This window comes from Hakea prostrata, chromosome 2, assembly GCF_041222555.1.
Source record: "Hakea prostrata isolate BN-2017 chromosome 2, UWA_Hpros_2, whole genome shotgun sequence".
Taxonomy (NCBI): Eukaryota; Viridiplantae; Streptophyta; class Magnoliopsida; order Proteales; family Proteaceae; genus Hakea; species Hakea prostrata.
The window spans coordinates 51069173-51140763 of NC_142601.1; the positions used below are offsets into that span (position 1 = coordinate 51069173).

A 71591-nucleotide genomic window follows, 5' to 3' on the forward strand; every position below is an offset into this window, starting at 1 on the left:
TGACAGCTCAGACGCCCGGTGTCTGGCCTCGATGTATCATACATGTCTTCGGAGGCATTATATTCTACTATATCATGATTGGGGCCCATAGGTCTAGAGAATAGGAAGAGATGGGGGATAGGAAGAGAAAGGAAGGTGCGAAGAGATAGACGTTTTAATGTAAAATTTCCTGAATTGAATCTTATTGTCACTATATAGGAAGTTGCTACATTGTGCAAGAAGTACACGTCCACATTTAAGAGCACATTTCATTCCCTCGGGTCATTAGCTTTGCCATCCAAACTTTATTGTCCACATGATTCACAGTGGTTGGTAAATTACCTTTCTACCCATAAACTAAGGAGTAAAAATAAAACCTTTAAAGAGAAATGAATTAGCTGCGAAAGCATAGGTTATTAGGTTATTGCTTGCTTCCCAACAAGGAAAAAGAAGTGGGGTTTGTTAGATATAATTTAGAAACGCATTACATGATCATCCATCAATCCCTGATTTTACATCCCATTTTTCAAAGCGATTTTAAAATCAAGAGAAAAAAGCTAAGGTAGTTTTGGCCTTTGGTGGTGGGCATTACGGTCAACACACCATCATGACAAGAAAAGATGGATGGCAACCATAAAAATAAAGAAAAGGGTTCATGTCGGTTTCCACATCTCCTCTCTCTCTCTCTCTGTCTCTCCGTCTCTCTCTTCCGCTCACTTTTTCTTTTGTTTTTTTGCTTGTTTTTTTCCCCTACCTTCCTTTTCTTCCTTCTTGCAATTTTCAATCCTCGTAAGCTGTTGCTAATCACTCATATAGCTTTTATTGCTTACGCGGAGGAGAAGCGTTTCGGTAATTTCCTGACAGATTAGAAAATGGGCTTAGGGTTTGATTAAAAATTAAATACAAAAAAATGTATTTTTCTCAGAAAAGAAGGAGAAATTTAAAAGTTTGATTAGGTATAGGAAAGGACAGCTCGTGGGAGTAAACAGGAAAACCCCTATTTCGCTGATCTACCTTTCATCCTTATATGAATTATCCTAATTAATATAGATTAAGGAGAATTATTTTTACATTAAATTTTCATAAGCAAGGAGGGTGAGGTGGGGGGCCATGAGGCGCTGAAGGTGAGAGAAAGAGAGAGAAGAGAGATTTTGGGAGAGTGAGAGGGTGAGGCTGCTGCTGTAAAATTATTGTTAAATGGGTACTCTCTCTCTCTCTCTCTCTTTCTCTTTCTCTCTCCAAGACTCCAACACGCTCTACAAAAATTAGATAGAAGAAGAACTGCGCTGCTGCTTTTGGTGGAGAACCTGATGCCCTCTTTGATGTGTTAGTGGGTGGTGCTGTTTTCATAACTGTTGATGTTTGAACTTTGGAGCTGAACCCATATCTTCATCTTTTTTCTTGAGTTCTAGTCTCGAACGACTCCTACTCTCTCTTCTCGTCTTACTTTCTCAGATTTTCATGTAGAACCCATCAAGATTTCAGGAGCAGCTTCAGGTTTGTATGATTCTTTGGTTGGCTCTTGCCGATCGATCTTCACTCGAGTTTCTTTTTTTTTCCCCTTTTTTTTTTTGATATCTTCCGGTTGAATAGAAGCCTAGAACTCCTTTTCCACTTCTTTTTCTTGGGTTCAATTTGTTAACCCCTCTGTAATCGGTCCGGAGTTCCAACTTGCGTTTATCTATCATCTTTCCTCCCCCCATCACCCCTTCCAGAATCCCATATTTTCTCTTGTTTTGCTGCATCTGGGTGAGCTTCCAAGTAAAAAGATTTACATCTGTGTGATTTCATGCTCTTTTCTCTCATACGGGGCTGTCTATCATAATATAGAATCTTTGCATATGGGTTTAGCTCGATTAACAGTTTTCTTGTCGCATCGTTTGCTTCAACTGAAATCTGGGTCTGCTTGACTCTTGCTTGCTCGCAGGTCACAGCTTTTCTTCCTTTTCTTCCGTTTACTCTCGTTTGGTACTTCTTCTCTCCCTTGTGATTCGAGATTTGGGTTTCCTTCCGCTTTCCGTGGTAGAGATTTCATGTCTCGCCGGAATACTTCTGTTACTGTTCATTCCCCCCCCCCCAATCCTTTTGATATTTGCGGGTCGGTTGGGGGTTGGGTTTGAATAGTTTTATCGTTTCGTTTGGATCTGATTGTTCAATCTTGTTACTCTTGCTGGTTTTCGCTTGCCTTTCTCTCCTAGTTCCGATCTCTTTGAGTTTGAGATTGTTTATCCGGCCTTGGCTACATAAAATAACGTTCCTACGGCCGTTAATCTAAAGTCTCATAACTTGTGTTTGCCTTGTCTTGGTGGGCTTCTTTTCTTTCCTCTTAAGGTGTCGAATCGACTACGAAGAAACCATGATTTGTGAAAAGTTCCAGAGGCTTTCTTCCCGTTATTCCCATCTTCTCAGCACATAAAATAACGTTCTACAAGTTTCTAGAACCCTGGTTTTGAGCTCTTATCTATCTGTAACGTTGTTATCTCTTGCTTGCAGGATGGTTGATGGAGAGAAAGGGACTGTTTAGTTGCTGGGTTTTGATCTTCTTTTCCCAACTTCCAGACTTAAGGTGGTGGAGTGGTGGTGGTGGTGGTGGTGGTGGTGGTGGTGGTGGTGGTGGGGTGGTGGTTGGTTTAGAAGCTCATAAGCTTTTGTTATGCTGGAGAAGAGATTATCGCCGAAGCACTTGTGACTGTTGCGAAAACGGCACAAGTAAAGGGAAGTCTTTCTGCAGATGTTATCCGTCGAAAACCCACCAGATCCCTCATGTTCCAACAAAAGTTCACAACTGAAAAATGATGAAAGGGGTCCTGATGGGCGTGCCCTGCACGAGACGGATCTGCTAACGAAGCAAGGTCTTGGTGATACTGACAATCAACTACCCAAATTCTCTATAAGGTAATGGCGGCGTCACTTCTTTGTTACTACTGTAGATGATGGTATTCGTACACTTTACTTCGTGTATTTGATGCCTTCCACTCTCATCTCCGGCCGTTTCTCTTTACCCCAACTCCCACCACGGTGGCCTGAGAGATTTCAGACATCCCATAGTTCCTTCCTCGAATCAGGTCCGGATCTACATGGTGCTTCGTTTCTGTTGGCCTTTGCTGTTAAGCCTTTCGCAGTCTGTTTTATTTGCTCTCCGGATCTCTCCTCTCTCTCTCTCTCTTTCTCTCTCTCTCTGATGGTTGTTTGGCGTGCCTAAAATGTTCTTCGTGTTCATTGGAACATAAAATCATGCGGCTTTCTTTTTTGGTTTTTGGTTAGTAAAGTCATTCGGCTTTATTACATGTTGACTTCATCAACCATCCTCTAGCGATCGATTTATCTTAGGTGGCGTTCAGTCTTTGAGTGATTGAGATCGATTCTATCATCCTTAAGCTCAAAATGCTACTTGGGTTTCAGATTTTCTTGGTGAGGTCATTCCAAAAGAGCTTTTTGATGGAAGAAGTTCGGCGGTACTTGATTGCTTGTGCTGTTTGTTTGGTGTTACTGCCCTCTGACTCTAGAAATTTTCTTTTCTGTTTTTTTTTTCGGTGGTTTGTAACAGAGATTATGCTTTTGGAGCTCGGAGCAAGGATATTTATGCCAGCTGGCCGTTTCATAAGAAGTATCTGCAAACTTGCTTAAAGCATGGCGTCAAGGATCCATTGCCACCATTTGAAACTCCTGATTCTGTAAGAAACCGGTGTTCCAGCAAGGTTATTGCTCAAGGATCCGATCACCTGGGGAGAAACTGTTTAGGGGAAGAAGGTTCATCTGGGAATGAAAGGCCCAGTTGTCTAGATGGGGAAACTGGTTCACGCTCTGATCCTTCAGCAGTAGTGTCTTTCATCGAAGCTCAATCTCATGTACGGGAGAAGGAGAAGTTGACGGTCTCGGAAGATCCGACGGGTTTCGAACAAGGTGGAAAAGAAAACATTCCCTTGAAGGTCAGTGATGCCCAATGCCGAGGGAGTGAGTCATCTCCCACTAGTAGTCTGCCTCTATCAGCTTCGGAAGCCAACACTTTGCCAGAGGCCTCAGCAGAACTCGAGGTTGCAGGAACTTCTTGCACACTCCAGAAGCCTGGAGTAACAATTGAATCAAAGGGTAAGAAGTGCAGATTAATAGTAAAATTGGGTAGCAACTCCAATCCTAGTAACGGAGACGACCATACATTGAACACTACTACCATACCAGACTCCATGGCTTCGAAAGTTTGCCCTGTTTGCAAGACGTTTTCATCTACTTCAAACACGGCACTGAATGCTCATATTGACCAGTGCCTTGCAGTGGATTCCACTTCCAAGTTGATTGTGAATCCTAAATTGAGCAAACCCCGGGTGAAACCAAGGAAAAAGAGGTCAATGGTGGACATCTGTGCAACTGCACCACGTTGTACACTTGAAGAGCTTGATAGAAGGAATGGGTCAAATTGGGCTGCAGATTTGAAGATGGCTTCTGCGGGTGTTGAGGTTCGCACTGAAGGGAAAAAACAAAGGTTGTCCAACATACCTCTCGAAGAGAATGAAGAAGACAGTGCAGTTTATGTTGATTCTAGTGGCACAAAGATTCGGATCCTATCTAAATTCAATGACACACCAGCGTCAACAGTTGGGAAGGATTTCAAACCTAGGAAGTATATCAGAGAATGTAAAGATATCAAAGATTTATCTACTGTAAAGAGAAGACGATTTGCACCCAGAAATTCCAAGTATACAAAACTAAAGCCTCAGACTGTTTCACTCTCTCAAAAGCCAGATAGGGCTGAGGTACGTCCTCTTATTATTATTTCTTTCTTTTCTCTTCTCTTTTCTTCTTCTTCTTCTTCAACTTTTTTTTTCTCTTCTTTTTGGTGGTTTTTTGTTTTTTCCCCTCTTGTGTTAGTTCTTGGATTTGCCAGTTTTTGAGTGTAGAGCATTACATTAGAATGCTCATCTTACAGAAGAAGTGTGTCAAGTGGGTTTCCAGAATTATGATAATACAATAATTCCCAATGCCTTTTTACCTACTTGGTTTAAGCCTTTTCTTGTGTAAATAGGTTTCCAGATTTAAGTTATTTTAATTTAGATAAAAGTTTTCACTAGAAAAGGTGAGAACCATCCATTTACGTGGCTCTTAGTGCAATTTTATTTTAGATTGAGTTTTCGTTAGAAGAGGTGAGAAACATCCATTTACGTGCCTCTTAGTGCAATCACATTATTAAGACATTTCAGTAAACTATAGTTGCTTTTGTGGTTATGAACAGACCCATGGAGTCTCTGGAGGGAAGCATAGGATGGAGGAAAATCTCAAGAAAGAAGAATCTTTATCTCAACTGCTGAAAGTCTGTGACCCTATCAAACCCAGTGAGCCAGGAGCTGTAGGACGGTGGGTTTGCTCCAAACGAACTGGTCTGTCAAATAAGTTTTGTGGCCAAGATGGCAGTCATAATCCTGACCATGATAGTTCGTCATTAGAACTGACAGACTCACTTGATGGCATTCATCAACCAAACTTGAGAAATTGTTCTTTGGAGAGAAGCCATAATTGTGAACTTCCAAACTCATCATCTGAAGATCCCAACTCTTCTCTGAAAAGCAGGAAGGTGGGAAGTTTAATATATGGAACCCCTGTCATTTCCAATGGAAAGAAGTGTTTGAGACCACCAGCTGGCAGTCTTAGTCGGCTGAGTAAAGGAAACACATCATCCGAGTTTGATGGATGTATGCTGAAGCTTTCAAGATCTTCAAGAAATCATGCTGGATCACCACGAAGTGTGAGTGCTGAAGTTCATGCAGGCCCAGTCAAAAGATCTGATGGCTCACCCATGGTGGCTTCAGAACAACCTAGGACTTGTCATCTTTTGTCTGCAAAAGGCAGGAAAGCTACTCTGAGGAAGAAAATGTTGTTAGTTAGGGAAGCATCTCCAATGACTAAAGTCAATGAGAAGGGAAGACATTTCACCTTTAAGAAGTCTCGGATGCATAAACGTATGGCAAAAACAGCTGATCAGATACAACCATTATCTGGGTTAGTCAAAGAGCGTGCCAAGGCCCATGAGGGACATAATTTTGAAAATCGATTTGGATTCATGAACCAATTGGAAGAGACCCATTGTTTAGACCCCAACAATATTTTTGAGTCTGAAACAAGAGAAAGCATAGATGGGGTGGCTCCAGACAAAGACAGCACAGCTGAAAATGGTTGTTGTTACTGTAGCAAGAATGCACCTGATATGTTTGATGGCCAACAACATGGTACTGAGGAAACTCAGGTTGGTGAGAAGAACACAAAGTTTTCTCCAGGGAATACTGTACGGGGCTCCACTGTTAGCTCAGACAGACACTTCTCTTCAGAATCCCATGAGCTTGGTACTTGTTCTGATATCCGATCCATTAACTTGTCATCAAGTGGAAAACATAAAAGACCTATGTGTAGAATTGATGCACAGACTGGAACAGTTGAACCATATTTTATTGATGACATAGGGATGGATTTTGGAGATGAAATGGGTAGTTTTAGTGCTGGAAAAACTGATTCATCAAAAGCTGGTTTGAAGGTTAGAGTTGAAAGTTCACTTTCTGAAGTTGATGTAATACCTATCCCAGGACCACCAGGATCATTTTTGCCAAGTCCACGGGGTTCAGAGGTTCTCCAGGGAAGCTCATCAAATAACTCAAGCAGGGTTTCATCTTTTCAAGACAGATATGTTCTTGCTGATAGAGATTTATCTGGATCTCCTGTTTCTGCAACCTCCTCTATCTCTCATCCTCACATGGAAGGAACTGATTTAAAACATTCAGAACCGGAGACCCATGCAAGATCTCCCCCAGCACAAGATAAAATTGCTACCTTTGCATATTGTAGTAATAAGCCTGTTTTGAAGGATTCAACAATATATCCAGGCATGGTAAGTAGGGACGGAGTAGAAAGGACCAGTTTTGAACGGGAAAATGTAATGTTTGGTATGGTCTCTCCCTCCATGGGCCCACTGGAATATTCAGTTGATCAGACATGCTGTTGCTCAAGAAAGGAGAGTGCATCTCGAGGTGCTGCACTAGTGCATGAAAAATCAAAGTCCCCAGTTCAATGTTGGAAGTCCCCAGTCATGCTTGCTGCTAAGGGAAATCAGATGATTGGCAAGCAAAGTTGTGGGTCTGATTTCAGCATTTACCCAAATTCAAGAATTGATGAGATGCTGTCTCCCACCTTGGAGTTGTCTACAAGTCCTACTGCTTTTAAAGATTCTCTTGCAGCTACTTTGACCTTCCCAAGTCTTAATGATTCAGATTCTGCTCCACCATCTTCTCATGCTCATCCTCAGACTGCTTCTCATCCTGTTCTTAGGTTAATGGGCAAGAATTTAATGGTGGTAAACAAAGATGAAGACACATCCATGAAACTCAGAGAGATAATGCCAGGTACATCAAGCGGAGGCCTGAATCCAAACTATTTGACTCTTCTTGGGTACTCCAGTGTCAATGCGACCAATGAGGACTGTGTTTCAATTTATAGCACAGCCATGAAAGGTCCTGTCATCATCAACCAGGGTTCCTGCAATACATCCTCCTTATGTTATGATTTTGGTTTACCAAATGAGTTTAGAGATCTCTGTGGTTCTGAGGCAGATCACAAGCTCCCTCTGTCACAAGGTTTAAATAGCCCAAACAAGCCTGTGGGAGGATCTGTGGCACCTCCGTTTCAGCATCATTTGTTGCATCAGGAAGACAGGTTGAATAGCAAACAAAATCTTCCATACACTTATGCAGATAGAGTTCAACGGAGTGCTGTTCCTGCCACCGAAGCTGTTACCCATCCAATCCAAGAGGTGATTGTCATTGATGGCTCTCCAGAAAATGATGCTGATTCAAGAATGAGAAATGCTACCTCTGAGGGATTAAGGGGATGCCAACCTTCTGGAGTGGGAATCCTGCCTTCAACTGCATCTAATTCCAATTTGATACAGATGAGTTCGTTTCCTTGCAATCAGTCACAGAATGCTTATATGCTGAGGCAACCACCAGTGAGGCCCAAGTCCAGTTTTCTGGTATCATGCCCCGTCGGAGATCCAAATTCTGTGAAGTGGAAAGGTTCTTACGAAGTCTCCAACGCATTATCGCGAGGTCCTGTAACTGCTCCACGAGTTCGACGGGTCATTTGAAACCCTAAGCAAGGCACATCCAACAGGCCTTATCTTTGCCATTTCAGCGGTCTTTTTATCGAGTGTCACATTCAATGCTTTACTAGGACCCAGGAAAACTTGCTTTGGAAAATTTAACCTGCTTCTAGGTTGAATTCGAGCTCATGCAGTGATCTGCTGGCACTGTTGCAGGTTTAGGAGGGGTTATTGTCTGTGGTGGACAAGTATGAATATGAACGGTCTAAGAAGGCCTGCAAATTTCTGGTATATATGTTCCAATGAATATCTGAGAAGGGTTTTTATTTACTTTATAATCTGTTGACTTTTTTTTCTTATTTTCTTTTTATGACACAACACTGCTGACTGCAAAATTGCTGTCTTGAGTTTGACCCAAGAGTAAGTAATGTTATCTTATGGAATAATTGATAAATTTTGAAGATACACTTTCTCATTCCCGTGTTGTTTCAAAGAATTTTGTGTTTCTTTTTCCTTTTCTCTTTGTGATCATGTTCTTGTTTAGAAATCTAGCTCATTGACTTAATGGAAGTTCATGTCAAACTTTGTGGGTTGAGTTAGACATTGCACTAGTGTTGCATGTGCTGCAGTAACTTATATCTCTACGTCTCTCTCTCTCTCTCTCTCTCTCTCTCTCTCTCTCTCTCTCTCTCTCTCTCTCATACTGGTTTCTAATTTTTCCTTTCTCTGGGAAGATTCATGTAAACTTGAAGTTGTTACACAAGAGTTGTTAGAGAAAAAATATCAAGGTGACATCGGGTTGAAAGCAACAACTATCAAGCGTGGTGATTATTTTCCTCTGCTGTACCAGTTTGTTTCCTCATCAAGTTCAACTAAGAAAAGCAATGCCGCACCCAGCACCAACCATGAGAATGAGAGTGAGAGAGTGAAAGTAATGGCTGTGGAGTATATTCTCCTTGAGCTTAGCTAGCTTGTTTCAGAAAGCCTTCACTTTTGAGCCTCGAACCAGTTAACGGAAAAGCATTGGTTTTTCTTCTTTTCATGAAGATTGCTTATTACTTTCACTCTTGTATAAATCTAGAAATCACACGACGAGACGAGATACAGCTCCTTTTCTGATATAAATTGTTATATTATCACAAATGGCTTTTGGTGACTCCTGGGAACCACTTTTTTTTTTTTTTTTCTTTTTTCTTCCTTGGAGGTAACCCAATCACTATTCTAAGGAGGAAATCCACCGAACAAACAGGAAGGATGTGCCATCAATCACAAATAAAGCAAGGCATTGAAGAAACAAGGGTGGCCCATGAGTGAAACTTGACGCATCTATAAAATTTAATAGAATTGAATTTATTGATACTTGCATTATATTGGCTAGACCACCCAACTCACTGATATGATATCCCATGGCTTGTTCTTGGGATCACCAGTGTGGTCCAATTAAACTAGACCCACCCATCAAATGCTTTTAATGTGGCCGGTTCAGAAGATCTTTTGCCTACATTAATTCTCTCTCCCCCTTCTCTTCACAGTTTGATGTGGGCCAAACAAGTTCAAAGAATTATTATCTAATATCATGTTTGGAACAGAGGAATTTTTTAAATATCAGCAAGTTTAGCTTTCTACAAGAAGATTCAAAAAGTAAAAAAGGGTTTGATTATTTCTATGCCACTACTATATGGATACAATAGTTTATCTAGTACCAAAAGTTTATGAGTTTGAATATTTTATTTGGGAACAAGTAATTTGGTTTGAGGGTTGATTTTTCTTTTTTTCTTTTTTATATCTTTTCTCCTTAAAATGAGGGTGATTATTTTTCATATGGGAAGGAGAAAGAGAGACTTACTTAGGGCCTGTTTGGTTTCATGAATCCAGGGATTTCAAATCCCGGATTCATGAATCCGAGATTTATACCCGTTTGGTTGTGAAAATCTCTAGATTATTCATAAAATCTAGATATTCATCTTTTTACACTAAAAACATGATTTGTAGAGTTATGGGTATGGGGTGAAATCTAAGGATTTCATTACTACTATAAAAGCGCTAAATATTTGAGCATTCACAAAAATCACGTCGACCAAATAGATTTTTAGGATGATTACACATATTTCATTCTACAACCAAACAATTGATTACATGAATTATGACTCCATAGATTTGAAATTTATAAATTTGAAATCTCCAAACTCATGTAACCAAATAGGCCCTTAGAGCATGAAATAGTCGGCAAAGTTGATTCATCTTGGCTTGGGAATTTAGGTTTAGAATGAAATCTAGTTAATTTAGGTTTAGAATGAAATCTACCCAACTTGTCATGTTGACACCCTTGGTTTATTAAGTCACCAGTGAAGTCTCCACCATTGTAATCATATAAAATAAAGCTATAGTAACTGAATTTGTTAATTTGTATTGTCTTTTCTTTTCCTATTTTTAATACAGGAAAAGAAAAAAGTGACAGAAAAGGTTCTATTTTGGTATTTGAATCTGCTTTCTATCTTGCTCCTATCAATTATTACTTAATTGACTCATGAGGCTGGAGGCACTTCGTAGGGTTTGTGACAGGCCATGAAAAATGGTTTCAGGAGATATAGATAGATAATATTAATTTATCTCCCAGGTTGTGCTAATACATTCAAAGCAGGTGGCCTTACTATTTCTTTTCTTTTCTTTCTTTTCTTTTTTTTTTTCTCAAATATCAGACTAGGGAAGAGCAGAGCTCATTCAGTGTTTCCTTTGAAATGACTCTTTTGTCCTATTATATAACCATTGTGTTTATCCTTTTCAACGCATGAGAAATCATAATGATGAGCTCAAATGCAAATGAGAAGACTTGAGATATCCTGAGAAACAACTTAAACCCTATAAAGTAAAACCTATGGTGGCGCCATGAGTGTTCATCTAAATTAAGCATCAAAATAATAATATCTTAATTCATTAAGATCTTGTTTTTCATTTCATATAATCACAAGTGAGACACACACTCTTAATTCTTACCCATACCCATACCCATAATAGGGAAAGATGAATAATTAAGATTTGAGTTGTTTGACACATAGAGTTGAGATTAAAAACCCTAGAAACAACATATAGAATAGTACTGCACTTCAGTGAAATTTGAGGCTTGTTAAGATGTTGTTGTTGACAGGGTCAGCCAAATGGTCCAGTAGGTTCTGGTAGGGACCAACTCCAGTGACAAGTCCCTGAACGAAGTAACCCAATATGGCCAACATAGCCAACCTTCCATTCTTGATCTCCTTCAGCCTCAACTCCTTCATGGCCTTCTCACTCTTTGTTCCCAACCCAAGTGGATTGAATAGAGGACCACCAGGATAAGCAGGTTCACCTGACCCACCCAAGAACTTCTCCAAACCAAGGAAGTATTGCTTCCCCATGGATCCTGGTTTTGCCCAGTCTTGGAACCTTCTGTGCTCTGCAAAACCCATCAATGACATCTCCAGCACAAACAAAGTGAATGGGTCTGCCCAGTAGTTGTATGTTCCTGCTGGTGGTATCACTCCTGTCTTGAACCATGGCAGTGCTGTGTCTGCTGGAATCAGACCCAGCTTCCCCAGGACCTCTGGTGCTATGGCTCCTGCAGCTCCCAACATCGCGTAACGCCCGTTTATGACCTCTCCATAGGCCAACCACTTCGGTTCAATAAACCCTCCAGTACCTTCTGGGTCTGATAACCCTAGTGGATCAAATCCAAAGTCACCTGGAAGACTGGTTTTCATCCATTCATATCATCAGAGAAGAATTACTCATTTAGGTGGTTAATTAAAACTTCTTTAGTTAAAGACTACCTGCCATCTAAGTACGATAAGCTCTGCTTAGATGCAAACCAAAGCTGCCTGTCTGCTCCTTGCTGCAATATTAAGATTAAAGAGTGATTATAAGTGCAGAAGAAGAAGAAGAAGCTGAAGAGACAAATGGAGGAGACTAACCTTGACAGGTGGTGTAGAAGCTGCTCTTACAACCAAAGAAGATCTCCTTGAGGAAGTAGAGGAGGAGGAGGTTAACCCACTTGAAAGGGTCCTCCCACCCAACAACTGTCTTGCAGCCTCCATAGAAGATGTCAGAGAAGACGACACTAGAGCTTGTGTTGCCATCTTCTTCTTCTTCTTCTTCTTGTTTGCTTTATTTGCTCTCCTGTTTCTTAAGGTGTTCTTCGCTTCTTTAGTTGTAGGCTGTGATGATGTATTTGATAAGAGAGAGATAAGACACACAACTACTATTTGCAGAGAAGAAGAACTGGAGGTTCAGAGAGTAGCTACTGGCTAGGCCCGCCCCAAAGGGATGAGAGTCCAGGAGTTTTAATTTCAAATGGAAATCTAAGCCGATATGCATGAGGTGTCCATCTCTCAGACATCATATGATCTCAGTTACCAATGGAGTAGTTTGCCACCTGGTGATTCCATCTGTATCAAATCTCATCTTCAGATTATGTGCAGATTTTTTCAGAGAAGTGTAATCCATGGAAATGGATGCATGGGCCCAACTTGCTGCTGATTTTTCTTGATTCCCAGAAATCCTGATTCTCTCTCCAACCTTTCTGAATTCTGGGTGCCGCATAAGAAGAATCTCCACCATGTATATTTATGTCAACAATCATGGGAAATTTTATTAATTTGTTAAAAAGTATATGTGATGGTAGAAAGTCTGATCCTTCCATCTCCAAACCTGACCACTCATTTTTACAGATTTTTTCTTCAGGAGATTTCCTGACCACTGGATGTCTGAGGAAATCATGTGATATGTTTATTTTGGATATTTATTTTGACACTTCTCCTCCTCATGTATATGCAAATCTTCCTTAAGCTGTCTTCAATCAATTCTTAGACTTGTTGATATCTTGTATTACCAAAAATTTTAAGGTCTAGAAGCACATTTTAGTTAAAAGTTTGCTTTATTGTTCAATTTGGATAGCCTAATTGGAATTGATTTGAGTTTAGAAATTGTTCGATTTGACTCTGAATTTGATCGATTTACCTCTTTAGAAAAACTCAACCACATAAACATATATGACTAAGATATCTATTTACGACTAAAATTTTTAACTTCGCATTCCATATTGATAGCTTTCTCTTAAAAAAGAAAAATCGATAGCTTTCTTGGTGGCATGACAAACCCCTCATTAAGTTTGGGTTTACTAAACCTCACCCCCTTTTTTGGATAAGAGATTGTTGGTTCATCTGATTACCTTGACAAATGTTTTATATTTAAAAAATATTTCAATTTCAAAAGGCATCTCTAAAATAGATTGTGATTGATAGAATAACCCTTGATCATAATTTTCAATATGAATATTGTGCTCAAAATAAAACTTGTGATTAGTAGTAAAATATCAGATTCTTCTGTTGAGGCACAATTCTATCTTTATAGATTTATCGGATACCTTCTTACGAAGTTTTGTTATAGCATTAAAACCGCATCTGGTTTAAGTGAAAAACCCAGCAAATAAACATCCACAAGGATTAGCTTATAAACTCCTCGAACAGTACTACAAGAATCAGAACTTAACATTCCCTCTGTAATAGTAGAGGCTCCCATTGCAATAACATATTTTGGTTTAGGCTTTCATGCTAGCCATTAAAATATGGGACTCGATCTTGAAACCAGTCCAAAACGATCAAAGTCAAATCATGAGCAAACATGTGGAATAATGTAAACCTCTGTCTCCTTCCCCTTTTTTGCAAAGTGCGTGGAAAAAACAATTTTAAGATTTGCTTGAGATGAATTTACACACGAACAATCAATCCACCACAAGAGGACCCAATGCTCTCTCCTACCAAATTAACCCAAAAAAAATTAATGGAAACAACACGAAAAAGTTAATCAAGAGAGGCTCTCTCTCTCTACCATAGTTGATCATACATGAAGGAGGAATGACGTAACAATACATTTTCTGAATGATTGTGAGATAGTGAACAATATGGTTCAACAGAACAAAAACAATAACCCAAAAGGATTCTACATGCACCCCAATCAGCAGTTCTTACAGAACCCTTGGAACATCGGACCATTAACTTCAAGGGTTCATGTAAAAGAAAAAAAGAAAAAACAATACAAAGGTAGCTTAAGTTGATCATATCCGCCAATTTGCACCCCCGATGGGTAGTCACGCTTAAGAACTCCTTTTGACAAAGTAATTAACTCTTATGATAATGATGGACTCTACGGGATTTTTTGGAAAACGTAGAGCATCAGGCATGTTCTTACATGTTGAATCAAGAGGTTTTGGACTACAAGACATTTTGGACTAAGAACAGAATTTCTTAACCCAAAAAAAATCCTAGACGGGTTCTATGTTCTAACATAAATTTGGACAAAAACAAAGGAAGCTCCAAATGGTGGAAGATATAACTGTTTTTTAAACAAAACAAACCCGCGGTCACCCTAAGTCTCATAAATAGATGGGAAGCATATTACGGCTTCAAATCCATCAACAGACCTCTCTAAACCAATTAATAACTCAAGTATTAATTCTCTTGAATGTTATATTTTTCACTCACCAACCTTATTATGTGCAGCAATTCAAAATCAATAACTAGAAGGAGCAGGATGGAGTGTGGGAATTGGTATAAATGATGATGTCAGAATAATAGAAGACAGATCACTAAAGGATAACAATAAAATAAAGGCTACGCTGATAGCAATTTGAAATGGACTATAGCAAGTAAAACAGCCAAATGTTCAGATCAAAGAAATCTAGTGCAATCAACCAAAGGCAATACAATTGCTCTCCATTCCAAATCAAAATACTTTGCCTCTTATTTACGCACCACTCTTTGTGAAAATTCTGTTACAGACAAACCATGCATTGTTTTGTAACTTTAAATCCCCCCCCTACTACAAATAATAATAATACATAATAATATAAATCTAACTACCACTACCAGTAGTAACTATAACCCTGCTTTTTAATAAATTTTATGTTAAAATAATAAAAATAGAGAACGTATACCCAGGTTTGTTTAAAAAATGTTAAGTAGGGAAAATATGATTAGATAAGTAATTATTGTTTAAAATTACAAGTTAATTATTTTCATATTTTGTAGAAAAATGAAAACACGAATAACACAAGAAGCAAGAAACAAACGGTCAATGGCCGGCACCTTTTACTGAAGAGGTCAGGGGTTGGACGTTCTCTATGGTAGTCCCCACAAATATAAAGGTACAATTCTATAAATAAAGTAAAATAAATAAATAAAGCACTATAAAAAAGGATGGCACAAGTGGGTGACAAAACTAAGAATTTTAGAGATCGAAGAGGGAGAGAAAAAGGCAAGAGACGGATTGGGGTAAAAATGTGAAACAAAAATGCTGTGAGATTTCATTTGTTCTGCAATATATTCCTTTGATTTGTTGGATTATTTTGTAAACAAAAACCTGTTTTTAGTTAATCTAGTGATTCTTACCCCAAAAAAAAAATTAAACTAGTAATTAGTGACCTCAGTTTTAGTGACTTCTGAAGGCCAAAAATTCTTTTGGCAGACGTTAAAGAATAAGTTCCACAAAAGGTAAATCCCATGTATATTGTTAATTAAAAGATCAAGGTCTATTAGATAAATTAATCTATACAAAAGATAAAACTAGCGCTAGAAGTACTGAACATCAATACAGATGGTTGCAACTAAAGATAAGTTCTTGAGCAGAGGAGAAGCCCACCTGAGTTTATTCTCTGCCGTTGCTTCCAACATTCGATAAGGAGATCTTCACTGTCAGGGAAGTGTTGGTACTCATCTTTGTCCAACCACAATCCACTTTCTCCACCAACAGCAGAGTGGGATAGGCAGCTTCTGGGTACTGCAAAACCTAGGCCTACCTCCTGTAACATGAGCCCCAGGACAGAATGAAGAAATAAATATCAACTAGTATGATAATACAGAGTACAGAGAAACACCTTATGCCATAAATAATATAAGAAACTTGAGAATTACCAGAGGCACATCAGGAATGTTATTTTTCACTGTCATTGCTTCCTCCTTTACAGTAGAGTGGTCATTATTAGCATCCCACCTCAACCAAGGAAGAACAATTCCGTCCATTTCAACAGGGGGGGAAGATCCTGTTGAAGTCTCGACAGTTTCTGTTTCCCCGCAGTGGATCAGTGGGTCCTTTGGCCTTGTTCCTCCTAATGTTGAACCAGCATCACTCCTTTCTCCATCAAATGATGAAATATCTGTATCTTCAACATTCAAAATAAAGTCTTCGAAATACTTCTCCGCCTCCTCAGTCAAGCACTTGGACATTCTAGATCTATCATTACTCTTCTGAAAGGAAATAAGATTTCGAGAAGGGAGAGTTAGGGAAGGGACCATTTACACCTCTTTCATTGCAGGATGGCTAACTGAAACCAAAGTAAATACAGGGGTTGACGATAACATGTCTATTTCACTTGCATGCTTTTTTAATGTGCCTAGGGCAGTAGGGCATCCATGTGTGAGACACACACATTCACACACAGAATAAGGAAATCAATGTCTACCCACTGCACTTCCATATATGTTGCACATTTCTGGGTTTGTTGGTGCATCCATGTGAATATGTTGAAATGTGAGCAAGAAAGAGGGCGAGCATTCTACCTTTCTAGCATGTGATGGCTTCTCTGTAACAGCAGTCTTCTCTGGATCAGGAAGCAACTCTCTAACAATCTTAGAAAGCTCATGACCACGTTGTTGTTCAAGCATAATCTCAGCTACCAAATCCTGTTTACGCTTTTCTGACTGAAAGATATGTGTTCACATATATCAACATTGCAGCAACAAAGGAAAATTCAATAAACTGATGCTGCAGCAATTGAGGCCCAAATAACCTTAGATTACCATATCAATTCATTGGGACATACAAGAGGAAAGTAATAGTCATTGCAGTAACTGATCAAAATGATATATCAAAGGGAACTAAACCACATAGTGGTTCCCCTCTTTGCACCTTCCTACATCTTGATTCAAGGTAAACCAAGTCAAAAGCTCAGGTAGTAACATAAACAAATAAAAGGTTATCAACCATCAGACTGAAGCAAGATAATGAGAATATACTATGTCAGAGTTCTGAGAAATAATTAAATTGGAAATCAGTACCTGTTCCAACTTAGATGTGTAATTCTTTCGAATCATAGCCAAAGCCTGAAGAACATCTGAATTGTTTGACTGCAAGCCATCACCATCCACTAAAACAGAGGGCCTTGTTTTCACGATGGCCTGCAAAGTACATCAGGATACCCTAAGCTTCTTTTGCATGACTCTTAAAACTAGAGCAGGATATATTCAGTTGTAAACCAGGAGAAAAAGACTAAATCACCAAATACCTGTTCAAGTTCTGTCCTGATTTCTTGAACTACATGTCGGAGTTCTTCTCGCATGGCTTCACACAATGTAGCTCCTTCTCTGTCTCCAGTGGGATGGTCTATCTGAGTGGAAGGAAAAAATTGTAAAATCTGAAATAGATAACCTTTAAAAGGTAAAAACTTTAATTTTCACCACAGCCTAAGAGCACCATTAGCTGACCCCGTGCAATTTACAGCTCATCTAAATTAGCTGCTCTGTTCCAGATACCAACCTTTTTCTGAGCATAAACTGTTCGTATTGTCCTCTCAGTTCCTTCTTTATTTGAACAAGCATTCCATGCTTCATCATCAGTTAATGCAGAAGACTGGCTCTGAAAGGTTCCAAAATGTCTCATTAAGTCTGCTTTGTTTCACAGATAAAGCTCCCAAACAAATATGATACAAATATACAGCAAGGACTACAAAAGCATCATTAAAACCAAGAGATTCCTCAGTTACTTATTATCACAACTTTGAACTTCCTCTACTTCTAGTCGTCAAATAAATAATAAGGATAATTAGTAAATAAGTAAAGATCCTGCCATGTTTAGCTTTAAGAGATGAAAATTTCTTACAGAGTAGCCATCATATATCTTTGAAAAATCTTTTTGACTAAGAGATCTTTTCAAACTCTGATGATCAGGTTTTGTTGGCTTATGTGATGAAGACCACTTGTGATTTCCACTAGTACGATTCTTCAGCTTAGCATGGCCATTAGATATATGTGAATGATCCAAATCGCCCTGTAATTAGACATTAGAGAATAAGACTTAATGAGCTTTCACTTGTGCCAGAGACAATGAACAACCTGTTCAAGTATACCATACAAAATAAGTCCATATTACAGATTCATGATCTGAAGAATGACTCATATGGGAAACCCGGATCACAACCTTCATTTTCATGCACATTGAACATACTTTGGGAATCAAAGCAACTAGTTGACATGATGATCCTAAAACTCCAATGTATAATTTTGCTTTTCTCTCTGACATTCGAAGATTTGGTGAATAAATTTGATGCTAAGGGCATCCACCAGGGTGATTTGCTGAAACAAATAGAATAGATCTTTCCATTCATCACTTCATGCATTTTTCATTCCTTATGATCAGCAACCAAAAGCCTTTTGTAACAAATTTGCCAATAACCAAGAATATAGTAACAGGGAAAAGACAAAAGGGATACGATCAGCGCGTCTTACCCAGGCCTTGCTTAGAATCTCACCAAGCAACTGCTTCTCACGGTAATGTAGGCAAAGCCAAGATTTCACTCAATTTTTTTTCTTCCATTCAATTAGAGGCAACTCCCTATATAGAGTGGCTACAAGGTTTCTACACTCTTATAAGGACTCCCCCCAAGACCTTTGACCAGTAAATGAATTTCACATTTTCAAGATCTTTAATATTTAATAAGAAATCTGACCTATTGACTGAAATAAAACCTCATTATTTTATACGCTAGTTAATCCATTTCTTTTTCAGTATATATTACTCCTGAAACTCCTGGACTAAGTCTTCGACTGGGATGAATTAATTTCTTTACCAATACATGTACAGTAGTTACTCTTGACTCATCTGACAGGAGTTAGATGAAACTTGAGATATAATATTTGGGACTGCAGGGTTTAAACTAAAACTGGACTTAGTTTAGGCCTGTCTTCTTGCGATGGTATTGTTTGGGGTAAAATTTACCAGCATCAATTCTCCCTGGCTTGAAAACATTCAAATCTTGTGGATGTTGAAAGGACGTATAATGCTTATAAAGGTCAAGATTGATAATCGTCTCATCGGGGGTAGGATGCAATGCCTTGGATAGATGTTGAAATCCTAACATCCTTTTCCAATAAATCTTCTATTAAATAGAATTTGAAAGGGCATCTAAAACTGCAACCAACTCACACTCCTTTCCATTCAATTTTTCCTTGAAGATGTGCATGTGTTTTTCAAATAGAATTCGAAAGGGCACCCAACTCACAGTCCTTTGCATTCCTTTTATTAAATTACATTATAACACCCACACACACACACAAACACATAGAGGGTACCCAGCTCACGGTCATTTGCATTCCTTTTATTAAATTAAATTATAACACACACACACACGTGCAGACACGTGTTAAATCTAGGATCAAGGCAATATTATACCGTTTGATTTGAGGGGTTGGTTCTAGTAAAGTTACACATGGACACACACACACACACACAATTAAAGGGTGGGGGGGTCATGATGATGTACTACATATAAGACTTTCCCAAATCCAAATCTCATTTTGCCTTTTTGTGCTTTTACAATGTTTTCCTTTTAAGTGTTTAAGCTGGATATGCTGCTAGAAGTGGAGAAGACCCACCATTCAGTTGTTCAGATGTTTATTTTGCTCAAAAAACAAAGCAGGAGGTGGATTGTCTCATAAAAACTTGGGGGAATGAATAGAGTAACTTAACTGGATAGCTCATGGGATTTAAATCAAGAGAAATTTTTCTATATAAGCTCAAAAGCACTGACATAATTAGGACTTAGAGATAACCTAATTTATCCAGTTGGATACATAAAAGTATTCCACTTGTAACTGTAATTGAACCTACCACGACTTGAAGAGGAGAGAGATCAGTTTTCAAGCCTGAGTGACCTAGAACAGGAGTTCATTCCCTGCTTCATAGCTGCTAACATCCAAGCAATTAATAGCTGCTGATAACAGTGCAATTCCAACTCAAGGTTTGCCTTTTTTTTGTGAGGAACTGCAAGTGCAATATATCTAAGCAAAATGCCAAGGAATATGTAAGCTCTCTTAAATGTAAGGAAAACTATACATGAGTTTCATCATACTAAGCCACTTCAACAGGGTCAAAATTGGTGCTCTCACAAATTTATCATTCCTGCTCTCTCTCTTGCTATATCTTTCAGGAGCATCCAACGAAATACATAGACATACCAGCAAGAACCATTATAATTTGATGCTTAAATTTACCTATGTAACCCCAAATATGCACAATAATGCTGAAGCACTTATTTTTTTTTCTACTAGAATTTTCTTTTTGCCAAATTCATTTAATTAATTCTAGCAGTTGTGAATTTCCAAAACCTAAGGTTCTACAATTAGATTCCCATATGTAGTAAGCTAAAAGGGAAAAGAACCTTTTTTGAATTTCTATTACAAAGTAGACAGTGGGTTTTTATTACAAGGCTTATTTATTTCTAGGTATTAACCATGTAAAATGAAAATTGTCAGTTTAAAAAAAAAAAGAAACGAGAGCCCAAAACAATTCAGCCTTATCTCAACTAACGGGGGTCTACTATATGGATTCTAACTTTCCACTCAACTCTATTTGAAGTCATAAATGATATGCTCAAGCTATGCATGTTTCTCCTCACCAATTCTCCTAGAGTTATTTTATTCCTAATCCCTGTCTCTTTAGTTCTTTCTACCTGAACCAAATCACTCCTCGATCTGGACAATCCCAAGCCCCCCACTGAAACGAAAAAGACATCATTTGAACGGAAATATATTGTAACTGGGTTAGTTTTTTAATTTCATCGTATGCTTAGAGTGCGTAAAGTTTCAAGATTGGATAATTCTTTATTGGGGTCCAAGTTTATGTCTTTCTATTTTGAAGTCTACGCAAAATAACAGAAGAGTTTTGGGCACCCAATATAAGCAAATGACTACAAATATTGATGCAGAACCTGGAAAGATGGGAACCAGAAGCGGAGGCCAGCTCAAACCAGCCAGCTGGTCTAACTAGAAGTTTGCCCTACAATTTTGACCCGTCACTACAATATGACAAAGCATGAATTAAACAGGCCTGAACACTGTTCAAGTGAACAGTGTCACAGCCCCATATTCGGGTGAGCAAGAATACTCATAGAAGATCTGCGGGGCTCATCAGATTGCATTAAGACTTAGCAGCTTAGTTTTATTTCTATTGTAGTAATTATTAGCTTCTATTTTAGTTAGTCGTGCATGTGGCTGAATTATAAAGCCCTAGTGGTTTCTAATTCTAGTTAGTTCCTAGTTTCCATAAGCTTATGTCGTCACCAGTTACTAGGTTAGTAGTATCTATTTTCAATTTAGAAATATTCTATTTCTTGTAAAGCTTTAGCCAATCAATAAATAGGCCCTTCAATTGCAATAGAAGATTAGATTTCTAAAAAAACTGAAATTGCAGGCCATTTTGTCACTGTTTATGGGGTAATCCATGTTCAACAGCTGAGGGAGGTGTGGGTGAGAAACCTAGGGCTGAGATAGCCCATGCCCATATTTCCTTTCTTGTTCTCTTAAATATGATTCCCTTTGATTACTGTATCTAGAACTGCAACTGTGAAAGCAATGTGCTATATTTCTTCCAATCCAATCAAGTTTTTGCTGCTACTGTCTGCCTGCCACAGTTTGTTAAGAATTCAAACTAAATATTACAAGCCATCCAAAGTTGATTCCAACGTTTAAAGTATTGGTATTGAGCACCATATTCGTCAGGTAATTTTAAGAGACATATCATCCTGTATCGAGTATTGTATCGTACTGACCAAGATATTTTAGAGCAATTCAATAGAGAGACATATCAAGATGTATCATATGGGTTGTATCCAATATGGATACATATCAGCTAATATCGTATCGTGGTTAAACCTTGGTTGATTCCAAAGGCTGCTATTGACATTACCCATCAATTGAAGGCTTCTGCTCTTCCTGCAATTTAGGCTTGATGCTGCAACTTGTGAAGATCATAACTCAGCAACCACTGATCAAAATAGGTTGACTATTGAAGGGCTGATCCTTGTCAAGGAGGCCAACACTCAATCCCTGGTTTGATGTCTTAATACCCACCAATTTGCAAGATCTAATTCTTCTAATTCTCATTTGCCTCTATATTGGGTTTTGTGCATGAGTTTTCTTACTAAACTATTGGAGCTTAAACATATTTGGGACCATTTTTTAGGTGTACAGTCTCACATCAATTGTTATTAGAAGCTATGGTTGAACAGTTGAACCAAGCTCCACTCCATTGTCCTTATACTAGCAGTCTGACAAATACCGAACCAACTCGCTGCCATAGATAAGAAGGTTAAAGAAATAAAGGGAACACAAGCAAATAACAAATCAACAGTTAACAATGCCACTAGGACTGTACTATGACCAACTCATTGAGTTTTAGTAGTTGCTAACCAAGAAGAGGATGAACATGGAGATGAATTTGCCTCCAATAATCGCGCACACATTGACAAGCACAACTTGAAGCTAGACCTCAAATTCTACAATGGAAAGCATGCCTGTATTGTTTTCCCTGACTTGGTGAATGCCTTGGATGATTACTTCGATTGGCTCCAAATGATGGAAGCGCACAAAAAGCGGCTGGGCCACACAAAGCTCACTAGACAACATAGCGGCAGCATGGAATACTAGGAGAAGAACACGGTCTTCAACTTTGAAGGCTCTGAATCCAGAAGGAAGAAGTAGAAAATTGAGAATGCTCAAAACAGATTTTCTGGTTTATTTCCTCCAAAGATTACATCTCAATTTATAGACTCACCTAGACTCTTGATTTTCTAACTAACTTGACTCTTAGAAATTGATTTTCCAACTAATTGGACTCTAGGAAAATGAAAACTAGGAAATCAAAAAGTTCAATAACTCCACATAGAAAATTTTGGATGGCCTCTTTTCAAGGTAGACTTCACCCAATCCAATTTCATAGATTTTAGGAACCCAATCTATGTTCAATGTCACTTCCATATTCAATTAACCCACTTCTCCTTTCGTATTCCAATGTAGGTTTGTCCTAGATGAAAAACTCATCCTCGAGTTGTTCCTATACGTTGAACTTCCTGGTGCATGGTATTCAAATAAATCTGCACCACTGAAGGTTGAGGAAATGTTCATATCTTCAAGCATGTCAACGCTGTAGGATTGTGTTGAAGTATATGCAAGTTTTGGGTCAAAGATCTTCACAAATAATATCCTTTAGCACACCTTGAGTAGATATAAAATAAGTTACCATTCTTCCCTTCACGTGTAGCATTACATGTGGATAATTAATGACAACTAATATCCAGTATAAAAATATCCCAAGCAACAATTTCCAATGAGACCTTTAAGGTAGATAAAATCTTCATTCGTCAAGCAATTTTGAATCCAAGAAATACCTTCCAAACTCTCCCCATAATGGATTAAGATAATGGCAACATTGAATAAGGGACAAAGATCTTCACAAATAATATCCTTCACCACACCTTGAGTAGAAAGTAGATATAGAATAAGGTACCATTTTCCCCCTCACGTGTAGCATTACACGTGGACAATTAATGACAACTAATATCCAAGATAAAAATATCCCAAGCAACAGTTTCCAATGAGACCTTTATGGTAGACATAATCTTCATTCGTTTAGCAATTATGAATCCAAGAAACACCTTCCAAACTCTCTGCATGGTGGATTAAGATATAAAGATAATGGCAACATTGTAATAAACCAGAATTTTCAAGGGGTTACTGGTAAATATATAAGCCCAATGGCAATTTTGTAATAAATCAGATTTTTTTAAGAGGCTATTTGTAAATAAAGAAGTGATGGACATGAAAAGAACTAGATTTATAAATGGAGGACAGACTTGGAAGGGAAAACACTTAACGGCAAGATTATAATATAGTATAAAAGAGATGGGTAATTAAAGAAAACAGGGATATAGAATGTGGAATTAAAGATAGGATAGGGGGAATAATATCAATTAGAAACAGAACAAGAATCGAACCCAAAATTGAATAAGACTTTAATAGGAGGTAAGAAATAGAAAAAAACTGACAAAGACTGAACCAGCTATGAATGAATACTTGAACAAGTTAAACTTGAGCCGAACTGAACCAAGACTAAACCAATTATGAATCACACCAAACCAAATCATGATAGGACAAAATAAAATACTGCAGTTTGCAAAAACAAGCAGGAAAAAAATCTGCATAATGCAGAACCAAAAAGTGAAAAGAAGATGTAGCTATTTCTAATCTTATCCAAGTTCTCTGATCTACGTACAGATAATAGATGGAAGAGATCAATTTACATAATCAAACCTGATCTAAGTAGCACATTATTTGCAACAGCAGGTGGCTGCGCACCAAAACTTGAAGAAGAATAGCAAAAAGATTCTACAACACAGAATCGAATAGGTGTTTGTAGAGAAAAACAGATCTGCAGAAGGATATAGAACTGCAGAAAATAATAGATCAAAGTAATCAATCAAGTTATGGGATAAGTAGGAGGTAAGTAATAGAATAGATCAGTATTCATCTGATCTAACTATAAATAAGTACAGTAGTCGATGGCCGTGCACCAAAGAGAGGAACACCAAAAGAGAACTTCAGAAGAGAATGCTAAGAACACCACTATTTTGATTGAAAAAGCTCTGATGCCATGTTAGAAAGTAAACTTTAATCAACCAAAATAGTGCAATAACAAGAAGAAGTGAGAAGAAGGAAGAAAAAAAAAACAAAAAAGAATTGATAGGAATCACATAAGCATGCGATTCTAGCTTGGAACTCCTAGAATCGCAGCCTCTTATTTATAGATATCAGTAGTATAGATTACAACTTAAGAAGCAAGCCATCTTGCCCTCTAAAAGAATAAATAAAGAGTACAGCTTATGGACTCATGAATCTGTCCAAAATAGAAAGTATAGAAAAAGGAAAGTTCTAAAAATAGAAACTAACATAAAATATAAACTATGCTTTCTAGACTAACCAAAAAATTGTGTAGCAAGATTCCTATGCTAGAAATAAAAGGTAGAGTAGTATATCTAAAAAGGAAACAAGGAACAATGGCATAATATTGTTCATGTGAACAGTAAAACAACCCAAAACTTGCATATACTTCAACAGTTGTTGATCTTTTTGAGGATCTTATAGGTATCATACTTCTTCAACTTCTTGTAGATACCTGCAGGAAACAACTCTTTTCTAAAACGAACCATCACCATGTCACCTTCTTCAAACACTTTCAACCGTTGATGTTTGTATGTTGCCTCCTTATACTTGGCATTTGACTTCTCCAGCTATCCTTTCACCTATGCACGAACTGCTTGAATTTGATAAGCCATGTCGTCGGCTACTTGACTTCTTCCTGAAGCTTTGACAAATTCACAAGGTCAAGGGTATGCTAACTCTTGCATACACAACCTCAAATGGAGACTTTCTTGTAGACCTATTCACCATGTTATCAAAGCAAACTCTGCTTGGGCTAAGGCAAAATCCCATTGTTTAGGCGTCTCGTTTGAAATGCACCTCACAATATTACCTAAGGTCATGTTTATCACCTCAATTTGACCATTTGTCTAAGGGTGGTATAAATTGCTACACTGTAAAGAAGTCTCGAATCTCCTCCATAATGTTCTTAAAAATGGCAAAGAAATTCTTTATGTTGTACCCTCAGTCAAACATGATTGACTATGGTATGCCATGTAATCTAACCACCTCTCTGGAGAACAAATTTGCCACATGTGTAGCATCCATGGTTTTCTTAGAAGGTATGACACGTGACATTTTTTTAAGAATCTATCAAAAAACACAAAGACAAAATCTATATCTTGTTGAGTCCTTGAAAGATCCAAAATGAAGTCCATTGACAAATCTTCCCATGGAACTTCTGGTACTAGTAAAGGCGTGCAAAGGCCTGAATTTTGTGATTGACCTTTAGCATATTATATATAGGACACCTTTGAACAAGCTTGCCAACATCTAGCTCCAACTAGGGCCAATGCCAATAATATATTTCTTCGACAAGCTCAATACCCTTGTCACAACCCAAATGTCTGCTCAATCAACCACCATGCAATTCTTTGATGAGGTGCCCTTGTAAGTTACACTTGAGAATGCACATCTTGTTGCCTTTGAAGAGAAAATCATCTTGTACACGGAAAATCATTGGGCTGACCCAATAGATGTTTCTCCCATTCATGCTTGAAGTCCTCATCATCTGCATATAACTCTATCATGAATTCAAACCCTTCAACCTCATTTGTCATGGTGACTTATTGAGTAGTAAGGATGCCCTCCTACTCGGTGCATCTTCAACCTTGTTTTGTTGACCTGATTTATACTTCAAAACAAGGGTGAATTATTGCATAAAAGAAATTCAGGCTGCATGCATCCGATTCATATTAACGTCTTTTTTAAACTTTAAGTCTTTGTGGTCGGTGTAAAGAACAAATTCTCCCTAGATCCTGTAATGCCTCCAATGTTTCAAAGCTTTCACAATTGCATAAAACTCAAGCTCATAAGTGGACCCATTCTTGCGGGCGTCACTCAACTTCTCACTGTAGAAAGCAACGGGTCTCCCTTCTTGAGAAAGCACAACTCCAACATCCACATAAGAAGCATTACACTCCACTTCAAACAATTTCTCAAAACTTGGAAGTGCAAAGAATTGTGTTGTGGATAGCTTCTCTTTGGTCAAGGCAAAGCTCTTTTCAGCTTCCTCAGTCCATCTGAAATTTCTTTTTTTCTAATGCATTATGTAATAGAAGCTACAATTGAACTGAAATTTCTTACAAATCTACCATTAAAGGCTGCCAATCCATGAAAACTTCGTAGGTGCTGGCCATTCTCGAATTACTCTCACCTTTTCTTGATCAACATGAATACCTTCACAGCTCACAAGCCCAAAAATACTAGGCTACTTGTGACAAACCCATACTTCAAATTTATATAGAACTCATTCTTCTTCAGCACCAAACAACCCCTCTTTCAAGTTAGTGTTCTTCCTCCTTACCACTACAAACCAATGCGTCATCGAAAGAAACTATAACAAACCTTCTAATAAAAGGTTATAAAACCTGATTCATCAAGGGCATGAATGTACTCGGCACATTAGATGGCCCAAAAGGCATCACCAACCATTCATACAATCCTTACTTTGTCTTAAAAGTTGTCTTCCATTCATCTCCTGGTCTAATTCTGATTTGGAAACACCCACTCCTTAAGTCAATTTCGAAAATTCGTCCAACCCTTCTAACATATCTAGCATGTCATCTAACCGAGGTATAGGAAATCTATACCTTACGGTTATTTTATTGATTGCCCTACTATCCACACATATATGCCAACTTCCATTCTTCTTTGGTGTCAAAAGAGCAAGCACTGCACAAGGGCTCATACTTTCCCGGATCAAACCCTTCTTAAGCAATTGTTCAATTTTGCCTCTTAAAATTTCACTTTCTTGTCCACTCATACAATGATGTGAAAGGTTAGGTAAACTAGCACCATGATCCAAATTTTAGTTGAAATCTAGGTTTTGAACCTTTGAGAAACCAAAATTTTGGTCATTTTGACCGAAATTTCGTGGAAACTTGGGACTTTTTCCTGCAAGTTTCGAAAATAAGTTTCGGAGAGTTTTATGAGGTATTTTGGGGGCGAGACTCTATATATAAGCTAATTAAAGCACAAAAAACACATTGGCCCATGCATTTTGCTAAAAAGAATCAACATAGATATGTCATTCAAAGTCATAGTATATGTATAGAGGTTTTCGACAAATATAGTATAAACTATAAACGTAACTTTCATATATATCTTCAAAGTTCAAAACTTCAAATGCATTCTGCAAAGTTTCGACTAAAGTGGGAAACCACCATTTCCCCTTGAATTTCAACACTTCTTGGGTGATTTTAGGTGTTCTTTCTTGAAGTTATAAAATGAAAGTTATGTTTATAGTTTATATTGTATTTGTCAGAAACCTCTCTATGTATACTATGACTTTAAAAGACATATTGACGTTGATTTTTTTTAGCAAAATGCATGTGCCATTATGTTCTTTATGCTTTGTAAAGTCCCACTCCAGAATACCACCTAAAACCCTTTGAAACTGATGTTGAAACTTGTATAAAAAAGTCTCAAGTTTCCTTCAAAATTTTAACCATTTTGACAGAAATTTCAACAATTTCAACGAAATTTTTGACCATTTCAAACTGGTTGACCTAGGTTTCAACATGTTTTGGAAACTTTGTGGGTTTCGACCTATTTCGACAGAAATTTCGCATGTTTCGGTCAAACAAGTGATTTCATTTCAATACCCTTAAGTTTCATTTCAACCTTTTGAAAATCCAAAATTTCACAAGTTTTGATCAAATGTTGTACAATAACTAGCACCGGCATGAGGTCAATATGGTGTTGGATATCCCTCATAGGTAATCCATTAGGAAGGTCTTCAGTAATGACTTCCTCAAACTCCTATATTAAAGGCTTTAGTTTATGGGTTTTACATCTTCACCCTTAATTACAAGGGCATAGCACTTCTCCCCTTCCTTGGCATCTTTTATGATATCACTAACAATAAGGAAAGACTCTCCCTCCACTTTAGAAGCTTTGAGTTGTTTCCTTTCTTATAGGGCAAAAAAAAATTCTTCCACTCTGAAAAAGATGTAAAATGTTATCCTTGCCTCTATGAGTAATATTCATATCACGTTGGCAAGGTCTACCTAACAACATATGGCAAGCATCCATATCAATTACATCACATAAGATTTCATCTTTAAAGTATTTTCCAATAGAGAAAGGAACTTGACATTGTTGAGTTACCTTAATGTCTTTATCCTTCTTGTTCCAACCAATTCTATACAGAGTGGATGTGGTTTTGTTTTTGAGTTGAACTTGTCCACTATTGATTTGGAGACAATGTTTTCATTGTTGCCACTTATCAGTGATGACGTAACACTCTCTAATTCACAGTGCATCTTGTCTTAAAGGTGTTATGTTGTTGTGGATCTTCTTCTTGCCTTGTTGTGAGCACTAATCTTCTCACAATAAGAGAGACTCCATCTTCAAACGTCAGCTCTTCTCCTTCTTCACCTTCTTTATTTTCTTGATTATATGCTCCAACTTGCTTTGTTTGACCACTTCCACTCCCCAAAACTTGGTTTATGGTGACAGATGATCGAGACTACGACCCCACTGTTGAGTGTTGACTTACTTTGAATTGATGCTGGAGAATGGCTTGCTTCACTTGTTGCAAAGTTATTAATCATCTGCCCATTGTTGTCGCCCTGTCTAGTTGTTTCTCGATTCGCATAGCCGTCTTAACAGCTTCAACCGAAGTCTAAGTGGACTGTAATAGAATTTTATCTTGAATAGCAAGTCACAACCCACCTGTGAACCTTGTCACTTGTTGTGAGTGTTTTGACTTAGCTTCTGCCAAGTCATTACAAAATGAGAGGTGAAAAAGTCTTTTACATATTCTCTTACAAACCAATTTCCTTGCCTGCAATTTCGGATATTGCTAGAAAAAAACTTGATCAAAATTAGTGGTAGAAACCTTGCTCTCATCAACTGCTTCATTCTCTGCCACGACCGGATGGGTGCCTTGTGTTAACAAGTTCTCGTCCATTGCAATTGCTCCCACCAAGCTAATGCTCCTCCCTTAAGCTTGTGTGCAACAAGGTTAGTTTTTTTGCCTTCACTTGTCTCCATATAGTTGAAAAATCTTTCCACTTCAAGAAGCCAATCCAATAAATCTTCTATATGAAGTTGACCATTGAATGTAAGGAAGTTAATCTTCATTTTGTAGTCTCAACAGCCTTGGCCTCTATAATCTCGTCCATTTTCAGGACCACGTTGTTTTCCACTAACTAAATCCTCTAGTTCTTCATTGCTTGAATCACTTGGTGGTGCTTGAAAATTTGGTATCCAAATAGGGTGGTTGCAAACCCCTTCACTAACCGGAACTCTATTCCTTTCATGATCTTGTAGTTGAATAAGCTGAATAGATTCTGCAAGGTATTGTATATTCTTATTCTTAGCTGAACCAGTTGTTGCTGAAAATTTCTAAATTCAGCCCTAGTTATCACTTGATCTCCACGAGCACCACCGCTACAGTTGATACCGTTCACTACATAATAGTAGCGTGAATAATAGGAGAAGAATACCATCTTCAACTATGAAAGCGTTGAATCCACAAGGAAGAAGTAGAAAATTGAGAATGCCCAAAACAGAATTTCTTATTGATTTCCTTTAAAGATAACATCTCAATTTATAAACTCACTTTGACTCTTGATTTTCTAACTAATTTGACTCTAGGAAAATGAAAAGTAACTAGGAAATCAAAAAATTCCACAAAAATCTAGGATGATTCCTTTTTTAGGTAGACTCCACATAATTCAAGTTTAGCACCCCATTCTATGTTCAGTGTCACTTCCATGTTCAATTAACCCACTTCTCCTTTCATATTCCAATATAGGTTTGTCCTACATCACTAGAGGAGCTAGAGAGTGGTGGCGTACTCATGAAGCAAGGTTAAGTCGTCAACAAATAGAACATACTACTTGGAAAGGCATGAAATTAGTCCTTATCAAGAAATACCTTCCCACCACCGATTGTCAATGCTTGTATGACCAGCTCAACAACCTGTGCAAGGTAATATGACTGTTGAATTGTGTATTGATCAATTTTTAATGAATTGCTTTTTCATACCAGCTTGGTTGAAGATGATGAACAACTTGTATCCTGCTTTAAATCTAGGGTCACATAAGGGATAAGATCACTGTTGTTAAGATGATTAGCCTTAATGAATGTTTTGAAAAGGCTAGATACACAGAATATTGATCAAAGCAACCCCAAACACTTTAATTTTTCAGACAGTGAAGTCAAGAAGACCTATACACATACTCGATCTAGTGCTACCCTATAGCTCCACAAGCCACTCTTTGAGAAGAAAGCGGCTTCCTCAATTGCAATGTTAAAAGTGGATATCCATAAGACCTATGATTCTCTTAATAGAAGTTTCTTGAAACCATCCACAAGTTCTTGAGTTAGATTAAGGAGTGCACAAATTCCCTATGTTTTTTATTCTCCTAAATGGCAGCAAAGCAGAGTACTTTCAAGGAGGAAGGGGAATAAAGCAAGGGAATCTTCTGCCACCTTACTTACTGTAGACATGGAAGCTTTCTCTAGCATAATGAAGAGATTGGGAAGTGGATGGCCATATCAGATTGCTTCCTAGATGCAACTCTTAACTGATCTCATCTCATCTCATCTTTCCAAATACTACGAAAATATTTTCTTTTGGATGAATACCAATTTTTTTAAGAAAACTCTGATGATATTTTCAAAAGTTGAGACGGGATGAATTTAGGTTTAAGTGCTCTAGCTAGGAGTGCAGCCTATGTTGGGGCATCTCAACAATGCTAAGTCCTCTATTATGTTAGGCAACTTTACTCAACCTGGCAGATTGCACCTTTTGGAATCAATAGATTTCAATGAAACCAAGTTACCTATAATTTATCTGGGATACCTCTTATTTCAGGAACTTTGTCTCTGATGGATTGTACTTCCATTCTATAGAAGGTCAGGAACAGATTGGGAGGCTTCCGTCAAACCTATACATATCCAAGTGTCATTCCATCTTTTAGAAAGTAGAAACAAGCTGGAAACAGGGCTCCAAACTAGGAATGCTATAATATATTCAAGCATTCAGAGCACATAATATATGGATAGGTTAGCATATTTTATTATGCATATCAAAAGTTTTTTTTTTTTTTTGGATGAATAAATAATTAAATAAGCGAAACGAAACACCGAAATACAAGAAGATCCCAACAGGGAATGATCAGAGAGAAGAATGGAACTGGCAGTTGAGACCCCAAGTAACAACAATGAATCTGTTCCTTGGGGAATCAACAACCGGGGGGTGGGGAATAGATATAATCCTAGAAGATACATCAAAGTGAATAGCATTCCAAATCGAGTCAAAAGATTTTGTTCTTAAAAACAAAATCAAAGATACAAAACATGGGTGTATGGGAAAACTAGGAAAAAATTGAATGGATAAGTCTGGAAGCTAAAATGCCCCCAACTCAATCAAAAGAACCTTGCCAGACCACTATGGGGAAAAAACCTGTCTGGCTGCTTCACATTCATGGAAAACATATAGGCTGAGGCATAAGAATAAGAGTGAAGCTTCATTGTTCATACCTAAAAGCATTTGGGCAAAGGTTTTATGGCAGGTGCCAGTTTGACCACACCTCCTCTATAGAAGTTCAACTGATCACCACATACACCCCTTTTATATCCAAAACCCACTTCTTTCTGTTGATATGCTAAACCACACTTGTGAGCAATCAAAAGGAATTCCACAGGATACAATACTCATCAGAAACGACTGATTTTCTTGGTGAAGACACCTTTTTAGCCACGTCCTTGTAAAACCTCATTCTACCATTAACAAAAGTTAAGCTAAAATTTTCTCTTACACAGGTTTTTTTTTAATTATTATTGAACCCAAAGACCTTGTGGTCTGACATATAAGAGATCGCCACACAACACATCCGACTTTTACAGTTGTGCATGGATATCTCAACATACTCTGATAAGATTCTTTTTTAGTTCTTTTTTCTTGGGGGAGGGGGGTGTTTGGTGTGGCGGGGGAAGTGGATAACATTGCATTATCAAAATTCAACTCCTCCGATATCTTAGTGAATCGTTTCTTTGTCATTATGCAGTACAAGGATGCATCAATCAATAATAAATAAAACGCAAAGGCTAATTAGGTCTCTCAATTAACTAGAAATGCCGTGCTTCCCTTTTGTACCATGTCAATGGAAATTTTCAAAAACATTTCAAAGCTCTGAATATAAAATTGTCCCAATTCCCAACGAATTCACTAGAAATAAAAGATATTCCTTATACATGTCAGTCCTAAAGATCATGGTATCTCATCATCCAGCAAGGAGCTCCTACTTAAAGGGAAACTGAATTACAAGGGGGAAAAATGCCGAAGAACAGTATATTTGAACACAAGAGAGCGCGAAAACGTAAAGGAGAATAGCCATACCTCGGAATCACTAAACTGACAGCGAGCAACAGAGAGGGAACGCCTCCTCCTGGAACTAGAAACACTGCCGGAATGAGCTTTGACAGTGGAAGCAGAGGAATTGCCCGCATCAACCGGTCGCGCATGTTGCCTAGAAACGGATCTTGCACGCCTCGAATCCTGAGAATGAGACGAACCTTTCACACAAGTAGTCCGAGCGGTAGACGAACAAGTGCTGCCAATGGCAGAAGCGCGGCGGGCTGATACTGATCGTGTTCGGCCCCTTTCGCTTCCCGTGAGAATAACATCCAACTCCCTCTCTTCGTCCTTGAGCTTCAGATGGTGAGGAAAGAAATCGTTAGCGAGGTCATCAAGGCTGATGGTTTCAGGAAAACCAGAACCCCTTACGGCGTTCACGAATCTATCCTTTGCTACAGCTGCTTCCGGTAGCTCATCCGAGTCCAGCGCATAAGAGCGCCCTGAGAATCTGCTTAGGCTCCTGGATCTGCGATGATGAGTTGCATTCCTATTCGAAGAGCCTGCATCTTCCACATTATTCGAAGCAGCTGATCCAATTGGGGATCGCTTCGTTGTCGATTTAAACGCTGAAGTAGCCATCACCACCTGAGAAATAGAAAAACAAAGGAAGATAACTCAAAATCTAGGGTTTCAATTTGATCACTTCCAAATTTCCATGACGAGAGTTCCATGAAATTAGATGGAAGATACAGATATCAAGCAACACAGTCTACACCAGAAAAATTTTCTACCAAAAAGAGTGACTACACGAGAAAGGCAAGAAGCAGAGCCAACTAACAACTACTACTATTTTACCTGGAAACATCAACTCACAGAGTTTCTGTGAAAGATTTGGCGGAGAAATCGAAAATTCAAAACCTGTAGCATTATATATAATGGGAGGGGATCGATGACATTTGAATTCAAAGTTTTCAGTGTAATTTAGATTTGGGTCATTTTCATTTGGTCTCACTTAGATGTTCAACCTAAGATTATCTTATTTACATTTTGCATTTCCCTCCTATGTGGATTTTTAAAAACGGAAGTAATTTCATATTGTTATTTTGTGTAATCAGAATGCACTTTATGACTCTTAAAAAAATAATTTAAATCTTTATCAGGTCTTGAGCAGCAGAGGCATGAGGTATGAACAATTTGCTATTAAAATAATCTTATGATTAAATATGCTATCACTTGAAAAAAATATAAGAATATTTTAATCAGAAAAATTATAATGTCTTTAACTATAAAATTATATAATACTCTCAAACAAATTTTATTATTCTTTTTATGTATTTCATACATTATATTATGGGAGATAATATCATATACTCCAATTGATCCAATGGCAGTCATTTAAATCGTGGTGCGCGCAAGCTGGCCCGAATGAACCTCAGTTTAAAAAAAAAAAAAAAAAAAAAACATGTTAAAAGGAAATAATACAAATATTAATTTGAATTTCAATTTTTATTTTTTTTTTTGTAGAAATTTGAATATCAATTCTACTTCCAAAAGCTAAGAGTTTTATTATGATTATAGAAGGAAAGAAAATCAATCAATGAATTGTTAATATACCAATTAGAATCCTAAGAGATACGAGTGATTATTGAGCTTAACCCCAAGGGGCTGGCCCATTGACAAAAATCAAACACCTCATAAGCAAGAGATTAAGAGTTTAAATTTTCTTGGGACCAAGGATTCTTCCTTGTATACGTGTACCCTCTCACCTATATATACAATCAATACCTGAAATTTCACTTCAATCTTGATGGGGGAATGCTAGCAATCAGAAAGGCTATTATGTATGCTTTCAAAGAAAAGGTATCAAGATGTTGGAAGTAGAGTCCGATTCTCAAGAAGAAGTATGCCTTATTGGATCTAGCAGGGAGTATCTCCCACAAGACATCAAGCCTATTATTATGAATATTAGACATTTACATTCTTACTTTGTAGTCCATAGGCTCATTTACATTCCAAGGCAGATCAACAATTTTTCCGATCACTAAGTCTATCTCGGTGTTGATTGACTGGTCGCTTACCACTCCTTGGTTTGTATCATTTGTTGATTCCCATGCCTTGGCTTTTCCTCAATAAAAAATAAGTCCAAATCGTCTTCCCACATAGTGAGGAAAGATTTCAATCTACATAATTGGATGCTTTACATGTGTTCAATCTAAATACAAAATCCTTTTCGTAAGAAATGAAAGAGAATACTTGAATTCCTACATTTTCGAAGTTTTCCTAGAAAATAGCATATTGTATTTATATCACACAGTGTCAAGCATCCAACTATATAGATTGAAATTTTCCTCTCTATGTGGTAAATGATCTACACTCAAAAAGTTAGGGTCATATTCATTTGGATGCCCTGAGGTCTGGTACAATTCATTTTTAATAATAAAAAAAGATATAATTACTATTGTCCTTTTGTACTTTGATTTTATTACTACTTTATCCCCTGTACTTTTAAAATTACTTATACAACCTTTAACTTTGTTTATTTACTAATATCCCTTACCATTAAGTTCCATTATTTACTGATGATGTGGCATATATATATATATATATATATATATATATATATATATATATATATATATATATATATATATATATATATATTCAAAATCTCAAAAATAATCCTGCAGATATCTCTTTACTTATTTACCCTTTTGTCAAATTATAAAACTACCCATTAATTAACTATGCAAAAAAAAATTACCTTAGATCCATTTTCTTCTCTAAAAAGAAACCACCAAATAAATGAAAGATATGATTTTTTTTCTGTTAAAAAAAATACCAAATAAAAGAAATATATGATTAAATATGAAGAAATATCAAATTTAATTCAAAGTAGGAAATTGAAAATCACCTAATATATTAACCATTGTGCATTGTTACCAAATTTTCTATCAATTAGCATCTTCTATGCTATTTGTTTGTAAAACTTCAATCATCATGATTGTGAAAAATTTAAGTGGAGCATGAGAGTATCAACAACTTTAAGTGTGTGGTCTCACCAATCCCCAAATTAAATTCTCAAAAGAAAACAAAAAATAATAATAATTTCAGGACAATGCTTTCATAAGATGAATCTTACTTGAAAATCTATAGTTATATATATTTTTTTAGTGAAATAGTAAGACCCTTATTAATAAGTATCACACTACACCAAAGATGATTGTTGTTTTGCTCTTTTGTGAAAATTCAAAGAATTACAATACACACAGAGAGATTCATTTCTTTTTGCCCAGATCACTCAGTGGCGGTGCCACATTGGAGCCAACCCCCTCCCCTCTCAAATATTGGAAAAAGTTTTAAAGGTAAAGATTGAACCCCTATTTTCAAGGAAAAAAAAGTTAAATTCAATTAAAAACTAACTCATAATTCCTAAAATCTCTCTCTGTTTATTTACTCTTTCCATTCCTATTTATCTTATCATCTCTCTTTTTCTTCACACGTGGCTTAGAGAAGAAAAACAAATTGAAAAACCTAAAGGTAAGGAGTTTATTCATAAATCTTCTCCACTATCACGTATTATCTCACTCTTTCTTTTCTTTTTTTCTTTTTTTTGGGGGCAGAAAGAGGACCCAACATAAAGCAAAACAAAGAGCAAACTAATTTGGCCCAGCCAAGTCTAAAGAAGTTCCCTAATTACGGATGTGACTTTTGTAGGATTTCCATTTTATCATAGAACATCATTGAACACCAATTGGCTACTTGGTTTCCTTCCTGTCTAATGTGGCTGAAACGAACATATTCATTTGATATGAGTCTTTGACATATTTCATTAATAATGTTCCCAAACTTCCTTGGATCTTTGAATAAGGATGAAGAAATAGGATAGCTTGGCGGGAGTCGGATTTCATTTCAATAGGCCACGCCTCCATATTGAGAGCAATGTCCAATACTTCCTTCAATGCCAAGAGTTCAGCTTCCAAAACTATTAAATCACGCCTTTTTTGTGAATCCGCCTTGGAAAGCTCCACTATGGTCTCTAATAACTCCTCCCACTTGAGAAATTTGACCTTGTTTGATAATGGAAGCGTCAGTATTGCATTTAAGCCAACCCTTTGGCAGTTTAGACCAATTACACTTCCTTGTAATACTTGGTGGTTTCTGTACTTTCATATTGTAGGACCCATACTTCCTTTACTGTAATGAAGTAATCCTTAATTATTAACTTCCCATTTCAGGTTGGACATAATCGATATCATGCACATCTTTGTTCCTCCAGTTCCCCTCACTGAAACCATGACTCTCATTCTCAATCAAGGTGAGAGGTAAAAAAGAATTACTTGCTTCGGGAAAAGAGGGAAAAAGGAGCAAGTCAAGGAAAAAGCGTTGCACCCTACTAATACGATGTTTGAGACCAAAATGGTGAAAGAACTCAAGCCCCAACAGAAAATAAATCACACAAACAAATTTCTCTAGCCATCTTGAATACCATTTAGAAGCTTTTTCACAAATGTTAAGGTCATACCAAGAGGTTCGATCACAAGTATAAAATGAATTTCGATGAGTTGGATGGACTAGCTAATTCCATATACCCGTAGTAAAACCATAGTCTCGGAAGACATGCATATTGTCTTCCACCCTAGCATTACAAAAGTTGCATCCATCTTCATCCTGGAGTTTCAAATATTTATTATGAGCATTAGTTAAGAGGCGATCTATGTTTGCAAGCCAGGCAAACGAGCACAATCGACTCTGTAGTTTTAGTTTCCAAACCACTTCCCAAAAGGCTGTTGTGTACGAATCAGGAGCCGGCATTATTAGTTCATTTGAAATAGCTTCATAAGCTGTGCAGACAGTGAATATCCCATCTAGAGAATGCTTCTATATTAACTTGTCACTATCATTATCTTCTTAGGGGGGGGGGCACATGCTTTAATCTGTGGTGAGATATTATCTGGCAGAAAACTAATAAATCTGTCATTCCACAATCTCTCATTGGTTTGCACATAGGACTGCATATTCTCTTCTAACCAATCAACCGGAATAGGTTTCACAGCCACATCTACAAGAGCATAATTAGTTCCTATCTAATTGTCCCTCCATAAAAGAATACACTTACCATTCCCAATTACTGCTTCACAATGTTTCTTGACGGTTACACTTATTTTGTTATTGCTTTCCAAAGTAGAGAGTTGGTCACTGAACTATTTAATGGATTGCTCCTTCTTGTGGAACCGTACTTCTCCATTTCCCTCTAGCAATCCACCTTTGCTCTCTAAATCTTCCATACTCTCCCCCATCCTTTCCCATCCTTCTTCGCTTTATTGAGAGTAGAATTGTCAAGTCATGGCAGATTTTCCTTTGTCTTTAATGTGAACTTTTATGTTAACCAAACAGATGGTCGAAGACTCTGTACTCTTTCTCTTTATTTGGTGGTTGGAGATATCAATACTCTTCCATTTCAGTGATACCCATTCTCTTTCTTCTCTAACAAAACCACTATGGTGTCGATGATCCAGTGGTGGTGGAAGAGTAAAGTAAAGGTTTTCTGAAACTAGGAAACCATCCTCAACTCCAGTAGCAATATCTGCTCTCTACCTAATCCATCACCGACTCCGTCTCTGACGACTTTCCTTGTTCATAAATTGAGCATGACGTTGTACATTTCATAGACCTTCGTTTTCCAGACTCTACTACTCTCTACCCTCTCCTACTTCCTCCAATTGGTTTGCCCTACCAATTCAGCCTTGGTGACATCGACACCAGGTCGGTAAAAGCTCGTATGGGAGCAAAAGATTGCTATGTCTAATTCAGACATGGGAACGCTCACATTGTCGGAGGCATCAAAGATCTTGCAATTGTCACAGTTGAGAACCAACAAGGAACCTAGGTAGGCCATGGTCAGAATCAAGTCAATCAATGCCTCTAAGGAAAAGGAATCTTTGATTGGTGTGAAGGAGGTCAGAGATGGGTCTTCTTTGTCAATTAGGAAGATAAGAGATGGGTGTTTTGCGTTTGCTAGAAACAACGATAGGGCGTCAAGGAGAACAAAGTGAGAGAGTGTATCGACAAAGATGAGTTTTGATTTGTTGTGGTGGAGGAGGATTGAAAATAGTGTGAGTGACGAAACAGATGTTGATGGTGTTGAAAGCTACTTTGGCCATCGTAATGGCGAAGTGGAGTTTGTATATGACCATAATATTTCGGGCAAAATCAGAGACAACTTGGTCTCTTTGAATTCTGAGAGTAGAGATTGCATAAGCGATTTGGAGGCAATGATGGTAGATTTGAGACCAAGTGAAGGTGGTATCATTATAGATGAAGGAGGTATAATCACCGTATACAGTAGAAGCTCTTTCCAAGAACCCTAAAGGGTGTGAGAGGAGAAGAATTTGTGAAGTTTGGTTTCAGAAGATCCATGGTGGTTGAGAACAAGAGAGTAGAGGGGTGGGACAGGGATGGAGGAGAGTGGGGAAGACTGATACAACAGAGGTGGACTACTAGAGAGGGAGGGTAGGTTCTGTAGGAATGCGAGGAAAGAGAAGCCAAGAGAGGAGAGAGAATGGAATAAAGGAATGAGGGTAAAAATGATATTATGATAACAAAAGGTAAATTTGGTATTCCAAATATTTGCATAGTGATGAAACATTTAACTCTTAATACTAAGGAGGTATTTGTAATTCACATTTTTCAAGAATATTAAATGTAATTGATTGTAGATTTGGGGGTGTATATTTAATCTCAATACGTCATCCATACAGTAGAGAATCAGCGTTATGTATATTTATACAGAAAAAAACAAATGGCTAAACAAAAGCACACACCGCCGTTCAACTTTGGTGGTCCAACGCCGCGGCCATAAGCACTCCTACCGCAAATTGCGGTTCTTCAATCCCATCCGTACAATGTAAGTTCACCGGCTCATGTCACGCTCACCCCATTTGACAACAAAAAAAAAAAGAAGGAAAATCAATCACCTAACCACCCCTTTCATCTCTCCACCGTCCGATCAACCATTGGTCCATTCATAAGCCTCCGTGGGGAACTAGGGAAGGGACCATACAGAAAAAGGTCAAAATTGTCCCCATCAAAGAAAGTAAAAAATTGAAACCAAAATGATACCTTATACAAAAAATATATATATTTTAAATAATAAATAAATGATAGTTACAATTTTCCTTTTTTAAATAAACTAGGTTGACACATAATAGGTAAAATATTGCTTCATTTCCTTTTATTAATATATTGTTTCTCTTGCCCCCACAATGTGTTCCTAATGCTCAAATTTTTTTTGGGACAAACAAAGCATTTTATTTCAAATTCTCTAGGGGCTGTTTGGATGTCACAGAATGGGAGATTTCAAATCCTGATTCAGGTTGTGTGAGATTATCCCTAGATTCATGAAAAAGGAATGGGAGGGGTGAATCCGGAGATTTCAAAAAGCTACAATTGTACATTCACAAAAATCATGTCGTCAAAAGTTTTTGGGAAAAACCCACGATTTCATTCCACAACCAACACTTAATTTATAAATTATGATTCCATAGATTTGAAGTCTATAGATTTGAAATCTCTAGATATTTGAAATCTCCAGTACAGATTCACAAATGGGAGATTTTTACCTGTTTGGTTGTGTGAATCCCTAGATTCATGAAATCTAGAGATTCACATTTTTACACTAAAAACGTGAATCTGTAGATTTATGGGTATGAGGTGAAATCCAGAGATTTCACCCATACTATCAAAGCGTTAAAGATTTGAACCATAATTCAATAAATATTTTTTTAGGATAAATCTAGAAATTTCATTCCAAAATTTCAAACTAACCAAACAGTTAATTTTACGAACCATGACTCTAGAGATTTGAAGTATGTAGATTTGAAATCTCTAAATTTTTGAAATCTACAGACTCAAGTAACCAAACAGGCCCTAGAGTAATTCTCGAGGTTGGATGACTAGAACCAACAAGAAAGTGGGGTGGTTGAGACCAATACCAAAATCTTGAAATGTTTAACATCTTACTGCCTTTTGCGATGATCAACACGGGCATTTTCAGTTCTAGAAATATATACAAAACCAACAAAAGAAAATAAAGGAAGAAAAACACAGATCTCTGCCACCAAGCTTTTACTTGCCAAATCGAGTGATAGGGACGGTCTTTAAAGGGCCAAAACAGCTAGTTGGCAATCTGAATCTAGAGATTTCAAATCTATAAGTTCATGAATGTGAGATTTATACCCGTTTGGTTGTGAAAATCTCTAGATTCATGAAATCTAGAGATTCATCTTTTTTACACTTAAAAAGTGAATCTGTAGATGAATCCACAGATTTCATTCTATAGATTCAGGTTAAACAAACAGTTAATTTATGAATTATGACTCCATAGATTTGAAATCTCCAGACTCATGTAACCAAACAGGCCCTAATATCTTTCAATTCAAGACTCATGGTTGAAAGTTGAAACGCCCCTAGAAATTCTTGATTTTGCTTCTACAAATCTTCCCTCCAACCTTGTATGATGCAACATCTGCTGCTATCCGAAGTGTCAGGGTCCCAAACAGCACCACAGTAGATCTAGTTAAACATCAAGCACTAATTAAATTAAAATAGTTTATCAAAATATAATAATTTATAATGTTCTCAAGCTATATACAAAAATTATTCGATTTTTAATGATTAAAAATGACTTTTTTGAAAAATATTAGAAAACATACAAACTATGTGTCACCAGTCAAAAAGTTAACTTGATTTTTAAGGTTGCAAATTAAATAATAGATACACAACATAAGACATACCACAATCACACATCACACACTTGATATTTAATTTTTTTTTTTTTTCTTTTTCTTTTTTCATTCTTCCGCGTCAAAATACATTACATACATTTCATTTTGTCCTCTTTACTTTGACTCTTTTTGTTACTAATTTTTTTTTCTTCTCATTTTTAACGAATCATAATAAGATGGAAAAGGGGAAGGTGGGGGTGCCGAGAGATATTATAGTTTATATATATAACTTTTCGAATAATAATTCGAAATTTTGTCTATGTCTTCGACAATTAAACATGATAAGTTATTCTATCATGTTTCAGTGAATTTTAATTGATTTTCCAACTAATCGTTAGGGTATAGCCTTGAGGTTAGGCAATATTCTTTTTTGCCAAAACATAACACCGACCATTATTCATTGATTCTCACACATGATTATCTATATATGGATGAAATCATGAAATTGGACCATATATTTTCATAATTCTAAACATGGATATACAAAAAAAATATTAAAATTTTCATTAAATGCAATAATAAGTATTAAGAACTAGTTAAATTTCAATTATAATTTACAAATAAAAAATTATAATAAGAATAATTTTGTCCAAGTTTTCTTATTGTTTGTTAAAGAACAAAACATTTTAACAAACGCCTACAATTTGTCTATTTTCTTCTTTGAAAATAAAACAACACTAAAAGCCAATGGAGGGGTAGTAGGATGGTTAGGAACCTAACTTCTCAGTGGATAGGTCATGAGTTCAACCCCTACCGACGGCATATGTAATATCCCTATCTTCTGTATACCACGAGTCCGAAACATCACCCCGTCAAGGAAGGATGGCTTTACCACCACAAACTTGGTGGGACCCACAGGTAAAAAATAATAATAATAAAAGAGGAACCAATCACCCAACCCCTGAGTCACCGTATTTATGGTGGTAAAGTCGTCGGAGTGTGCTCCCCGAAGGGTAGCTGATCACTCGTACACCACTACAGTAACAAACAAACAAGGGAAGTTCCAATGGAGGAGTAGTAAGATGATTAGAAACCTGCTTATCAGTGGAGAGATCATGGGTTCAACTCCAACCAGGGGCATATGTAATATTCCTATCTCTATATATAAAAAGTGCCTTTATACCAAAAAACAAACAAACTAGGGAAGTGGCAAAGTTGCAAATCCACGAAAATAGGATTGCATTTTTGACTAACGACAGTACGACACATTAAAATATTTTTAGAAATTTTGAAAAATTCGGCGGTTGGCTAACCTGCTTAAAGAGTCCGGTCTCTATTGGTTCACCGTTTTCATTACGGCACAAGTCCTTGTCCGTCTCTTCCATCTTTTTTGTCTCTTTGAAGCTTTTCAGAAGTTGAAGCTTTTATCGATAATCTTTGTGTTCAATCTTCTCTCTGGAGTTTGGAATACCGAATACGGCTTCGCTTTTCATTCTGTAACCACTTTTTTTCAGGTATGTATGGTTGTTGTTGCCTTCTTTTATCTCTCCTCCCTTCTCTGCTTGCGAAGATTTTGTGATGAAAGATTCACTTCAGTTTTTTTGACATATTTTCTTAGCAAAGCCGGAGTTTTCGTTTTCGTTCTTTCTGATCTATAGTGTTTTTTTTTCAGAATTTCTTGCTAAGGTAGTTTAATTTATTATTATGATTATTTTTTTTTATTGAGTTTCACACCTTTCGTGCAAATCGTTACTCAAGCTGGTTGCAGCATATCACTTCTCCTTGTCTTCTCAATGGCACACAAATTCAAACTCTTTTTGTTGTTTGGTTTGTGCTTAAATGATTGCTTCTGCTACTTGGAATCCTATTTAATACAGAAGACGAATGATTTTCTTTTGTTGATGATTCTCGCTCTATGGCAATTCCTTTTTGCTATAACTTCTCGTTCATAAGTCTTGATGCTGATTTTTTTTAAAATCCAAGAAGAGAAACGGAAAGATTCATATTTTTCTAGTTCTCTGAAGGGAGTGAGTGTTCTTATATGCGTTTATCTTTCTTGCTGCAGGAAGTTCTTCTTAGAACCATTACTTGATTGAAGATGGGATGTATGTCTTCCAAAGTCATGGTCAAATCAAATAGCTTGAAGGAAGACATGAACGGGAGCTTTCAGAGAATGGCTAAGGGCTTTACTGTTTTAGAAGAACTATGTTCACCCAGGAATGGTGGTGACCCTATCCTTGCCCTTCTATGTGCTCAGAACACAGCAGGAAAACTTCAGATTAGGAACTTGACATTGCAATCTGATACAGATATTCTACCAGCTCTTGAGGGTGCGGGTCCAGAGACCATCAACGCATGGGAGCTGATGGCAGACCTAGAAGAAGGTGAAGAAGAAAAACAACAAGAATCATCGTCAGGAATTGAGAATGTTGCTAGTCTAGGCAAACGATCTAAGAGCTACCATTGGTTCCCAGAATTTGAAGAATTGCCAGGCAAAGCAAGCTTCAATGAGACTGAAGTTTTGAAACGGAGTAGAAGCTTTCACACAGTACAAGAGTTTGATGAAATGCTTGAGAGGAATTGGGTGCAAAAAGCAATACTTGAAACCCACAAGTCCCAAGATTTCGTGGATGCCTCTGGATCAATATTGAGTGAAGGTGAGAATGCTAAAGAGAATAGCATTGAAGATGAGGTAAAGGAAGGTCACTCCAGGCGGGAGATCAATGCAATCGATGAGCCAAATATGATTAAAGAGACAGGAATCTTGGAAGTTACTAAACCTATACATCAACAAAATAATGAGGCTACTACAGGCATGTTAGAGAATTCTTGTGGTTCAAATTATACGATTAAGATGATAGATTTTGTTGAGGATAGCATTGCCGACATACAGCAGATTGCCATGACTGAAAGCAGCTCAAGAAGAAAGGTTATGGCAAGTGGTTTGACCACACTCAAAATTCCAACTGACAATATTGATTTCCCTGCAGCCTCCAGGGGTCTCAAGGAGTGGCTGAATGTGGGAGGGCAGTTGTTCTCTCCCGGAGCTTATGTCACTCCTAAATTTGGTCCTTTACCTATTACTTCATTGAATGAAAATCAGTGCAATGGGGACCCTGTCTTTGATCACGAGACTATGGCGGCATTTGAAGAAGCATTGCAACAGCTGCAAGCAGAGGAAGAGCGCGTTCTTCAACAAATTACAGAGAATGTGGAGGAAGTTAGCATAAAAGAGAAAGAAGTGGATGCAGATACCCAACTGACATGAAGACATGAACAAGGACTGGAGCTTGAATATAGGAATGTAAAATTGAACAGTTCCTGCTGTTCTCATGTATTAAGTATATGAATGTGATTAAAGGTCAGGAATTCACACATCCAGGGTCTCCTTAAATTCTTCACTCTGTTTATATGGATTTAGTTGGGTTGGATTGGGGTGGGGGTGTTGAGCAGCATCCATTTTATCAACCAGGAAATTAGGCATCTTCCACTGGGGTTATGCTTAGTAGAAGACCAAAAATGGCTGCAAAAGACAAGGTTGTGATGTGATTTGAGCCCATGGGACTTCTCATTACTGAATTTATTGTGACAAGGTAAAAAGAGAGTTGCCCAAGCTACTTTTTCATGAACATCATGATGCATTATCTTTAATGCAAGTAGAACTCTATAACTTAAAGCCAACCCTCAGCTGCTAGGGATAAATCCCTTAGAATGGTATCCAACAGACATTCAAGTTTTCTATTTTGTTCTCTATTTTCGAGGGAGAAAATACGGTTTCTGAACTCATTCTACACTGAGAGTCTATTCTTAGAATGCATAAAAGCACAAGCTAAGAAGTGATATCACAGTTTTTGGTTGGTTGCTGCTTCTTGCAATCTAAGAGGACTAATACTTCTTTGCCTGGAACCACAAACTGTCAACTGGACTCCATTTAATCTAGTTTTGAATGACTCTTGCACTGATATGTGATGTACCTGGAATGAAGAGTGACACTATAGTGCATGTTATGTCAAAGCTCCCATGAACACTAATAGCAGAGTTTAATTACTAATTATTGTGCATTGCAAAACCCTTGATTCATACCAAAGCAGGAGGAATTGGAAGGAAGGCATCATTGGATTTTGTGATCTCCAAAGAAGTAGGAGGGCAGTATTGAGTTTATGGTGGAACAACAAATTATATTCATAAAGCAAAATTACGGTTAATAGATATATAGGAATGGACTGCAGTTGTAGCTCCCAGGTCAAGCAATCAAAACAGCCTCCCAACAAAAATTGTTGTGGTAAAACTGCATAGTAAAACTGCTCCTCCCCCCGCGCCCCCAAAGACTTTGGTTGTGTGGAAGCCTTTGGCACTGGCTTCACCCTCTTTAGATATAACGGCATGCACATGGTGGGGATTCCATTGCTGATACTTAATGAGGATGACTTGTTGCATGCATTCCAAATGATACAGTCTAATAAGCATCCTTGTGATAATAACCAGGTTTTATCATCTTGAAACCAGATGAGGAGATCACCCACCTTAGGCATTACTGCTTGTTTTGCTGGCAATTCAAAATAGGGAATTAATGGAATCCAAAGGTTCTCCCTAGGATTGATACATTCTCTTATCTATACTCCAATAAACCCAATTCTGAAGTAGAGGTTTGAGTCTTCCAAAATTCTTTTTAAGTCGAGGAAAAGAGCCTAACCTAGCAGAGAAGGGGAGGCTCCTAAATTCATTTAGAGACCTCTTTTTTTTTTTTTTATAAATACCAAAACTGTCTTTAAGTGAGAATTGTTATTATGTTATAAAACCAAACTCTGATTGACTCAAGCTATGAGGCTCTTGGGTGTTTGGACATTTATTTGCATAGTGAAGGACTGGAATCTCCAAGGAATAATTGAGATGATATTTAATTGTAATTAAAAAAAATATTAGATATTCAATGTAACTAAAATTATCTACAACCTGCTACGTAATGTTCTTGTATATTCGTGATATTTAACTAAGTCCTTCAATTGTTGTATTGGATCCTATGTAGACATTGAAAACTAGCTATTTACAATCTAGCAATGATGCCAAAGTATGTGGATAAGCATTGATTTTTGTCTTGAATACCCTCTTTCCAGTACCCCTAAACCCATACAAACACGAAAAACTCAATTATCATCGGTCAAGTAATTCTGTTAAATCTTCTTATTGTCTTTAATCTCTCATCGAACATCACTGTAAACCACCATTGTATGTTCCAACAGAACATTCATTGGAGATGATGATATAATCCCTCATTCAATTCTTGGAAATTTTGTTCACATTTTTCATTCGTACATCATAGAGAGGTTGTATTTCAATTGAAAGCTAAACTTAGTCAAAATCAATCAAAGCTTACCTTTGCACCACAGTCAAGTAACCAATTTAGGACCCGTTTGATAACCTACTAAAAATAGTTTTTGGCATTTCTTGCTTCAAGAAACTAAAAAAATTGTCCAAAAACCATTTGATAAGACTGTTTAGTTTCAGGTGATTTTTGAAACATAATTTTAAATTTATGAAAATTTTTGCTTCAAGAAACAATTTTGATGTTGTTGTGTCTTATTTCTTAAAGCAAAAGTTGGGTTTGGGCTAGGTTTAAGTGAAGGTGTTTAGAGAGGGATATTCATAGAACTTGACACTTTAAGCATAAGAACTTTGCTAAAACCTTGCTAATAGTGTTTTCACTTCTAGAACCAAGTTTTATCGAATGCCTAAGAAGTGTTTCTACATCCAAAAACAACCAAAATTGTTTCTAGTTTTTTGGAACAAAAAGACTTGGTGGATTATCAGATGGGTCTATGCCTTAGTGTTTGGCTATACATTTTATTTGATTTCATTCAAATATAAATAATGTTAATATTAGTGAATTTGTTCTCTAGAGCTTTTTTTTTGTCCCCACTACTGCAGGTTTTTCTTGCCCTTTACACCTTTTCTTCTATCACTCCTTAAATGTTGTTTGCTTTACGATTATCTTTGTTTTGATTTCTATTCCTACATCTTGTTCTCAGTACCAGTCTCTCTTCCAATAGCATCGGATGTCGAAAGGCAAAGGTATTGTTATCTCGAGCTCTCCTCCTTTATAGTTCCATTCTCGTCCCTCTTTCACCTTTCGGCAGGATGACCCTTTGGATTATTCACCCTTGGTTTTGAAAACTCTACTAGCCAATTACCAAAAGATGAAAATGATGACATTCTAGCCTTTGACGAATTTGAGTAGGATGCATTGTGAGTTTAAAAGTTCTCTCGTTGGTAAGGTGTTGGCAATTCGCCCTTACCACAAGCAAGCGATTACAACCACGATGGTTAAAGTGTGGAATTGCTGTTATAATGTAAAAGTTATCCTTCTTGTAGATGACCTATTCAATTTTCACTTCCGTCACCCTATGGACATACATAACGTAATTTCCTTGAGTCCATGGTCGATCAATGGTAATGCACTTCTATTGGAGAGTTTAGCCTTTTGGACAAATATGATTTTGATAAGTTAACAATGTGGGCTCAGTTGAACGATGTTCCTCTTATATTTAAGAAAAATAATATCATTTACAGTTTAGAAAAGAAGTTGGGGAAGGTTCATTCCATGTAGGAGTTAAGTGGAACAAATAATGTTGAACCTATGATTTTTTTTTATCATTGTAGGATCATGTTTAATATTCATACTCCTTTGAAGCATTTCTTGTTTTGTTTAGTGTAGTAATGGACAACGATTCCCAATCAGTGTCGGTCATGAGTGCCTCCCAAACTATTGTCCCCATAGTGGTTCTCTTCTCCATGATTGTCTCAAATGTATTAAGTATTTTGACCTCTGTGAAACTCACAATGAGATGCACAACAATGATGACCTCAACACCTATGAGTAATGGTCGGAGCTTTGCCTTCCTCATCTGTGTGCTATGGTTCCACCACACGGATGATGGCTTCAGTGGTTGTAGCATGGAAGATGAGTGCCATGTGTACTGATGAGTCGAAAATCGGTATAAACATGGGAAGATGATGTGGACTAGTAGTTGCTCAACCACAGGTAGTAGTTATGGAACCGAATTCAAACTCTCTAACCACAAGCAATGAGGCTTGACCCCATGTATCTAGTTTCAATGATTAAGATAACTACTTATGGCTTATCTACTACACATGTGGCACCCTAGGTTCCCAATGTCCTAGAAACTCCTTATTCCTCTATCCAAGTGCCAGATCAAGCTCGCCAACTTCCCATCCATTCCAAGGTTGATGAAGACATTAACAAGGATGCAGAATTATCGGAGACTCATGGCACCCTTCCAGGTGCACATGAGCCACCTTTAGTCATGTATTCCTTTGTTGTTAACGATGCCCGTTTGAATATTGATCAAATCATGCCTACTATGCTTCCTTCAACTTTGGTTCAGCATGTGCACCTTGAGGCCCACAAATGATCAAGATTAATGGTGGATGATATGGATTAGGATTCTCTCACCTCCTCCTCTCCTTCCTTCTAATGAATCACTACCTATGGATCTTGGTGTCTAGGCCCACGGGAAACCATGAAGATCATCAGTTAGAACTATCAAGGGATTGGGAGACCCTTCATAGTTCATATGCTCCAATCTCTCGCTGGAATGACAATGCTAATATTATCTTTTTGATTGAAACACAATGCAAATTTACGAAATTTTATAGGCTCTGTTATAAGACTTTGCATGGATCATTGTTCGGGTATCTTACAATGGGATCTTTTGGTGGTTTGGGTTTATTTTGGCTTCACTATGTATAACTTTAGTTTAATGTTATTAAAGATCATGTTTTGGATGGTTATTTTTCTATTCCTGGTTATCCACCTTTCCATTTTTCTGGGGTATGGGGACCTAATTGCAATTTACTTTTGGCTTATTTGGGAAGATTGAGCCATGGATACTTATTGGTGGTTTCAAGTCTTACTTGCAATGGGGGAGAGTAAGAGGGTGGCACTCACACATCTCCTTTAGAAGTGGCTCCTTTCATTGAGATGATTTTCGTACTGTGGTCTTATGGATATTTACAGTCATGGTCTAATTCATATGTGGTCGAATCTTTGCGTTGGTACAATTCATGTTCGAATCAAGCTTGATCGTGCCTTGATAATCAAAATTGGTCTTCTGCTTTTGGGAGATTTGTTGTGTTTATTGAAGGCCCAGTTGGATCTAATCATTCTCCCCTCATTTTAGACACGAATGGAGGAGTTTTTTCTGTCAATGACTCAACACCCATTTTGTTTTGAGGCAATTTGGTTTGAGCACCCATCTAGTTATTCAATAGCACAGAATGCTTAGTCTAATGAAATTAGTGGATCTCCTCTACTATGATTCAAGATGAATGTTTGTTGCAATTACTATAAGATCTAGAATCATGAAGTCTTCACTAACCCAGAGTCCCAAATTCATTCAATTGTTGGTCAAATTGGCCATTTGGAAGAATCCCCTTTAACACTTGCTACTTTAGAATCCATAAAGTGGTTATGGATGTTTTTAGAGGATTTGTTGGATAAAGAAGAGACCTTTTGGTGTCAAAAGTTTCAGATTCATTGGCTAACCGACAGCAATAGAGATACTATGTTTTTTCACTTATCCACTATGCAACATTGCCAACAAAATAGGGTTTTGGCTTCGAAGGATAATGATGGTCAGTGGTCTACAAATCTAGATTTTATTTATCACTCATTTCTTTCCTATTACTTAGGAACTATTTCAAACGAAGGAATTGATGAGGTGGCATTAGTTGGACATATTGGATATTGTAGATCCGCTTATTACTCAACAAATGAATCTTTTACTTTGTACACTACCTATGGTGGATGAAATGAAAAGGACTCTCTTTTAGATAAGCACTCTCAAGTCTCTTGGTAGAAATGGGATTCGGGGATTATTTTAGGGTTATTGGGATATTGTTGGTTCAAATCTCTATTATTTTAGGGTTATTGTTGGGATATTGTAGTGTGTGAATTTTTTTTTCTTCTAATGGTGTTATCCCTACAACACTAAATGAAACACTAGTTTGTTTGATTTCGAAGCTGAACAATTCGAAGAGGCTAGATTATTTAGACCCATTGCTTCTGGCAATGTGATTTCCCAGGTTTAACTTGTTTCAATGCTTCTAGGGGTTTTAGAGGAGGTTATCAGTCCCTTTCAATCTGCTTTTATTCCTGGACATTTAATATCAGACAACATCTTCATCACTGATGAATTATTCCACTACATAAAAAATTATGAGAAGAAAAAATCAAAATTTTGATAGTAAAGTTGGATGTGCAGAAGGCTTACAATTGGGTGGATTGGATTTTTTAGAGAAACTTTCACTTAAGATGGATTTATGTGATTGTTTTGTTTATTTAATTATGGGTAGTGTGCGGTCGATTACAAAGCATATCCTCATCAATGAAGCTTTGCGTAGATCTGTTATTCTAGGCAGGGGGTCATTAAGGGGATCCCCTCTCTTCAACACTCTTTGTTATTTGTTCGCATGCTCTATGTTGTTTCATGCAACATTACTGGTGGGAAGGATGGAGTTCTAGAGTTCGAGTTTGAAACCGTGGATCGACAATTTCACATTTACTGTTTGTCAATGACTCTTTATTGTTTACTAAGGTGAACATTGACCAAAAATATCTTGAAAGAGATGCTTGATATTTTCTGTAAAGCTTCAAGGCAATCGATTAGCCTTCAGAAGTGTTCTCTAACATTCTCCCCAAATACGCATGCTTGGTTTAAGTGTTGGTTCTTCAGGGTTCTTACATATCCCTACAACTCTGGCACAAGAAGTACCTAGGTCTTTCAATTGATTTTGGAATCTCTAAGAGCGTACTATTTGGCGAATTATCTACAGAAGTGGACAAAAAGCTTAGTGGTTGGAAATTGCAAGCACTAAATCATGCTAGAAAAGAGGTTCTCCTCAAATCCATGATCTCCTCTTTGGGTACTTACACGGACACGCATTTCAACCTTTCTTCTTATCATAAACATGTTCACTGGGCTTTATAGATTCTTTTGGAGACAAACTGGTGGATCACCGTGGGATCCATTGGTTAAATTGGGATTTTTGTTCGCTATCCTCTGCGCAGCGCTAGAGTGCGCCACGTTTCAATATAATTAAGGAATGGTTGAGATTTAATGAATGGAATTTTGTATTTAAAAGCCTTAAATAATCACAATTTTTTACCCCTGGAACTTCTTGAATTTGCAAACTCAACCCAAAAACATAAGGAAGCGGCAACCATCCCAAATAGGGTTTTGATTTAAAATGGACGCGGCTACGAATTTTCAGTAAAATTTCTTGGATTTTCTCAGACAGTGATGGATCTTTGATGAAAAGCATTGAAAATTGATGCGCTTTTGAGAAATGAATATCATAAGAGGAAGGGTAAGGTTTATCGGGCAGAGATGAAGGGGAAGAGAGTAAGTTGGAAGAGTTAAATGCAACAACTGCGAGAGGTTGAACGTAGAACAAGAGAAGCAAGGTGAATCGATTGACGATTCTCTATGTCAAAGACAACTTCCGGTCACGGAGAAGGAGAGAGAAATTGTGGCAATGTAGGCAGTCTTTGGCATTTATTAGTACCAATTTCATCTCTTCTTCTTTCTATTTGCGATTGGGTTTATTCCTTTCTCACCAGTCATTCGGTTCGAGTAAGAAGAATTGAAACCTATGGTTGACTTCAAAGAAAATCCAAAGAGACCATCGCGAGGAAAGACGACATTGAAATTTAGGGTTTCGTTTCATTGAGGATTTCGTTTGATCGGAGAATTTAAGTTGAGTTTGTAAATTTAAGAAGTCTGAGGGATGACAAAGTGTAATTATTCAAGACTTTTTAAATGCAAAATTGTGTTTATTAAATCTCAACCGTTCCTCTATTTTTATTGAAACGTGGTGCACTCTCGCGCTGCGCCAGAGGATATCCGCACAGGCGCGAATAAAAATCCATTAAATTGGGACCAATTATGCCATTCTAAAGAATGTGGTGGTTTAGGTTTTTGCAATTCAAAAGCGAAGATTCTCTGTTAAGTCTTGTTACCACCTCCTTTCTAATATTAAGGATCACCAAAAATAGTATCGAGCGTCAACCTCACATGTCTACCATGCTCTTTGATTCAAATAGGGAGTTTGGTGAAGTCTTTGGAGAGGCAAGACGCGCCTTAAAATCCATCGGTTCCTTTGGCATGCATGTATGGTTGGATTAATGACTGGTTTAACTTGTCTCAAAGGAAACTATCTCAAATTGCTTTTTACATTGTGGAGATGTGGAGTCTGTAGGTCATATCCTCCTTGGATACAATTATGCTTGCCTTGTTTGGCATGGTCCAGGTCTAGGATTTTCACCTCCGCTTGGCTCTTCTCCATCCTTAGTAGATTTCTTAATTCATGGGGAAAATTGGGAGACTTAGAAAAGAAGTTTGATGTGGAGTTTGTACTGATATTTCATTGGGGGAATCACAAATCTTTTTTCCTCTTATGGTCCCATAGAATAAAAAACAAACTCAAAAAAAATAGTGAATTTGTAAGAATATTAGATCTTTTATAGAAGAACCCATCTTTCTTACACTTCTTTATTTATCATTTAGAAGTAGATCATCAAAAAATAAAGTTTAAAATTCAAGACATTACCCTTTCCGTTCACTTTTATTATTTGGGTTTGTGGCCAATGGAAGCAGAAGACGAGTCGAACTATACCTGATGCGGATCAATTATGCTTCTGGGTCCGATTGAGCCTCCTCTCGTATCCGGGACGATGAGTCCTGCAAGAAAGGTTAGATGCGGGCCGGCTTGTGTGCCGGGCAGCCGCCTCCGATGGCAAAGTTAGATGATGAACCGAATGAGGTCTCGTGCAAAAGCTACACAAGATTATGCTCAAAGTGTATTGGTTGCTTACCGGAGGGGTAGATCTGTGCATTTATAGTGTGGGTGTTACCTTTTATGTATTTGGTAAGTTAGTCAAACAAGGGCTGATGTTTCTCCTCGGATCATGCTCCCTTGTCGTTGGTCCCATTCAATCAGCTGCTGAGTTGACCTTCTATAACAAGGATGATTGCTATATATGTGGCGTATGTTGCGCTTTTGGTCATGGATGATCGGCATCCTTCCCGATTAACTGTCATGCGGAGCCCCATTTGGGCCAGACCCGATCAGGTTTTATCCTGTTGAAATCGGGTGGAACCCGGCTAACATGACAATATATAATATTCGGGTTATACCCGTCTGGTGCTCATCTTTCCGTATCATAAGCCCCCTATCCCGATCGTTGCTTGCGATGTTCGGGATAGCTAGGTGGTTGGAGCGAGTTGTGCCTCGGGAGATTCCAGGAGTTCCCTTTCCTCGGGAGATTCCAGGAGTACCCTTTAATGGACGCATTAAATGCCTGCGAACTAAAGCGACCAACCGTTTTTCGTAACGGCTATCCTCCAGGACTTCGCCCAACCTGGGATTGACACGTCAGGCGGCTAGGCGTAGGCTCATAATGAGAGCCTCGGGGGAGGCGAACCGTCTCCATTTCATAACCGTCGATCATCAAGAGTCGTAACCGTCTGATCAAGAAATGTAACGCCTCTTCCGGCAATATAAATAGGGACCTTCCCCTTCATTTTCTTCCCACTGTTTTCTTTGCTCTCGACTAAGCAACGCTCCCGATCGACTTCTGAAGCTCCTCAAGCCTTCCTTGCTTTTAATCAGTAAGTTTCTTTTCTTATGGCCCCGAGGAGATATAAGGCCCCGAAGAAGCCAAAAGTTAGCTTGAGAGGGTTTAGGTATCAGAATAAGGTTCCCGTTCCCATCTACCGTGATAGGCGTCGTCGGGCCGAGGGTTATACTAGTGAGGGTGATAGCGATCAAACCAAAAAGTATAATCTGACCGGGGATCGTCTGAAAGAACTCCACGAGCAATCTTCTGACGAGGAGAAATCCAAATCCAACAGCTGTTCCACCCAGGACGACGATCCTCGACTCTATATTGAGATCCAGGAGATGCTCCGCAAGGATAAAGAGAGACAAGAGATGCAAGTCCTGACTACGTCCCTCGTACTCGATGAAGTAGAAGGGGAAGTAGAGGTCGGGGTAGAGGCCGAGGAAGAGGCCGAAGTTGAGGCCGAAGTAGAAGCCGTTCCTAGTGTAGATTCTCGGGAGGGTCCCGTTCATAGTTCAAATTCGAACCCTGCCCCTGCCTCTGATTCCGCTACTCCTTCTGCTCAGAGTGCCCTGAGACCTGAGTCTACGGCCACTTCCCGGGATCCCCCTGCTGTATCTTCCCAAGCTTACCTTCGGACGGATGTCCCGTCTACCTCCCGGGTATCTAGATCAAAAGCTCCTCCTCGTCCACCTTTTCAACGTCCCAGCGGTTTCCGGGGGGCCATTCCCCATAAACCTGATTGTAAGAAGCTTGACTCCGCAGCCTTAGAACTACTTCGATCAGAGCCCCTAACTCCCTGGCATATTAACTTCGTCCAGAACTCCTCGGGACCTGAATTCTATCTCTGCTCCCTGTTTCCCGAGGATCTGGATAGATTTTTGAGTAGTTTCGGTATTCCTGAGGGATATCAGGTTATTATCCCGACCGATAGCCAAAGAGTGAACAGTCCTCCCGAGGGATTTTATCCCTTGTATTATGATGCCTTCATCGGGGGGTTACGTCTCCCGTTGCATTATCTTTTTATTGATGTGCTTGACCATTACAAGCTTAGCCCTTCTAATTTGAGCCCGAACAGTTGGAGGATCATGATCGGGTTCGTCGGCTTCTGTAAGTCCCTAGGGGTCTTCCCGACTTTCGGCCTATTCCATCACTATTACTCCCTTCATCCTCACAGCCAACGCGGTTGGTTTTTTCTATCCAAGAGAATTTCCCCTTCTCAAGGGAACTTTATTTTAAAAGACTCCCTCCCGTCTACCACCAAGAAATGGCGGGAGTTTTATCTTTTCTTCAAACCGCCTTCTCCCGAGCCCTTCCGTACTCAATTTCAGGAAGTTCCCAAGGGGAAGATCGATCGCCTAAATATTCCTGTCGACCTACATCCCGACGAGGAAAGATATGTTGACATAATAAACATGGTTGACGATGACGAGCTCGCAGTCCATGGGTATTCCATGGAGTACGAGTCAGTTCTTCGGCTATGGGGTTTCTCCCCGAGTAAGTCTTTGTTTTATTGTTTTTGTGTCATCTATGTTGTGCTGACCTGATACGCCTTCTTTGTTTTTCAGTGAGCCAAAATATTTCTGAGGATGATCTTCTAGCAATGGCGCTTGGGAACATGGACGAGGCAAGAAGGCGGAAACCTGTGCCTTCCAGTAAACCTCCTTCGGGAGTGCTTAAAAAAGCCCCAGCACAAGTTCCTGTGGCCGCAAAGGCGATTCCCCCCTCCAACCGACCATCTCCCGATAAGAATCTGAAGAAGAAAGCTCCTTCCTCGGGAGCTGAGAAACGTAAAGCGGACGGCCTTCCTCGCCTTCCAAAAAGGGTTCGTATCGACGAACCTGCTCGGGAGGTTGCCCCCTCTTCTTCAGCCAGTGATTTCGGTTTTAACACCGTTTTCAGTGATTCCGAGTATGCCGAACAGTGGCTAAATGAGGCTACAAACGATGCTGATGCAACGTATCTGCGTAATCTCCCGAATAGGGAGTTTTTTAATGAAGGATTCAGGTACCTGTCTTTTTCTCCCTTTTTCTCCCGAATCATTATTATTATTCTTCTTATCCAGGAAATCTTTCTTCAGATACGTTGCTGGTGCTGTACACATATTTTTCGAGTCTCTTCGTAGGGCTCGGGACCAAGCTAAGCAGTTAGCGCTGGCCGAACAGCTCCACGGGGAGTCGAACGTTCGGGCCCGCACTGCTACCACTGAAAAGGAAGAGGCGGAGAAGAAGCTGAAAGATGCCGAAGAGAAAGCGGCCAAGCTGAAGAAGGAAAGGGATGTCCTTTCCAAAAGCAAAAGTAAGTATAAAGGGAAGGTCAATGACCTGGAAGAGAGAGTCGGGAAGGTGTCTGAAGATTTGAGGGCGTCTGAAGCCCTCTTATTGGCGGAGAAGAATGAGAATGCCCAGCTGAGAGATAAGTTGAAAGAGCTGGAGTCCTCGGGTCCTGAAGCCTCTAGACGAGGTGTGTTGGAGGAATACTTCATGACTCAAGAGTTTAAGAGTCTCACTTTGGCTGTTGCTACTCCCGCTTTTAAGAGAGGTATGCGAGTTGCCTTTAAAAAGGCTCTGGAGCAAACAGATCTTCCCCGTCCCCTAGAGTTGGAGAAGCTGTTGGACCCTCTGATTTATGATGAGCTCAAACGCCCTCGTCCCGAAGGTCTTCCCGAGCTTGAAGATTTTCCTTTTCCCGATGCTATGGATTATATTGATCCTCTTCCCCAACCTTCCCCTGAGGACGAAGTAAGAGGGGAGGGTGAAGATGAAGAAACAATAGCTCGAGAAGAAGTTAGTGAGCTACCAGATGAGCATGATCGGGGTGAGGAAGAGGTCCAAGGTTCCCCTGCCGATACTGTAGGTATGCTGGAGTCCCTTGAAGGCGCGACTGAACCAGCTACTGGAGAAGATCTTCCCGGGAGTCCTTCGGTGAAAATTGACTAAAGCTTGATACCGAATATTGTAATCTTTTTATGAATGAATCAAGTTTTTTCTCTATTTTTGTTGCACATAAGTGACCAAACAACTTCCCCCTGTGGATTAACGAGATAGACCCGAGTGATTTGTATCTCCTAGATGTAAGTTCCTTCAAAAAAGGAGTAATTGATAAAACGATAGTAAGCCGGGTGACTTGTATCTTTTAAGAAAAGATATAAGTTCCTTTAAAAAGGAATAACTAATCAAACGGGAGTGAACCCGAGTGAATGGTATCTTTTAAGAAAAGATGCAAGTCCTTGAAAAAGGAATTATTGATCAAACGAGAATGAACCCGAGTGAATGGTATCTTTAAGAAAAGATGCAAGTTCCTTTAAAAAGGAGTAATTAATCAAACGGGAGTGAACCCGAGTGACTGGTATCTTTCAGAAAAGATGCAAAATCCTTTAAAAAGGAGTAATTAATCAAACGGGAGTGAACCCGAGTGAATGGTATCTTTTAAGAAAAGATGCAAGTTCCTTTAAAAAGGAGTAATTAATCAAACGGGAGTGAACCCGAGTGACTGGTATCTTTTAAGAAAAGATGTAAGTCCTTGAAAAAGGAATAATTGTAAACGGGATGGACCCGAATTTATTGTATCTTCCTTAGAAAGATCTGATCTGGTAAAAGACGGAGGCACAAACGGGACAGACCCGATGTCTATAATGGTTATTGGTAGAACTTTCTCAAATTAGTGGAATGCCATGAACGATCAATCGGTTTTCCGCTTTCTACATTCTTCAGTCGGTATGATCCAGGCCTTGTTTCTTTTTCTACCAGGTAAGGTCCTTCCCATGTTGGAGTTAGCTTTCCTTGATTTCTCGGGTCTGAAGCCCCAGTACGTCTCAAAACCAGATCTCCCGATCTATATCTTCGGTTCTTAACCCGAGAATTGTAGTGCTGTGCTGCTCTTCTTTGATACAATAGATTCTTCTGTTGTGCTCTTGCTCGGGCTTCTTGCAAAAGATCTAAATTCTCCCTTAGTCCTTGATCATTCTGTTGCTCGTCAAACACATCATAACGCAACGATCCAGCCAATACTTCCACGGGAGCTAGGGCTTCAGTCCCATAAGCTAAACAAAAAGGGGTTTCGCCAGTTGGGGTTCGCACCGTAGTTCTGTATGACCAGAGGACGCTCGGGAGTTCCTCGACCCACATTGCCCGATTATCCTCCAACCTTTTTTTGATCCCATCGAGAAGCGTCCTGTTGGTGACCTCCACTTGTCCATTGCTCTGGGGGTAAGCAACCGAAGCGAATCGATGTTCTATATGGTACCTTTTACAAAAGGATTTGAACCCTGCGCCTTCAAATTGTTTGCCATTGTCCGTCACTAATATCTGGGGTATCCCGAACCTATATATTATCTTCTCTTCAAAAAACTTTTCCATCTGTTTCTCCGTGATGGAAGATAACGGTTCAGCCTCGACCCACTTTGTGAAGTAATCTATTGCGACCACCATATACTCCCGATTCTTGGGAGCTTTCGGTAGTTTCCCGACAAGGTCCATTCCCCACATCGCAAATGGCGTCGGGTTGGAGACAGATATCATGGGGACTGCTGGTAACTTTGGGACATTAGTGTGTTTCTGGCATCGTTCGCATTTACGGACATATTCAATCGCGTCCTTTTGTACTGTAGGCCAGAATATTCCCGACCTTAATACTTTTTGTGCCAATGCCTTCCCGCCCATATGTGCACCACATATCCCTTCGTGGATCTCAGCCAAGGCGTAACTTGCCCGGGATGGCCCAACACACCTCAAGAGAGGATTCGCGAACGACCTCCTATACAGCTGGTCCCCGACCATTGTGAACCGAGCGGCCTGATTCCGAATTTTCTTTGCTTCCTTTGCATCAATCGGGAGAATGTCATCCCGAATATACACAATCAGAGGTGTGGTCCAGTCTGATTCCTTACTGATCTCAAAGGTTTCTACTTCTTGGATACTCGGGCTATTTAATTCTTCAATGTAAACCGCCGAGTCCAAGTTTTTGTAGCTTGCCATTGATAGTCGGGAGAGTTCATCTGCATTTTCATTCTCTTTTCTTGGTATCTGTCGGTATGTTACCCGTTCAAAGAAAGTTTGAAACTGTCCAACCTTGACTAAATACTTAGCCATCCTTTCATCCTTTGCTTCATACTCCCCCTTGATTTGGTTGACAACCAGTTGAGAATCACTTCTTACTTCCAGCTCCCGAACCCTGAGGGCTCGGGCCACTCGCAAGCCTGCTATGACAGCCTCATACTCTACTTCATTGTTTGAGGCTGGGAATTTAAATCTTATAGCATAGCTAATAATGAAGTTTTCGGGACTACAGAGGGTCAAGCCTGCTCCCGATCCTGAAACATTGCTCGAACCATCAACATGCGGAATCCACAAGTCGGATACTCCAGCCGTTGGCATTTGGTCGTTCATCTGTGGTATAGTGCTTTCGACAACAAAGTCGGCCAATACCTGGGCTTTTATGGCCGTCCTCGGTCTAAATTCGATCTGGTACTCGCTAAGTTCCACGGACCACCCGACCATCCTCCCTGCTACATCAGGTCTTTGTAGTATTTTCTTTAATGGAAAATTAGTCTGGACAATTATCGGGTGTGATTGGAAGTAGGGCCTTAGCTTCCGTGATGCCACCAGGAGCGCCAATGCCTGTTTATCAATGTCCGGGTACCGCTTCTCAGCGTCTATAAGCACATGGCTCACGTAGTAGATCGGGTTCTGAACGATATCACCCCGAACCAAAACTGCACTGACCACCATTGGCGAAATTGCCAGATAGATCGTAAGGACTTCCCCAGCTAGGGGTCGGGCCAAAACAGGTGTTGTCCCGAGATAAGTTACAAGATGATCAAAAGCTTGTTGGCATTCTGGTGTCCATGTGACGGTTCCCGAGCTTGACGTAGTCTTCAAGGCTTTGAAGAACGTGTTGCACTTTTCTCCAGCTCGGGATATGAACCGGTTTAAAGCGGCTACCCTCCCGGTTAAACACTGGATTTCTTTTATTGTAACAGGTGGTGTCATCTCGATCAGTGCTTGGATCTTTTCTGGATTAGCCTCGATTCCTCTTTGAGAAACCATGAACCCAAGAAACTTTCCCGAGGAAACCCCGAAGGCGCATTTTTCAGGGTTTAGGCGCATTCGATACGTTATGAGCACATCAAATGTTTCTTCCAGATCAGCCAAATGCCCTGCCCGAACCAAGCTTTTTACAAGCATGTCGTCTACATAAACCTCCATGTTTCGCCCGATCTGCCTTTGAAAAATTCTATTGACAGCTCTCTGATAAGTTGCCCTTGCATTTTTCAAACCGAACGGCATTACTCGGTAATAATAACTTTCCCGATCAGTCATAAAGGAAGTGTGTTTCTCATCCTCCCGACTCATCAAGACCTGGTTATATCCCGAGTATGCGTCCATGAAACTAAGGACTTCGTGACCAGCAGTGGCATCGATCAGAAGATCAATCCTTGGGAGAGGGTAACAATCCTTAGGGCAGGCTTTGTTCAAGTTAGTGTAGTCGGTACACATTCTCCATTTCCCGTTTGCTTTCTTCACCATAACTACATTGGCCAGCCAGGTCGGGCATTCGATTGGTTCTATGAAACCCGACCTTTCCAATTTTTCAACCTCGAACCTGATTGCCTCATGCTTTTCAATCGCAAAATTTCTTCGTCTTTGGATGACCGGGGTTGCATCCTTCTGTATCCAGAGTTTGTGCTCTGCTACCCGTCTGTCTATCCCGGGCATATCATTTGCTGACCATGCGAAGATATCCGCATTATCACACAAGAACCGGGTAAGTTCTTCCTTGAAATCGTCCGGCTGCTCTGAGCCAATAAACGTTCCTCGGTCAGGAAGGGATTGACTAAGTTGGATCCTTTCCAGCTTTTCCACGGGCTCTGCTCGTTGCATGCTCTCCTCATCACGATCGTCCCGAACCTCAATGTTCATGGCTGTTCCCGAACTCTCTGGCTTACGCTTTTCCTTCAAGTAGTTTGTATAACATTGGCGGGAAGCCGATTGATCTGAGCAACATTCCCCGACTCCAGATTCGGTCGGGAACTTTAACTTCATATGTCTGGGAGACACGACTGCTTCCAGTGCATTTAACGTTGGTCGTCCCAGAATAACATTGTACGCCGACAGTTCCCTAACCACCATGAAGTTCACCCAAACCAAGGTATCTCGGGGTGACTTTCCAACTTTGAGGTCCAGATGGATCGCTCCTTCCGCCACTGTGGATGATCCTACGAAACCATATAGTGGCGTTGATGATGGTGTCAACAAATCATCAGCCAACTTCAATCTTCTGAAAGCATCATACGAGATGAGATCAACAGAGGACCCTGTGTCCACCAGGACTCGGTGCACCTCCCGATTTGTTATTTTAACTTTTATGATGATCGCATCATCATGTGGCGACGTGACACCATCTAAGTCTGCGTCCGTAAAAGTTATTGGTTCGGGACATGCCGGATTTTGCCTTTTCTTAGGCAAATGAACAGCCCCAACGAACCGAGCCTTTTGTTTTGCCTTTCTGATTGACTCCACAGTTGGTCCCCCCATGATCACGTACACAGGTGTTTCTTCCCGATCCGCCTTTTCCTTTCCCTTGTCCGCTTTTTTGACAAGCTCTTTTGGACTTGGGGATCGGCCTCTTTTCTTTGGCGCGGGTGAGTATGCTCGGCTCTTCCCCGATTGCTTTACATACTGACCCAACTTTCCTTGCTGAATCAATTTCTCTATTTCAAACTTCAGATTCCGACAGGCATCCGTATGATGGCCGTAATCTTGGTGGAATCGGCAATATTTCGTCATATCCCGATCCTCTGGAGGTGCACGTATTTTCCTGGGCCATTTCAACTCCTTTTTCTCCCGAATATTCATCAGAATTTCTGACGGCTTCGAGTTTAGAGGAGTATAGTTCACTTGCTCACGCTTCCAGTTACTTTTTGGCCTCTGATGCTTGTCACTCGGAGATGGTTTATCCACGTCCCGATCTGATCTTCTGTCCCGATCTGCTTTGACTCGAGCATTTATCACTTCATGAACATTGGCTTGCTTTTGACACCTGCGTAACAGCATCCCGTACGTTCTTGGTTTGTCCGTCAGCAGGACTTCCAGAAGCCTTTGGTGGGTAATGCCACTCCAAAGTGCAATGTACGCAACTTGATCATCAAGCTCCTCGATCTCGATGGCAACTTCGTCGAATCTTTTCAGATAATCCCGAATGGACTCATTTCGTCCTTGTCGTATGCCAAAGAGACTGTCGGATGTCTTTTTACTCCCGATCGCGCTACGGAATCTGGCTATGAATTTTTGGGCCAACTCCCGGAAATTATTTATTGATGCCGGTCGTAGACTGCTAAACCATTTAATAGCCGGGCCCTTGAGTGACGCTGGAAAAGTTCTGCAGAGCAATTCGTCCTCCCGACCTAGCACAGTCATCACTGACTTAAAGTAGCTGATATGCTCCTTTGGATTTGTTTTCCCTTCAAAAGGGGTGAAGGTTGGCATGATGAAATTTCTAGGGAGAGGCATGTTCATGATTTCGTTTGAGAATGGCTCCCGGTCTACCACATCAAGATCCTCGTCATGATCCCGATCTTCCAGCTTTCGCTCGACCTCAGCCACTCGCCTCCGCAGCCGGTTCTGCCTTGTACCATCCTCATCGGATTCGACACGTTCCCCCCTTGATCGAGGGGTTGTAGTCTCCTTTCTTTGGGATGGTGCCCGAGAGGTCGAAATTCTCGACCTTGAAGGTTGGGGTTGGCTTTCTCCTTCTTCCTCTCTATCCACGATCTCCTCGACCTCTTCCCGACGATCCCTAGGGGGCAAGGATCCCGTTTTAGGTGGCAACGAAATGCGCTCTAAAGCACTGATCCTTGTTCCATTGGGCGTGGTTTGGCGCTTGCTACGATCGGGTTGTGCTTCCCTTTGTTCCCGAGTATTTTTTATTCTCGGGATGCGCCTTGGATGTCGGGCTCCTCGTACCGTCCTGAAGGCTTTCATTAGTCTTCCGGACTGGGTATTACGCCTTGGTCCTTGTTCGACCCCAATTTGATGCACCAAACCACATAATACCCCTTGCATTTCGAGCATACCTTTGCGTATCTCGTCCATATCTGCCATAATGGCATGGTCCCGGGGACCTCGCGATGTTCCTTCTTCATTCGGATCTTCCAGAACCATGTTGTCTGGAAGTACCTCTTGTTCCTCGTGAACCGATGGATTAATCATTTCTTCGGGAATTACTCGATCATCCCCGGTACTTTCTTGTCGGGAACGTCCGTTAGTTCGTCGCACCATGACCTCCAAGCTTTGTCGTTCCCACAGACGGCGCCAAACTGATGCTGATCAATTATGCTTCTGGATCCGATTGAGCCTCCTCTCGTATCCGGGACGATGAGTCCTGCAAGAAAGGTTAGATGCGGGCCGGCTTGTGTGCCGGGCAGCCGCCTCCGATGGCAAAGTTAGATGATGAACCGAATGAGGTCTCGTGCAAAAGCTACACAAGATTATGCTCAAAGTGTATTGGTTGCTTACCGGAGGGGTAGATTTGTGCATTTATAGTGTGGGTGTTACCTTTTATGTATTTGGTAAGTTAGTCAAACAAGGGCTGATGTTTCTCCTCGGATCATGCTCCCTTGTCGTTGGTCCCATTCAATCAGCTGCTGAGTTGACCTTCTATAACAAGGATGATTGCTATATATGTGGCGTATGTTGCGCTTTTGGTCATGGATGATCGGCATCCTTCCCGATTAACTGTCATGCGGAGCCCCATTTGGGCCAGACCCGATCAGGTTTTATCCTGTTGAAATCGGGTGGAACCCGGCTAACATGACAATATATAATATTCGGGTTATACCCGTCTGGTGCTCATCTTTCCGTATCAATACCCCATTTGATGATTGTATAATGAAAATCAATAGAAAAGAATGCAAAATTCAACAAATCTTTTGATTGGATCTAGGATCCTATTTTGGATTCAGTATGGATAAAATATCTCTCTATGCTATACTATGTCAATATTCCATTCTTGATGAATCAATTTGATAGCTAAGATATTGTTGTTCGTAATATTGATTCGATTCAATAAAATTGGGATGCAAATCATCCCATTGAATTTACAAGAGAAAGATTTATCATCTCTATGGGATTAGATCCGGAGTTATTGCTAAGAGAAAAAAAGTACAATGAGATTCTAATCCTCTTCTTCATCCTTAATAAATCCTTATATTCATGGGGAGAATTTGGGAAACTTAGAAAAGAAGCCCGACATGATATTTCTTTTTGGCTTTCTCCAGTCGGATTCACATCCTCTATAATTCCTTTCCCTACAATTCCCTCCTAGAATTGTGCCATGTGGCATTAAGTAATCCAACGGTTACCCAATTCAAACTAAATTTGAATTTTATTTAAACCCACCCATAAATTTGAATTTTATTTAACTCTAGTTTGAATTGGATGACCATTGGATTACTTAATGTCACATGACCCAATCCTAGGAGAGAATTGTAGTGAAAAGAATTACAGAGGATGTAGATCCTTGCTAGGTTTGCTTCCTCTGTGATGCGAGTCTCTAGCCTTAGGTGATGGATGGGGGTGTTGTAAATATGTTTAAAACTTATTTTATATAAATATATGTTTTAATTGTGTCTTTTATCCATGGTTTTATTTAGTCCCACATCAGGTTGAGAGAATCTGATTATATGGTTTATATATAGTAAGGGCCCATGTATTATTAATGTGTGCGACACGAACTGAGCCTGAATCCTGTTGTGACCCTGCCAAGATTATAGATTAATATATTTATATGACTTGGGACTTTGATCCGGAAGGCCCATTTTGTCATGGGCCCTATTTTGGAAAGCCCGCTGTTGGGTGGTTACGTGGAGATGCCATCAGAGAGGCACTCTCCAGTAGGGAGGTCAGCTGGATAGGTACATTCTTATAGGGAGTTGAGCTGAAAGGTATCCTCACAAAGAGAGGTGACCTTACCTTTTCACCCACAGCCTTTGGAGCTCTCTATAAACCTATTTCCGAGTTCATTCTAAGTACAGAATTTCCTTTCTTCTTTCTTTCTCTTTCTCTCTCTCTCTCTCCCTGTTGTTATTCTGTTAAGGAGTGAACATAACCTGATACACCTTAAGTAACTTTTCTGGGGTGCAACCTTAAAGGTTGGGCTGACTGATCTTGGGGTGAAGACACTGTAGAACTCGTATTGCACAAGTCGGGGTGTCTAAATACCTTAAAGAAAGTACCTCTGGTACGTTTAAGCTCATTTGACAGTATTGTGAGAACAAGCGTTCAAGTATATTTGCAGATTCCTCAATAGCGTTTCAACAGGGGGTTTGGGTTTCGCTTTGTTACTTCCAGATGATGGCCTGGTTTGTGCTGTTCAATACCAGATTGTTTTGACTCAAGTCTATTGGGTGAGGCTTTATGCCTTCATGAAGTAGTTTTGATGGATGGGGCTATTGTTTTCTTCTTGTAAGTTGAATAATGCTTCCTCGTTCCTCAATCTTTTATTTACAGCGCCGTTGGGGTTCAAAGGGTGTTAGATGATGTTTTGCAAAGCAAGATTATTGTTCATTTAAATATATTCCACGTGCATCAAATAACATTGTTGATGCTTTGGCCTGAGAGGTCTAGTCCATTCAGAATAAGATAGATAGACCACGTTCCAATCCTTAGCTCCTGGGTATTATCTTGGTTGGGTGTGTAAATAGAATTTTATTTGCAGTAGCCACTGTTGACTGTTACTATTGGTGGTGATTGTTCCACATAATCAAAATAAGATCGAACCGTTAAAAATCAAATGACGAGTTTTACTTGTAAATACTATTTTTTATTTTTACATTGTAAGGATTTAAATTTACTAATTTACAAATCTGACCCCTCATGACTCCCAAATCTCCATTTCTTTCCTTTAGTTGAATTCTCCTTGCCACCATGAGATCCTTGTCCAAGCTTTCTCTGAGATTTGGAATGGTGTCTTCTCTATTTAGGACACCGGCTGGTTCATCAAGCTCATCATTTATAAGTAAACTCGTCATTTGATTCTTAACCATTTGATCTTATTTTGATTATGTAGTAAGATCATCACCGTTGGTTGGTAGCAACCAGCAAAGTTGTTGCAAATAGAAAGCAAATTACTATTGGATAACAAATCTAAATTCAACCCATTGATGATTTCGCCGTCCGATCTAAATCCGATTCCAGTTGACATCCCGAGACACGAGCATACGTCCGAATGCTTTCCTACGGTCAGCATTTCTTTATGAACTGAAGGAACGATACGCCGCCTGTTTATCGGTATCTCTACAATTCATTTACGTGCGGCGACGTGGTTGTCAACAGAGAATGTTGGAAAGACAGAGTGGCCGCCCCTATTATCTTTCTTAGATAAAAGGAAGAAGCGAAGAAGAATCGTTTTTTACTGAATTTTAAATTCGGGATTTAAAGCTGTAGACTGCAGATCCATACCCATGTTTAGGGTTTTCAGTGCCACTCTACTATCTAAGGCTGCAAATCTTTCTTTATTCGAGAAAAAGAGAGACGAAAGGTAAGGTTCTTTTACCTTCCTCAGTCTCTCAATTTCTAGCCAGATTTTCTCTTTCTGTGTTGTTATTATCAATCTGGGTGTCCAATTTCAATGTCTGCTGGTTTCTTTAACGGGATTTATCGAATCATTTATGTTGAAATTGTTCTTGGTTCAAACACATACCAGTGTTTAGTTGTTTTTTCAATTATGTAGATTTTGTTTAATGGCTATTGTTCATGTCTGAATTTTCTCGATTCTGTTATGATTTTGCATTACGGATGTTCTCAAGTGTTAAATATTTGAGTTTGCTAATTGGGTTGAAGTTGCAGTGGGAGATGCTGTGGAGAGAAAAAAGAGACATAATGATCAGGAAGTGGGTAGCCGATGAAATGATCTTTGCATTGGAAGGCTAGTACGCGCCAGAGAGATAGCAGTAGTTGACCTTTTTCACCTTGTGCTAGATTTAGTGATGGATTTATCGGTAGGTGAGGGTTCAGAACTTACACTTACAAGGAACAAAGAGACGGAAACCCCTGGGGTCGAGGCAGAGATTGTTGGGTTTTGTGGTAATGAGATTGCAGGTATCGGCCATGGAGATCCTGAGAGTAATCAATTGAATGGGAAACCAATCGAAATTGGACTTGGCAAGCAGCAAGTGGAGCTTCAACAATTTGCAACTTCCTCCGCCAAACTTGGATCGCCTCCATTATTATTCCAATCGGGAGGTGACGCAGACACGCCAACGACTCCAACAACAGCCACCAAAGGGCTTGGTCTAAGGAAATGGAGGAGGATACGGAGAGATTCCCCAAGGGATGGTAGCAGTCCGGAATCCAATAGGATCTTGAAGAGGGGGCTTTCCATCCCTGCAGAACCTACTAGGGCTAGAGACTCGTCCGCTGAGATCAAGCTCAAGAGCGAGGGATCTCTTGCTTCTGTTGATTCATCTGTCAAGGGTCAGGCCTCTGTCACCAGTGTGCCTGCGGTGACTTCGGATTCAAGGACGGCCGTGGGTTCCACTTTACCTGCCTCTATCGATTCTGAGAACAGCGAGGACAGGAGTAGCAAATCCTCTACAGCAGCCAGTCCACCCACATCGAGGTATGATGTTCCCGTATTTGTGGGAGCTTCCTCCTCCTCGCGAGAGAAAGGCAAGATCAAGAATCTGAGTGGAAAGATTTCAGGTGGTGCTTCTCACAAGGTTCAACAGGGGAAAAGTAAGACTGAGACTAGTAAGAAGTCTAGAGCAGAAAGGTTTAAAATTGAGAAGGAAAATTCGTATTCCAGCCTGGAATCCGACTCCAGAAGCTCCAATGTCCTATTTGGGCAGATGGAAAGCATTTATGGGTTTAGAAATGGTAGACAGAGTGAGAAATGTAATTATGATGGAGAGAACAGTGATGAAGCCCATGCAAGTGAGATGCAGTCTAACGATTATGGCAAAGAAAATGGGGGAGCAGCCAAAGATGTTTCACAGGGTGATTTAGCTGCTGATATGTCATCAGAAGTTAGGGAAGAAGAAAATGGTAATCATCAGCTCCAAGCAGACCGAGATCCTTTGGTCAGTTCAATTCTTTCGTTGCAGTCAGTGCAGGAATTACTTGAAAGAGGTAGGTCTTCCTCTCTTTGCCTAGTAGCTTTTACACCATTTTCCCATTTCTGAGATTTGGAGTTATTTGTGTTGTTTTAGTACTTCTTAATGCTTTGCTATTATGTCATCCCAATGCTCATATCAGAGTGCGTTTTTTGAATGGTTCCGTATGCTTTTTTGATCCTAGGTGTGTAGCTTTAAGTTTTATTCTATGTTTTCAGGTAAAAAAAATTTCTCCATTGTTGGACGTTGCTTTGATGCATATACCACAAAAACTTAGAATCTTAATGTAAAATATTTGCAGAAGGAAGAAGGTGAAGTGGTGGTTCATTAGCAAATATGTTTCTTGGTTTTTGCTTCCTTTTATAGTTTCCTATTTCAAATGGCACTTCTCATTCTTTCTTTTCATTTCAAAATTTTCTGTAATGGTTCTTAGACTATGTTTAGATGTTTGGTAGTTTGTTTAGTTTGTCTGATATATTTGTGTGCTTCTTACTGATGTTTAAATCTGACAATCAAGAACTTATTTAATATTTTATTTTATTTTACATGAGGTGAATGATTTCAGAAAGGTCTCATCTGTTTTGGCATGAAGCTGAAGGTGGTAAATATATCATTGAATGGATTTTGATCCCTGTTTTATTTTTCTTTTGAGAGGGAGAGGCAGAGAGGGGCGGGGGGTTGGTTGCAGGGGGTTGTTACCTGTTTGGATGGATGATATGTAGCAGGGAGGAAAATATTCCTGCAAAATTTCCAAGCGTTGTTTTGCCGAATGGTCACAAGAGATCCATGGAAAAATTCCTGGTTGGTGGAACTAAAAAAAATATAAAATCTGAAGGACCAGATCAGGCAGTTTGTGTCTACTGTTAAGAAGATTTTGATCAATGACTGTAAAAATGCCAGCTTTTGTCTCTTTCAACTGGGATAGTTACCATGAAGGCTGATTAGGATCATTGATTCTGGTCGAAGTCAGCTAAGTACTTGATGCAGTTCATAGGTTATTTAGGGACAATAATGTAATTTGCTTTCTTTTATCTTCATCCTGTTAGTTGTTAATAGCAAGTAGGAGTTGGTATCTGTTTCAATTATTAAGTCATAGTCAGAGTGGAGGTTGACTTTTACTATGACTTTTATGGTATGATTTTTTTTTGGGGGGGGGGGGGGGTTTGTGAGTCTGTAAAGTTGCACATAACCCAAAATTTGGATGGGATATTTGGAATGCAATATTTGAAAATTGAGATTCCCTAGTGTTATTCTGCCGCTGTGTGCACTTCAGACTTCTCTCCTTCTCACTTTCATCCTTTCCCAGGTCAGACTGTCAGACCTTTCATTTATAATTGCAGCTAGGAATTATTATTTATCTCCACCACTGTTGAGTGGTAGGGTTAAAGAGTTGACTTTTTCTTTCATTTAAGTGTATGATTAGGACTATTTGTGTTCAGTTCTATAAAGCAGCATGTAAGCCACAATTGGGATGGTTTTTGGAATAAAATATTGAAAAAACTTAGATGTACCTCTCATGGTGCTGGTGTGCTGCTGTTTGCATTTCAACTTCTCTCCTTGGGTGCGTCGTTTTTCAGGTCTGATCATCTAATCTCCTTTCTATTAGCTAGTTTTATATCACTTCATTAAAGATCTTTTGGTAGTACTCTGTTCTGGGTGATACTTGTAGCCAAGAAGTTGATTGATCCATTAAATCTGGTATTTCACGTTAAAGTCAGCCTCGCTCCTGTACAGTCTGGTTCTCTAGTAATCAATCTGTATTAAGAGTTGAATCTGAAACTGCTTGAGTTCTTGTCTATTGCTTGGATCAGTTTCAGAAAATCTTACTCCGCTTAGAGGTTGTTTCAGTTCAATTGGTATCCTAGTTTTCATATTTAGTAGTACCTCCAGTTCCTTTGATAATATGTCATAATCCTTAGCTGTCATTCTGTTTCCATGCTTCCATGAATTGTCAGTTTTTTCCTGTATCCTGTTAAGTTATGAGGAATTTAGAATTTCCAGTTACACAGTTGCCATTACATTCCTATATTTTATTGTTATCATCTAGTGGGTCCATAGTGAACCTAAACAATGTTTCTGGATCCTGCGATGCCATTATTTTACCATGACATCCATGGAAAAAAATAAGAATGGTTCTGTCGCTCTTGACATTTCTGATAGTGCGTTAATGCCTGTAAGTGTCTGTTCTTGTCATTGCGTTTTTGCCATAATTCAAGGCACTACCTTCATTGGTTCTGTGTTCTTGACATTTCTGACAGTGCACTAATAATGCCTCTTTAAGTGTCTAATCTTGGCATCGTGTTCTTGCGATAGTTATCAAGGCACCGTGTTCTTTGGTTCTTCAGCTCTTAACATTTCTCATAATGCAATAATACCTAAAAGTTTCTAACCTTGGTATATTTTGTTCTTACTGTAGATATTAAGGCATTGCCCAGGCGACGCCATGGCATCCAAACTCCTTGATTCCTTGGGCTTCTTGCTGCCTTTTTGGTGTTGTCTTGATAACTGTGATTCTTGTGATGCAGTATTGATAAAATGGCTTAACAAGTGTCAACTAATATGAGGATTAATATAAACAGATCCAGATCAAGAGAAAACTATTATCTGGTCAATGTACAAGTTATATAGTCTAGTGTAGAACAACCAAGTCTTATCGCAACTAGTTGGGTTGGCTAAATGGCTCTGTGCAAAGACAGTGTGAAAAAGATGGTAGTAAAAAGGAAGGAATGCAACTATATCAATGATTCAGCAAATATCCCATCTAAAAGTCATTGACTACATTGATCCTTGCTCTCAGCTCTATTCAAGGCTTTACTTGGGACAAGATCTAAACTATGCATTTCAATCCTCGCTAGTCACTAGTTATCCTGGGGTCATTTTAGGCCTTACGCTGGCTCTTTTAGATCTGAATCAGATTTGATGTATATGGTGCGATCTATTAATTTATTGGTTGGTCAAAAAAGCTGTAAAAAA

At 39.0% G+C, this 71591-nt stretch overlaps 5 protein-coding genes across 10 annotated transcripts in view; 3 read left to right on the forward strand and 2 right to left on the reverse strand.

Annotated features, from left to right (window-relative positions):
• The first annotated feature begins 2597 nt into the window (after positions 1-2597).
• Positions 2598-8652, forward strand: LOC149024746 (uncharacterized). The gene is made up of 3 exons (XM_089144953.1): positions 2598-2874; positions 3527-4730; positions 5207-8652. Exons 1-3 carry the CDS (start codon positions 2711-2713, stop codon positions 8099-8101), a joined length of 4263 nt encoding a protein of 1420 aa, XP_089001079.1. The 5' UTR covers positions 2598-2710; the 3' UTR covers positions 8102-8652.
• Positions 8653-10959: 2307 nt separating this feature from the next.
• LHCA3 (PSI type III chlorophyll a/b-binding protein) lies at positions 10960-12364 on the reverse strand. The gene is made up of 3 exons (XM_089144954.1): positions 12001-12364; positions 11860-11921; positions 10960-11779 (listed from the first exon to the last, which is right to left on the reverse strand). The coding sequence occupies exons 1-3, from the start codon at positions 12163-12165 to the stop codon at positions 11161-11163; spliced, it is 846 nt and encodes a 281-aa protein (XP_089001080.1). The 5' UTR covers positions 12166-12364; the 3' UTR covers positions 10960-11160.
• A 2689-nt stretch (positions 12365-15053) lies between these two features.
• On the reverse strand, positions 15054-34140 carry LOC149024748 (uncharacterized). 2 transcript variants are annotated; one of them, XM_089144955.1, is made up of 9 exons: positions 34001-34140; positions 33188-33790; positions 17960-18127; positions 17618-17716; positions 17367-17468; positions 17140-17259; positions 16642-16782; positions 15997-16329; positions 15054-15884 (listed from the first exon to the last, which is right to left on the reverse strand). In XM_089144955.1, exons 2-9 carry the CDS (start codon positions 33782-33784, stop codon positions 15690-15692), a joined length of 1755 nt encoding a protein of 584 aa, XP_089001081.1. In that variant the 5' UTR covers positions 33785-33790; positions 34001-34140; the 3' UTR covers positions 15054-15689. The 2 variants fall into 2 exon arrangements, with proteins under 2 accessions (XP_089001081.1, XP_089001082.1); XM_089144956.1 differs by lacking the exon at positions 34001-34140 and adding an exon at positions 33937-33983.
• A 9098-nt stretch (positions 34141-43238) lies between these two features.
• Positions 43239-45970, forward strand: LOC149024749 (uncharacterized). The gene is made up of 2 exons (XM_089142990.1): positions 43239-43382; positions 43934-45970. Exon 2 carries the CDS (start codon positions 43967-43969, stop codon positions 45134-45136), a length of 1170 nt encoding a protein of 389 aa, XP_088999116.1. The 5' UTR covers positions 43239-43382; positions 43934-43966; the 3' UTR covers positions 45137-45970.
• A 20841-nt stretch (positions 45971-66811) lies between these two features.
• LOC149024750 (WPP domain-interacting protein 2-like) overlaps positions 66812-71591 on the forward strand; it is a 15608-nt gene continuing 10828 nt past the window's right edge. For 2 of the 5 annotated variants that reach the window (XM_089144960.1, XM_089144961.1), the window contains exons 1-2: positions 66813-67045; positions 67354-68634. In XM_089144960.1, coding sequence (XP_089001086.1) covers positions 67494-68634 — 1141 coding nt within the window. In that variant the 5' untranslated portion in view covers positions 66813-67045; positions 67354-67493. The other 3 variants (XM_089144959.1, XM_089144957.1, XM_089144958.1) reach the window with 3 other exon arrangements.

Bases quoted from the DNA above. Each gene is read 5' to 3' on its own strand.
- LOC149024746 (XM_089144953.1), top strand. From the start codon at position 2,711: ATGTTATCCGTCGAAAACCCACCAGATCCCTCATGTTCCAACAAAAGT. The intron at 2,875-3,526 runs GTAATGGCGGCG...GGTTTGTAACAG, and splicing joins CTACCCAAATTCTCTATAAG to AGATTATGCTTTTGGAGCTC. The intron at 4,731-5,206 runs GTACGTCCTCTT...GGTTATGAACAG, and splicing joins AAAAGCCAGATAGGGCTGAG to ACCCATGGAGTCTCTGGAGG.
- LHCA3 (XM_089144954.1), bottom strand. From the start codon at position 12,165: ATGGCAACACAAGCTCTAGTGTCGTCTTCTCTGACATCTTCTATGGAG. The intron at 11,922-12,000 runs GTTAGTCTCCTC...TTAATATTGCAG, and splicing joins CTTCTACACCACCTGTCAAG to CAAGGAGCAGACAGGCAGCT. The intron at 11,780-11,859 runs GTAGTCTTTAAC...GATGAAAACCAG, and splicing joins TTATCGTACTTAGATGGCAG to TCTTCCAGGTGACTTTGGAT.
- LOC149024748 (XM_089144955.1), bottom strand. From the start codon at position 33,784: ATGGCTACTTCAGCGTTTAAATCGACAACGAAGCGATCCCCAATTGGA. The intron at 17,260-17,366 runs GTATTTGGTGAT...TGTACTTTGCAG, and splicing joins TCAGGACAGAACTTGAACAG to GCCATCGTGAAAACAAGGCC. The intron at 16,783-17,139 runs GTACTGATTTCC...CATATCTTTCAG, and splicing joins ACACATCTAAGTTGGAACAG to TCAGAAAAGCGTAAACAGGA.
- LOC149024749 (XM_089142990.1), top strand. From the start codon at position 43,967: ATGGGATGTATGTCTTCCAAAGTCATGGTCAAATCAAATAGCTTGAAG.